The following is a 69,692-nucleotide window of genomic DNA, read 5'->3' as shown; positions in this document are numbered from 1 at the left end:
TTAAAAGGAGGGAAGGATTTAAAAATAAACCTAACCCCAACTTCAATAAGAGAACTCAGGGGAGCCCAGAATGAAAGAACTCCTACCTTAAAGGGAAGTTATATGCCAGCTCTGTGGTATGCCTGGCCATATGAAGCCAGATAGAAAAAATCTAAGGAACGCCCCAAAACCGGCACCCTCAAATATCCCAGTAAACACTAATCCAGTTATTCTGCCCACGCAGGCAGACCCAACACTGCCATCTTACGTCCAAATGCAGTCGCTGCAGTCGTTAATACTACCCCAATGATCTCTGATGATGTGGGCGAAGGATTTGAATTTACAAACTACATTAGGACTGAGGCATTGAAGGGAAATGAGAAATGTATAAAGGGAGCAAAAGTCAATGGAGTTGAAGGGACAGGATGGCGAGATACGGGCTCTGACATTACTTTGGTCAAAGGACATCGTGTGAGGCCAGAAGATGGGCTGCCAGTGAAGAGTATAACTGTGGTAACTCTCTCTGAGTACTCTGTAAAACTGCCGGTGGCTAACGTCAACCTCGAATGGGAAGGATTTAAAGATGCCGTGTTGCTTGGTGTCCGGGATTTCATTTGGTGGATGTTTTGCTTGGGAACGACATAATAGCTGTGCCTGACCAAGTTAATGTCATAACCAGATCACAAAGGGCGTGCGGTTTTGAGGCAGATACTCTGCGTGGCGACAGTAAGGGAGGCTGCGAACAGACCAAGGGTGTCTCTCGGCCTAGGCCAGTTGAGAATTTGTCTGAGGTGTCAGAGGTGGTTCCAAACTTGAGTGAAACACAGAAGGGATTCAATATGGTGCAGCAGAATGATGTGTCCCTAGAAAGGGCAAAGAACGATGCTCAGGGTCAAGTCCCAGCCGGGGAAGGAAGAGGCAGGTTTTTCATGCAGGATGGGTTGTTGTAGAGAGAATCTCCTTCATGAAGAAAGCGTTCCCGGGGGGAGAGGGGGTGCAAACAGCATATGATACCTGAGGGATATCGAAATGACTTGCTGAAGTTAGCTCACGATGGACCATTTGCAGGACATCTGGGTGTAGGCAAAATGTGCGACAGATTGAAGCAAAATTTCTACTGGCCTCATCTTTTTAAGTCAGTGAGAGATGATTGCAGGCGCTGTGATCTGTGCCAGAAGTGCAAAGGTTTAAGGGGACCTGGTCAGGTGCCCCACCTGCCTCTACCCATTATTGGGGAGGCATTTGTCAGAGAGTCTGTGGGTATTGTGGGACCACTCCCTCAGCCTTCCAGGAACGGGCAGAAGCATAGACACCGAGTTTCCAATCTGCGGGGGGGAGCTTCCCCCCAAAACTCCGTCCAGGCCCCGCCCCCACTCCACCCCTTCCCCCAATGCCTCCCTTGCCCTGCCTCTTACCACCCCCTCCCCTCCTCCACCCCACCTCTTCCCAGCCCAGTTCTGCCTCCTCCCCCAAGCGTGCTGCACCCTCACCCTTTCCCCCTCTCCCCCAGCACCTCCTGATGCGCGAAACAGCTGATCCATGGCAGGTGGTAGGCACTGGGAGGGACGAGGCCCACCAGCAGGCAGGAGGCGCTGGGGGGAGTGGGAGGTGTTGATAGAGGGGTTGCTGGTGGGTGCTAAGCACCCACCATATTTTTTCTATGGATGCTCCAGCCCCGGAGCACCCATGGTGTCGGCACCTATGGGCAGAAGTATATCCTTGTGCTGATAGATGTTGCCACATCCGAAGGCTGTAGCATTGTGTGATGTTGAGGAAGATACAGTGGCAACAGCCTTTTTTGCAATTTTTAGCAGAGTGGGCTTTCCCAGGGAAATATTGTCTGGCCGTGTCTGTCGATTTTAAGGAGTTACGGGAAATGTGTGGGGGCTAACGCATCTAAAAGCTGCTCCCTACCACCCACACACCAATAGTCTGGTGGAAAGGTTCAATGGAACCTTAAAATCTAGGCTGAAAATGTATGTGGACAGGCGCCGGAACGAGTGGGATCTGTTGTATGCATACAGGCGTGTACCCCAAGAATCTATTGGCTTTGCTCCCTTTGAACTGCTCTAGGGGAGGCAGGTCAGGGGACCTCTAGATCTGGTTCGTGATTCTTGGGAAGGTAATGCCCAGGAGACAGCGCAACCAGTGACGGAGTGTGTGTCTCAGTTTCAGGAAAAGTTGCAGGGTATGATGGGTTTGGTTCAGCAAAGCCGGAAGGTAAGCCAGGAAGCTCAGGAGGCGTTGATATGATAGACATGCTGAGGAAAGAGCGCTTGAGATAGGGGACATGGGGTTGGTGCTAGATCCGGTGAGGAAGAATAAAATGCAAGGCATTTGGAACGGACCCTGTGAAGTAATAGAAGGAGTTAACGAGGTTACCTAGGGATGTGAGAAAACCCTGTGGAAAAGGAGTTGGGCAGACAGTGCATGTTAGCAGGACGAAGGCATGCCATGAAAGGGAGGTAGATGTGGGTATATCTTGTGCCCATGAAGAGACTATGTCTGTCCCTTTAGCTGATATGGTTACAGAAAGCAAAGAGGAGACACCTCTTGAGAGCGTTGAGGTGGGGGAGAGTTTAACTTCAACTCACAAGAGGGAAAGGTTGGCCCTATGAAAGCATCCTAGGCAAACATTCTCGAACAAGCCAGGACTCACTGGTAAGATGATACACTCCATTCAAACTGCAGGTCCCCACCCAGCTCCTGGCAGAGGAACAAAGACAGACACAGATTCAGGAAGAGGTAGAAAGCAAATGGGAGTAATTACCAAGTCTCAAAGCCCCTGGGCATCTCCTATTGTGATGGTGCTGGAAAGAGACAAAAGCATGAAGTTTTGTGTCGATTATAGGAAGCTAAATGCTATCGCACAGCCTGATCCTTACCCCATGCCCAGAATAGAGGATCTGCTGGAAACACTGGGAGGAGCTAGATTTATAAGCACGCTTGATCTAATGAGGGGGGACTGGCAAATACCCCTAGATGCTGATGCCTGAGAAAAATCCACTTTCATAATGGAATCTGAAACTGTGGCATCCAGAGCTGAACCCACGGTGGAGTAATAAAACATCCATAACGGGGCAGGACTCACCCCTGCGGCGCCTCCTGCTGCTTCCTGGGAATTAGCTCTGTTTCCAGCTCTCAAAGCGCCTTCTGCAGGCCAATGTCCTGCTTGCCGCTGGCCCCCCGTGTCCCTCCCAGGACCCCGGTGCCCTTTGACCTGGGGTGCTGCCCCTCCAGGCAATACCCCACAGATCTGGGTCTCCCCTCCCCAGGGAACCCCCACCCTCTGTCCCCACCCTGCCTCAGCCTATGGGCTACTGCCAGTCACCATCTAGCCCCTTTCACTGGGCCGACTGCCGTCTGTATAAGCCAGTCGTCATAGGCAAGGGCGGCTTTGACCTGCTGCATGTCCCTGCTGCCCAGTACCTCCAGGGGCCTTGGACAGGCCCTGCAGCCTGGGGAGTTGCTGGCCCGGAGCTCCCCAGCTCCTCTGGCCTTTCCCCAGCCCTGCTCCACTCCAGTGCCCTTTAGCGCTCAGGCGGCCACGTCCATCTCCTTCCTCAGCCAGAGGGAGCCTGCCTGCTCCTGGCCCACTGCTCTCATGCTTCCCAATCAGCCCGGCTTTCAGAGCCGCCGCCCTGCCCAGGGCTGCTTGTACCCTTCCAGTGCCCACCCCGCTGCATCCTCACTCAATAAAAGGCTGCAGTGTAAATCCACGGTCCGGTGTGGCGGTCTGATCGGCACAGCTGACAACAGAGCTACCAGGGTTGGAAAGGAACAGACCAGGGCCACACACATGATGACTGGCGTGGAACAGCTTCCTCATGGGGAGAGAGAAAAAAGACGGCGATTTTTCAGCTTGGAAAAGCGACGGCCTTGCTGGAGGTCCAGAACATCCTGACTGGTGTGGAGCCAGTGAATGGGGGAGTGTTATTCACTCCTTCACATGAGGTAAGAGCTAGTGGCCACCTGATAAAGTGAATGGGCAGCAGGTTGAACACAAACCAAAGGGAGTATTTCTTGGCACAACCCACAGCCACCCTGTGGAACTCGTTCCCAGGAAACGTTGCGAACGACAAAAGTACGACTGGGTTCAAAAAGAATTAGATAAATTAATGGAGAACGGGTCCGACAATGGCTATTAGCCAGGGTGGGCAGGGAGCAGCCCCATGCTCTGGGAGCCCCTAAGCCTCTGACTGCCACATGCTGGGAGTGGACGACGGAGGACGGATAAATCAATAGCTGCCCTGTTCTGTTCATTCCCCCTGAAGCACCTGGCACTGGCCACTGTTGGAAGACAGGAAACTGGGCTAGATGGACCCTATTCTTAGCATAGGGCCATAAACAGATCCCTGAGAGATCCCACCTGAAACAGCGTCAGCCACACTCGGAGCAGCTCCCCCTTCTCACAGCAATTGGATCAGGCTCTCTGCAGACTCAGGCATGTGGGTGTTGCTGGCAACTCTCAGGTCCTATCTGCATCTCACACTGCCCCCAGACAGTGCAAGGTTTCACTAGGGGGCGAGCGGAGGAGGGAGAGATGGGGGGCATCCCAATGGGAGGAGGAGTCAGAGTGATATCAGGAGAGTGGTGAAGAGAAGCATGAAGCTGCTGAAGCAGGGTCTGGCATCATTCGTCCCTGAGGTGCAGTTCCCCATGGTGCTGGCTTGGCTTCCGGAGCCAACGTGCTCCCGTATCCATTCGCCGTAGGACACCGTCCGGACATAGACACCGGGACGATTGGGCTGGCCACAGCCGTACCCCCAACTCACAATCCCCATGAGGAACCAGGTCCCATTGTGGTCACAGGCCAGCGGCCCCCCAGAATCACCCTAGAGGGGCAGAGAAATTGGGATTAGTGAGACCCCCCCAGCCCCAAGTATCCACAGCTCAGCCCCTGGGAGCTCTAGGCACATGGACCATCCCATGGCCCCACCCACATATTTTTGCCACACCCACTTGAGAAGTGAAAGGAGCATTGTGCCCCTCCCTCCTTTCTCTGAAGGATGCATTGGTGGTAAAAGTGGGATCCCTAATACAGTCACAGCAGAAAGGGTGGCTGTGTCCTTCTGCTCCTGCCCTACGCAGAGAACCCCGCTCGGGATGGGCTGGAAGGGCTCCATGGCGCAGTGGGGCTGGAAGTGCACAGCTTCCATAAAGATGCACGGGGTATTTTCCCATCTCGGAGCCACTGGCTTAGGCTCTTTGCAAACTTGGGGTGGGGGCAGGTTACACTCTAGCCACATTCTTACTCCTTTCTATCCACCTGCAGAGATTCATCTATTACTTTAGATAAAAATAAAGCTGGGGCTCTGCCCTAATCACAGGACTCCGAGAGCTGGGGCCTAGACATGGGACTGTGAGTCCACAGGCATGTAAAAGCCAGAGCTGCTCCCGCCTGCTCGAAGGAAGCCAGATTGTGGAACTGCACAGCTGCAGCAGTTGTTCTACTCACTGCAGGCCCTACATGGCGATAGGGAGACACACTGCGGCTCACGTGCATCCAGTCGGCCCAGAGCCCTCGCTCACCTGGCAGGAGTCCCTCTGCCCTTCGGCGTAGCCGGCACAGATCATGTCGGGTTTGACGGGGTCCCTGCCGATGTTCGGGGCCAGGTCGATGTTGTAGAGGGCGTTGCAGGCTGCAGTGTCGATCAGCTGGACCTGAACCTCCTGCAGCGTCTTGGGGGGCGGGAGAGAGACTGGGGGGGGGGAGAGAACCAGGGTACTGGATCCATCGCCTCCTGCAACCCACCCCCATGCCTGACAATTTCCTGTCCCCATCTACCTCCCCCACCCACTCCCCTCCCCTCTAGCCATCCTCCACCCCATCCCCTCCCCATGTCCCATTCCCTTCACCTCCCTGCATCCATTCCCCATCTCCACCCAGCTTCCAGAGCCGCACCCAGCCCCATAGGACCCAGTCTGTGCCGCGCTGCCCCTAGAGGGGGTCTCTTCTGAGAGGATTGAACCAGGGACCATCTGTATCTAACACAGAAGGTTCTGTGTTAGGTTCTTGTGGATCAGCTGTCTCACGGATGGCTGAGGGATACAGCCGATCCAGGGTAGCCAGCTGGCAGAGGGCAGCAGAGAGCTGGGCGGGGATTATTGCAAGATGCTGCAGAAATCACAGGGCTCCAGGAGCTTGGGGCTTCAGGCACAGAGTGATAGCGCCTCCTCCCGGGGGATGGTCTTACCCGCAGAGGCTGTTGTCCCCCAGCCAGTGACCCAGCACGTGTGGTTGTCATGGAAGGAGAGGGAGGCGCCTGGCAAGCAGACGGGGAGAATTTCATTGGTGTATTGCACTGGCTCTGTCAGCTGCAGGAGGGCGATGTCGGCAGACTTCCACGTGCTGCTGTAGTTGGGATGGACAAAGATCTGGCTCACGGGGGATGAGATCCGGCACCGGGAGGGATCGGAGAGCTGGTACTCCCCCAGATTCACACGATAGGAAGAGAAAAGGGCAGATCTGGGAATGGGGGAGAAAAGGCTGATGAAATGGCTTGCAAACTTGGCCAAAAATGCAGCAGGGTCTGGGGCGGGGCAGCTAGGGACCAGTCACACAGCAACACAGGGGTGGCTTGCCTGGCATAGATCCAGGCAGGCCATCTGTCTGTTGCACCGGTCCCTACCCACCCCAGTTACTCACAATTGGAAGCAATGAGCTGCTGACACAACCCACTGGGCTGAGATGAGGGACCCACCGCAGAAGTGCTGTCCATTGCGCTGGATGCTGACCTGCCACGGCCACCGGCCCCTTGGGGCGTCCCCGCCCCCAACAATTCGGCCTGAGATCCTGGGCTGGCCGCACCCTGGAGAGGAACAGCATTGACATGGGAGGAGCAAAGAACCAGGAGTCCTGACTTTCAGCCCCTCTCTGCTCTAACCCACTAAACCCCACTCCTCTCCAAGAGCTGAGGAGAGAACCCAGGAGTCCTGGCTCCCAGTTCCCCTGCTCTAACCACCAGCCCCCACTCCCCTCCCAGAGCTGGGGATAGAACCCAGGAGTCCTGGCTCCCAGTCCCCCTGCTCTAACCCAATATACCCCACTCCCCTCCAAGAGCTGGGGATAGAACCCAGGAGTCCTGGCTCCCAGCCCCAGTCTCATGGCACTAATCCAGGGCAGGTAAGGCTGGCGTTTTGAAGTGTCTTACCTGCCTGTTTCCAGCTCCCCTGAGCACCTAGGGAGTGAAGAACAAGAAAGGAAAGATATTAATGTGTGAGTGTCGGGGGTGGAGGTTTATGCACAGTCATTGCTGGAACCTGAGAAGGTGTGTGGAGGTAAGTTCCAGTAGCTCCACCCATAATTCCCAAGCTCCGCCCATTGCCCCAGACCAGCCCTGCCATCCTCAGTGCCAGCAGAAATTCATAGCCGTGTTTCTATTTGATTTACCACCAGTAGGTTCAAGAATCAACACTCCCCATTGATCTGAGTGGGGCAGCTCAGTACTGAATGCACCAATCCAGGCTGCGGGGGGGAGGGGTCTATGAAGGGCCAAGGGCTTGGATCTCCCTGATAGTCACTAGCCAATTCCCTCCCCCACAACCTGTATCTCGCTCCTCTCCCCCTGGGAGGGAGGGGCTGGTCCCTACATCCCCACCCCACACTCACCCTGCAGCAGTGTCATCGCCAGCAGTGCTAGGGCCAGTGGAGAGCAGAGAAGTCCCATGGTTCAGCCTTCTGCAGGCCTGTCTTGGCTGCATGCAGCTGCCTCCATTGCTCCAACCAAAGCCCGACTGGGGAATAAAAGTTCTGGGGCAGGTTTTTATGGACACCTGTGTGCCCCTCCCTGGATCTATAGAGTATAATGGGGACTGATTTCCTGGTAACCCAAGCAAGGAAATAAGTGCTACTAAATTCAACGTGCTGAACTGGTTGTGACTGCTTTCATTCTGCTCTGCCTGGTGTCACCCCAGCATGGGCGTCCTGGAAAACCAAACGAAAACACGCGATGGCCGAGGTCACTGTGTCGAGGCCGCCGGTGATTTTCACTTCCCCATGTCATTGCCAACTGAGTGTGCCAAGCAGAGAGAGCCAAAACCAGTACCCAGGAGAGTGAGACAGTTCTCATGGAGTGACCATTATGCTGGCTTTGGGGTTATTGTTGAGTTGCGGTTATTGTGGCATTTAGGGCAAAGGTTATCATGGGGATTAGGGATAAGGGTATCATGGAGTTAGGATTATCATGGGGTTCGGGCTAAGTGATATTATCTGCCCTGTTGCTTGGACCGTGCGACACTTCTCCTTGCATCACTCTAGATTTGGGGGATCTGTCCCGTATGTCTTGCAAATTCCAGCTGATGCTGTGAAGTCATTATTGTGACAGTGTTGTGCTGTGGAGAGTCTCCATGTGGAATATGACATTTCTTAATGGGGAAGGCTGGGTCAGCAAGACTATGGACAATGGTCACTTGTTAGACCCTAAAAGGTCACCCATTCAGGCTGAAACAACTTGGAAAATGGGTTTGCTGAGGCTGGCAGGGTCTATCTCTACAACTGCTCTGCAGGGAGGGAGAAGAGGAAAATCAACCATGGGAGAACAAAGAAACCAAGTGTTGGGACAGGGACACATAACCTGGAGGAAAGACTCACAGCAGTAGGAAACTGTGGGGAGAAGGAGGGAAGAGATGGGAAGGAGAGGGGAGGAGAGGAGCATGCTTTCATAGCTGGGAGGGGATTACTGTTTAGCTGTGGACTAGCCAAGGTCAGAGAAAGCTTTCTGAGTGGGAAAAACACCATGATCTGGAAGAAAACCTATGATCTGTGCATGAAGGATATGGGGTACTCCAGGGGCTCTGTCTAAAACTAAAGGACTCTCCCTATCACTGAGGAACCCTAGCCAGGGAGAGGCACGTCGGTGTCCTGCCTATTTTGTCTAGAGCGGTGTATTTACTGCGCTAGTCAGCAGAGCTGCGTGATGTCTTTTTGAGGAATAGTTTAATTGCTGAAATATGCAGTTTGGAGTCTACCAAAACTATTCACAAATTCAGATGGAATTTGCCAAATAGTTTCAACAACAAAAAATTCTAAAAAGTGGAATTGTTTTTTTGATATAGTCCAAAAAACACATTTGGGCGTATCACTTTGAAGAAAGATTTATTTTGAAAATTATCTAGATTTATTTTTTTAAATGTTAATATAAAAGAGATTGAGAAAGAAAGAAAGAAAGAAAGAAAGAAAGAAAGAAAGAAAGAAAGAAAGAATTGGAAATGAAATCAAAGGAAAACTATACAGTGACAGACCTGGTTTAAGTGATGGGTATTCTAAGCTTCTTTCATTCAGGCCAAATGGAAGAAGCAAATAAGCTCCTTTGTGATGTGAGAGAGCTGGACACAGTAGAAGCCACCGCCCAAGCTGAAGCCTGAGTGAAGCTGTGGAGGCTGAGGGACTGGTTGCAAAGGCAGGGGCAAACTGTGTCTGAGAGGAGAAGCCATGGACAGCATGAAGGCAAAGAGACAGGGCTTCTTCCAGCACAGGACTGGCTGGAGACGTAGCCTTAAGAATTTCTGAGCAACAGAACTGCCTGCTGAGTTCAGGGAAGCAGGGCTTTGCGTGTGCATCCTTTGTGAACAAACAGGATTGCCCCAAAGAATCAACCTGACTCATAGCATCAGCCTCTTCTTCTTACACAAAGAATCTGGCAAAGCCCCCAAATGTTACTGAAAGATTTTGGGCCAGTTGGGTCACATTTTCTATGTAACGTCTCCCCAGGACATTGTCAATACCGAGAAGGTAGCAGCTCGTCACCTCCAAAAGCCACCTGCTGCTGTTTAATTTGCCTTGGTGTGAACAATGGTAAATAACTAGACTATTTTTGGCTTTTAACTGCCGTAGGGGTGTGCCCGTGAATTGCTAAATGAACCCAGGCCTGCTGGCACCGTCCTAATGTGACTCACTGCATTCTGCCCGAGAGAATCAGCTCTGTGATATCAACAGCGCACAAAGCGCCCCTCCCAGAAATGGTGGTAGATTGGATGTGGTGTTTAAAAGCTACCGTATTACAGCCAGGGAGACAAACATCCGAACGGAGCGGCGCCGATCAGCTGCATGTAAGGGACTTCGCAGGCTCGGCCAAAACCTTTGCTCTGTCTACTTAGATCCCTCTGTCTTGTAAGTGCTCCATCCGGGTCTACGCAGGGGCCCTGGTCTCCGTTGGGGTCTATGAATCGCCTCTCACAAAGGGGGCCCTGAACTCTTGGCCAGAGTCTGTCCAGCACCGGGCACAATGCTACCCGCTCCCGAAATAAGTTGGTTTCACTCTTTCATTTCTACTTTGATTAGTAAAACACCTTTTTCTAAGGACTCTCCCACTGCCACTTTGAACAGAAACAATTGTCCTCACGTGAGGACACCGTAACACCCATTTTCCCATGGAAAAAAAAACTTTTTCTCAAAAAAACCCCCAAAACCCAACAAATTCTACAGCCCCACAACCCCACTCTGCCTTCCACCAACCTTAGTTACAACCAGCAGGAGTGACCCCAACACCAGCCCCCCAGTCCTCCATTTCTCCCCATTCTGTGCCCTGAAGTGTCCAGCCCTCTCCTGGACAGCTCAGAGAAAGCGTAAGGTTCGTTTGTTCCTTTAAAGACACATGAGCACATCACAGCTTATTAACTTAATTGGGGGTAGATACACCCTTCCCCACAGGCGCCGGCTTTCTCATTTCTCCCGCTGTGCTCAACCCCGGCTCTGCCCCAGACCCCGCACCCACTCAATCCCTTCCCCCAAGGCCTCATCCCCACCCCACCTCTTCCCACCCCTCTCGGCCCCTTCCCCTGAGTGCATCCCACCCCCACTCCTCCCACTCCCCCCAGCGCCTCCTGCATGCCGCCGGAGAGCTGATCCGCGGCACGCGGGAAGCGCTGGGAGGGAGGGAAAGGAGCTGATTGGTGGGGCCGCTGGCCGGTGGGAGGTGCTGTAGGGGTGCGGGAGGAGTTTATCGGTGGGGCTGCCGGTGGCTGATCTCCTCCTGGCAAGGGAAAAACCAAACTGAGTGCCTGTCTAGGGGAAGGGCTGGCACCCCGGGGTCAACGGGTCAACACCCCCCAGCCAGGGAGGGGGCAGGGGAAGGGGTCCCCCTCTATTTTGTGTTTGTGAATGTGTTTCTGTTGTCGGGCCTGCCCCAGGCCTAGCCAGAGACCGTTGATCAATAGCCACCGAGGGGGCGGACAAGCCCTGTCCAGAGTGGGGTTGATTTACTGCCGGCCCCGGCCCCGCCAGCGGGGTAGTGCTGAACCCGGCCAGACGGAGGAGGGGCCCTGCCACAGCGTGTAGTGATGGAGGCCAAAGACGGTTTCTCTCCTGGCTTATATCTCCCAAAGGTCAAGGAGCTTGTTTCAAGAGGCAGGACGGCCTCAGGCTGTTCTTCCTGCCCGGGACTTCCCATCCCTCTGTGTGTAAAAGGGGCTTTCATTGTTTTCATCCCACCAGGCTTAATTTACCTAAGAGACAGGTAAATAGCCTCCCGGCTTGGCCAGGAACTGCTCCTTCCACGTGCTTTCAAACATATTATCAAGGAGTGTCAGGGTGACCGTATTTCCCTGTGCTGAATATGGGACCCCTGGGAAAATTACTCGTCTTCAAGTAAATTCAACAGCAACCAAATCAGAACTATGCAGCACAAACATTCAGATTAACATCAGGTTGACTGAGCTCCTCTTACAAAGAACTGTGGTTTGAGCATTGGCCTGCTAAGCTGAGAGCTGTGAGTTCAATCCTTGAGGGGGCCATTTAGGGATCTGGGGCAAAAATCTGTCTGGGGGTTGGTCCTGCTTTGAGCAGGGGGTTGGACTAGATACCTCCTGAGGTCCCTTCCAACCCTGATATTCTATGAAATACTGTGTAGTTGGATTTTTTTAATTTACCTTCTGGTCTTTAAGGCTTTAGGGTTTACACAGGGAGAGGTGACACACACACCCCTACTCCCACACACACGCAAGGGGAGGGGTGACACACACACACACTTCTCTCAATGGGGGGTTGGCTGACTGACCCGACCCTCCCTTCCCAGTGCTCTCCGCCCTCCATGCCTGGCTGGGCCCCCGGGACGGACCCACCTCTACTGGTACCTGGTGCTGCATTTTCCCGAGGCAACATGTGGGGGGCACATAGGGTCACGTGCCCCACCCCCCGCCAGATTTCTGCCAGGGTTCACACCAGAATGTGGCCAGCTGCAGCCTTTCGACACTGTGCGGGAAGGGAAGGACGGGAGCTGCTTCCAGCCGCAGGGGAGGAGGTGGGGGAAAGGGATGACCTGGCTCGTGTCTTTACAGAGCTCATGGCCTCTGCCCACTCCCATCCCCTGTGGCTGGAACCAGCTCCCGTCCCTTCCTGCCCGCACAGTGTCGACAGGCAACTAACACCTAGCGGCTGCTGCTGGCCACCGCCATAACCCAGCCGCCTCCACCAACCGCGGGGGCAGGAAGGGGTTAAGCCCTATGGATGCCTTGTGCACCAGGGCCCAGGGAACCTGACTGCAGGGCCTTCGGGGAGGCGGCTCAGCAGGGGACGGTGCCTAGGGGACGGAGCAGCCCCACACTCCCTGGGGGCAGGACCCAGGGAAGGGGGGAGTGTGAAGAGGGGGCTAAGTCCTTGTCTGGGGGGCTGCTGTGAAGCCTGCAGGGTCGGGACGGGAACAAGCTGGAAATCACTTCCCCCGCCCACCACTCCAGAGCTTAGCTGAGCGGCGGAGAGGCTCCCCCCTGCCAGCGCTGTGCAGGGCATTGGCACATGCAGGGCTCGGCTCCTCCTGGCCAGTGGATCTTTCCCAGGGTGCCGGCTGAGCCAGAGGCAGTGGGGGAAGGAAGGAAGGAGCCCGCCGGCCAGGCTGCTGGTGAGCTGAGCGCTCCGACCAGGGGCTGGTTCTCCGCACAGCGCTGGGAGCGGGACGGGCCCTGCCGGGGGGTTATGGAGGAGCAGCGGGGCTGGGGGTGGGGCGAAGGGGCAAAGCAGGGAGAGGACAGCGAGAGGGGGCGATGGGTGGGCAGCAGAGGTGACACGTAACAGGCCACCGCCTGGGGCCTCCCCGCACGCACCAGTCACCGCAGCTCACAGTGCGCAGCCTGTGCCAGCCGGAAACGGGAAGGGGGCAGGGCCCTGCTGGCCAGGGACTGTGCGGATGGACCAGCATGGGGAGCGACCGGCTCCACACGCTGCAGCTTCGCCCCACCACCAGCCTCGCAAACCCACCCCCATCGTCAGCCACTGGACCCCCCCGCTCCCTGGTAGGTGGGCGCCTGGTGAGCAGGGATCCGGCCAGCAGCAGGACCCGCCAGTACTGATGGGGGGGAGTCAGAAAATACAGGACAATTTGCCCGTTTTTAAGAAAAAGTCGAGACACCTGCAGGAGGGCTTAAATAAGGGACTGTCCCTTTAAAAACGGGGCATCTGGTCACCCCAATGAGTGTCCATAATTCCCCCTAGAGTGTTACTACAGACATTTCACAAAGACATTCATCACCAGCATGTCACTGGCTCTCAGAAAAGGCCTCGCTCCGTACATGCTTCTAATGCAGGAATATCGTACACAGCCAGTTAATTCGGTAGCTTATCACTGGAGGTTCAGCCCCCCCTGTTTTATAGCTCAGTAAATCTTTGCAACGGATCCTTCGGAAAAGTAAAACCCAGCCTGAGCTTCTCTCTCCTGCTGAGTGTAGACACCAGGCTGTCTTCTCCCCCGCTTCTCAGTGTGAGGTTTTTGCCTCCGCCCCTTTTAGTTCGATGGGTTTGTGTGCTGCTTAGGAAATGGAGCGAAACACAGTCCTTTCTTTGGGAGAGACCTGTTTAACAACTCCACCTGCCACACCTGGTTTGAACACATTTTAGTGACCACTGCAGTGTATGTCCCTAACCCTTAACAGCCCTTGCGTACGTACATCACACACGGATAGGAACGATCAGAGAGTTATTAGTTTTCAAATCATACCTCACAAGGTGCATTTTGCACAAAGATTGTTACAATAGTGTGTAGGGTGTGAATACTGGGGTCTGGTGTCACAGGTGACATGGTCTCTCTGCACCAAGGGTGAGGAAGGGCTGGTGTGGGATGGGGAACCAGTCAAGGAGGGGGGGTCACCAGGAGTGGCGCCAGGGATTTTGGCGCCCTAGGCGCAGCGCCGGCTGTACCTATTTCGCCGCCGGTCCCACGGCTCCAGTGGACCTGCCGAAGGCATGCCTGCGGGAGGTCCACCGGAGCTGTGGGACCAGCGGACCCTCCACAGGCACGTCTGCGGCAAGTCCACCGGAGCTGCCTGCCTCTCTCCCGGCAAAACGCCGCCCTTCCCAAATCCTGGCACCCTAGGCCACTGCCTAGGTCGCCTAAATGGAAGCGCCGGCCCTGGGGGTCACAGAGTCAGCCACAGAAGCACAGTGAGGAGAAGGACCTCGGGGGTGCTGGCAGAGGGTCCGGCACTGTTCGTAGTGATGGTGGTAGAGGAACCGGCACTGTTCAGAGTGAAGTTCACCACCATGAAACTCACAGCAGGCACATTCTCCTGGATCCAGTCGTTGTGGGCATTCGGGCGGTCGTAGACCCCGGGGTAACCGGCAGCAACACTGTTCACTGTTGTTTTCAGTAACCAGCTCACAATCCCAGCAAGGTACCAGGTCCCGTCCTCCTCACACACCAGGGGTCCCCCGGAGTCACCCTAGAGACAGGGAAAGAAATGAGGTTTGAGGAGGGACCAGTCTCCATCGTCCACAAGGGCCGTGGTGGATTCTCCATCTCGTGATGGCTTCACATCCCCACTGGCTGCCTTTCTGGGAGATGCTGTATCCCGACATAAGTCTTGGGGCTCAGTAAAGGGGTAACCCAGTGAGATTGTAGACTGGGTCATACAGGTCAGAATGGATGATTTAATGGACCCCGCTGACTTTGTTCTCTCTGGGCTCGATACTCTTGTCTAGACACCGGGGAATGAACTCAGGGCTCAGCCCTTCCATCTGGGCCCCTGTTTGGTGGGTCCCCCCAACACACACCACCAAGTCAACAGGGAGAACGTGCTAGGAACTGTGGGGTTTGCAATATCAGCCAGGGTCAGTGCCACACCCAAAACAAAGCGGCCCCGATCTCAGTCAGAGAATCTCACCGGGGCCGTCCCCTTATAGCCCTCCATGTGCCCGGCACACATCATGTCCTCTTTGATGGGGTTGTCACCCGCAGGCTTTTGTAATGCTTCCCGGAAGAGATCGTTGCAGATTGTGGTGTCTATGGTGGGCACCTCCAGCTCCTGCAGCGTCTCCGCTAGGGAAGAACTCTCTGAAACGAAAGGCCCGAGGGCTGGGTGACTCCCGCGGCGTGAGGAGAAGTCACATAAAAAGCTGTCACATTAAGGATCTATAAGAAGTTCCCAACTCTGGGGGGCGGGGAAGGGGGGTACCAGGTCTAATGGGTTAGACCAGGTGGGGCTGGAAGTCAGATCTCCTGATTTCTGTGCCTGGCTCTGGAAGGGGAGTAGGGCCTAGTGTGCATGTGTGTGGTGGGGGGGCAGGGCAGTCGGCCAGTTTAACTCACGCTAAAGGCAATAACCCAGATTTTAAAGATATTTTAGGTGTTGCTCTGCTCAGCTTTGCAGCCCTACTTGGGGCCAGATTGTCAAAGGGATTCGGGCACCAATAGGCACTAAGGTGCCCAGTGGGATTCTGGAAAGCTCATAGGCATCTGCAAAAGCTGGCACTTTCGAACCTAAGTCTACTGGAGAGTCAATGGGAGTTAGGCACCAAACCTGCACAGCGACGTTTGAGAGCCCCATTTGGAGCCTATCTGAATCGTTACGTGCCTAAACCCCTTTAACACTCAGGCCTGTAGGGCGCATGTGAAAATTTTGAGCCTTGTCTACACACAGTTTGCCCTGCTTTGGTTCAATGGGTTTAAATCTCTAAGCAGATGCTGCTCAGTTCCAGGCCAGGTTATCACATGGCTGTGAAGATATAATTAGGTGTGTGCTCTGATATTGCTGGGTGCCAGCTGGCAGCCACCTCTGACACTGCTTCCTATTGGTCTGGAGCCAGCATCGGTAAATATACAGGTGCCAAATATGCCCACAGATGTGCTTTGAAACCCACATTAGGGGCACACGCTCATGAACCTCCATTCATTGCGCCAGGAACTGACTCCCCCATGTGAGCTGCACCCACTAGATGGCGACATTGCTCAAACACACACAAATAAAAATACACAAACACAAACACACACGCACAAACAAAAATACACAAACACACACACACTGCCCCCAAACAGGAACATCCCTTCATTGTGCCAGGAACTGGATCCCTTAAATGCTCTTTTTCTCTCTCTTACACACACACACGCACACACACGCACACACACACGCATACAGACAGCTCCAAAAGTGGCTAGTTTTCATTTAGCTTCACCCTGCTCTGAAATGGTGAAGATAACATGGCTTTCGAGCAAAATCAGAGCAGCCACACAGCTGGAGATACTGGAGTAACTAAATCATCTCTCAGCATCATACCGAAAAGGGGGTCGTCCCTGGTGTAGAACTACAGAGCTGCGGTTATTTCACTGTCTAACCATATAAAGCTGCCGGCACAACTGTGTATCTGTATAACTAGGCTTGGCAGAATCCAATTATTCTAACTGGATGGATATTATTGATGTTTCTTTTTAAGGGTTATTTTTATTTTCATCCATTTAAATTTTCACAAAATTATGGAATTAAGTATTTTTTTTTCATTTTATTGCTTTCAATTTTCACAGCTGTGGAAGAACATGGGGTCGGGCCAGGCAATAATAATTTAATGACGGTAAAGGCTGAGATTCAAAGAATCAATGCTGTATAAAAATTAAAATGCAAATTGTCAATATCCTATGTCAAAAAAGGCCAAGTAAATATCCTTAAATCAAACTCTAAGTTCTCAAACAGCATGTCGCCTCCTTTGCCTGCCTGTACATTTCAGTGATTACCAATGGAAATATGTTTTCTTCAGTGTAGGATGAAACAAACACTGACTGACAAAAATCAAACCCTTCCAGGCCCGTGTAGAATGGTGCCTGCATAACTGTGCGGCTGTACAACTGTTTACCTGTATAACCATATAATTATCGCTGTATAACAATGTAACCGTACAATTGTACCTGTGAAAACACAAAACTGTGGTTGTACGACCATACCTGTATAACTATATAACTGGGGACCTGTACAACTGTGGCTGCTTAAACATAAGAACGGCCATACTGGCTCCACCTGTACCAGTATCCTGTCTTGTGAGAGTGGCCGGTGCCATTCAGAGGGGATGAACAGAACAGGGCCATTTTGAGTGATCCATCCCCTGTTGTCAGGTCCCAGCTTTTGGCTTAGGTACCCCCACAGCATGGGGTTGCATCCCTGCCCATCCTGGCTAATAGCCATGGATGGACCTATCCTGAACTTATCTAGTTCTTGATTGAACTTTTGGCCTTTGCAACACCCCCTGGCAACGAGTCCCACAGGTTGACTGTGGGTTGTGTGAAGAAATACTCCCTTTGGTTTGTTTTTTCAAACCTGCTGCCTATTCATTTCATTGGGTGACCGCTGGCTCTTGTGTTATCTGAAGGGGTAAATAACACTTCCCCGTTTGCTTTCTCCCACTCCATCTGTGATTGTAAAGAACTCTCTCAACTCCCGACCTTATAACTCTGTAACCGCACAACTGTGCCTGTATAACCATGGAACTAGCTGTGTAATGGTCAGTCCCTCTGTGTACCGATGAGGCTACAATCACCTCACCTGTAAACTTCACCCAGTGCTGGGTCTTTCCCCTGCCCTTCCCCTCTCTAACAGCTACGAGTCTGCCTCACCTTGGGGGCGAATGTTCCCCCAGCCCGTCACCCAGCAGGCGTCCCCAGCAGGCACACGGACGGAGGCGTCGAGCAGACACACGGGGCTGATGGAGGCCGTGAACGCAATTGGCTTCTCCAGCTCCACCAGGGCGATGTCAGCAAGGAAAGTGCTACTGTTGTAATTGGGATGGGGGACGACCCGCTTCACCAATGAGAACGACTGGGGTGGGGTCTCACTACCAATCCTGTTTTCACCCAGCTGTACCCGATACGATGAATTGGCTACAGATCTGGATGCAAGAAAATCTGATTAGGGAAAAGCCACCCAGCAATGCCTCACAAGGACAGCTCGCCTGGCGCTGAGGTACAGCCAGCTCTGGGGTGGAGCGGCTGGGGAACAGCCACACAGTGATGCTGCACAACAGGAAGCCAGTGGAGAAGGAGAGGGAGTCTTTCCAGAACAGCCACAGTCACTGTCTCTGCCCTGCCTGGGATACTCACGGATCGAAGCAATGAGCTGCTGACACCACCCAACTCTCGGAGATGAGCGAACCGCCGCAGATGTGGGAGCCGTATCTCTGCACGCTGACCTGCCAGGGCCAGGCCCCGGCCTTGGCATCTTGACCATTCAAGATGCGCCCTGAGAGTGAGACCAACGGCTTGCCGCAGCCTAGGAAGAAAAGAGGGAAACTGCATTTTCCCCGGGCAAGGGAGCTGAAGTGGGGAGAGCGTAAATAATTATAAGTGTTCCCTGATGATAAGAGAGCAACTGTTCCCCTCCCAGAGCCTGGGAAAGAACCCAGGAGTCCTGACTCCCAACTCGCCTGCTGTAATCCATCCACCCCCACTCCCTTCCAAGAGCTGGGGCTAGAACCCGTGAGTTCTGGCTTGTAGCCACACGCTGGTTGCACATGTCAGGGCAGCTAATGCTAATGTTCTGCTTTGGGCACTTTACCTGCCTGATTCTAACTCCCACGAGCACTGTGGCACTTTCTGTGGTAACTCCCTGCTCCCAGCAGGAGGGAGGCAGGGGAAACCCTCCCAGCCACCAGCTGCTGGCATCCCAGGTGCTCTGTGAGCCCTGCTCTATCCCTCTGCAGGCAGCACTTTACACACCCGACTCCGTTACACTCCAGTGCCCAGTCCCCTGTTTTCTGCACACCCGCAATGCACAGCGATCCGCTGCCTCTGTGGAAACAGCACCCCCCAGCACCCTGCTCTCCCCTCAGTTCAACCCTCTCCTTAGCTTCTGACACCTAGACATGCCTATAGTAAAACCAAGCTGAAGTTTATTTAGCAGAGGTTGCAGCAGAGATTCAAACTAAAGGCAAGGAACAGTACGTGGAAATGTAAGGTCACAAGTAGAAGAAAAACATAAAACACAGTCTACAGCCTGTACCTGTTCGCAAGGTGCTGTTCTGTCTGATAGGGTGTTTCTCACCCAATGGTTAGTTCTTCCAGCCCTTGTCCAGCCCATAAAGCTGAGATACAACCCACACCCGGTTCCACTGTAATGGACCAACCTTCTTCTCTTGTCCAGTCATAAGGTCCCTGTGACGTTCTGTATCTCCGGGGAACACCCTGCACCCCCATGTTCATCCTTATAATATCGTTGTGTGGTATCCAATGCGAAGTCTGTCACGTCAGACTTGAGCATTGTCGTTATAGCGATGTTACAGTAATTGTTGTTACAGTAATGCTCTAGTGATGTTATAGGCTGTAATTTCATGTATATAGTTATGGGGCTGAAAATGTGTCCTCGTGGCTTAAAGCAGGCCCAGGCAAAACTCTCCAGGAGCAGAGGGGCAGTTCACACCTCATCAGGGCATGGATGGGACAAAGCCAGCCCAGCCTCACAGGAACAAAGGACACTGGCCTAGGCAGCAACAAAGGATCTGTTGGACTCTCAAGTGAGTCACTCCCCTTCCTTTGGGCAATTTGGGACTGCGATGAGGTGATGCTCACCTGACTCTGAAGGGGGGGGGGGGCAAAGCCAAGAGGGAAGAAAGGACACGATAAAAGGGAGAGACGTTTGCCAGGCTCTCCCTCTTCCACCTCCATCGACAGACTCCACCACCAAGCGACTGAAGCGCTGGTCAAAGGGTAGAACCTGACTGAAGGGCGACCAGCCAGCCTGGGGTGAGAAGCATCTACGTTTCTACGGGCACTGAAAGTGTTAAGATCAGCTTGGAATGCGTTTTTGATTTTATTTCATTTGACCCAATCTTACTTCTTGTGCTTTGACTTATAATCATGTAAAGTCTGTCATAAATGTGTTTGTTCTACCTGAAGCAGTGCAGTTGGGTTGAAGCATGTCAGAGACTCCCCTTGGGATAACAAGCCTGGTACATATACATTTCTTTGTTAAAATGACAAACTCATATAAGCTTGCAGCAGCCAGTGGGCATAACTGGACAGAGGTTCCTAGGGTTGTGTCTGGGACCAGAGATATTGGCTAGTGTCATTGGGTTACACAATCCAAGGGGCAGCTGACATGCCAGAGGCTGTGCGTGAAAAGCCCACGAGTGGAGGCTCTCACAGTACATCAGGGTAAGGCTGGCTCCCAGAGCCAAGAATTGGAGGGACACCAACATAACACCAGGGGAACGTCACAGTCCCTGTCTTCCAAGATTCTCCAGTGGATCATCTTTTTAAATCTCCAACCCACATCTCATCCAAGCAGTGAAGAGAGGCTGTCTCCATGGTTGCTCAGTTTTCAGACTCCCCATCAGATTTGGAGCACAACATCCTATGTAAACCTGATTCCATGCTCAAACGTCTCGCAATAACCACAGCAATCAGCTCAAACTTAGCTTTGAACAGAGATCCCACGAGCCCCTTTCATTGTCACTGGTTGGACTCAGATATAATGTCCCTGCCAGTACATGGCTGGGTGAGTTTGGGTATAGATATGTTCCAAGCGCTTAGGGAGTGAAGAAAGAGCAGGCAGGGCTGGGATTATTATGGGGTTGAGGCTACCATGGAGGTTAGATTACTCATGACAGTAAAGATACAGTTACCATGCATTTAAGGTTATAGTGGGATTAAGATTAAGGGTATCATAGTGTTAGGGTTAAGGTTATGATAGGTTATAATGGGTATAGGTTTATCATCAGGGTTATGCTGAGGTATTATCAGGGGGACTAGAAGCCAAAGAGAGAGAACTCTGCATCCCATTGAAATCACAGACTAATTCTGGGAGGTGAAATGCAACCAGAACACCTGGGTTCCCTTGCAATTCACGAGCACAGCCTCAGGGCATTTAAAGGTAAAAGTATTATTTACATAAGAAAATTTAATTAACACAAACTGTCCTGGTAAAACTTTAACTCACCCTGGTTCTGCCACTCTGTGGAAAAGCAAGCAAATAAGAAAGCCCATATTTCAACCCTAACCCCCCCATTATAAACTTTCTCATAACCCCAATGATAACCTTCACCCAATGATACCCTTAACCCCAACCCAATGATACCCTTAACCCTAATCCAGTGATAACCTTAACCCCAAAATAACCTTAACCCTTACCGGGAATCCTGATAATACCAATTTATCAACCCTGTTCTAACTATGCCTTTCTCCCGCCCCATGACTGGGATAGGACCCAGAAGCCCTGGCTCCCAGCCTCATTCTTATTCCACATGCCCACGGCAGGCAAGGGTGGCATTTTCCTGTGAGTGTCTTACCTGTCTGATTCTGACTCCCCTGAGCACCTAGGGAGCAAAGAAGTCACAGATATTAATATGCGAAGGGCGGGGGGAGTGATACACAGTCATTGCTGTACATTACACACAATCTGCATAGTGTCTCTGAGAGAATGGGTGCCAGTCGCTTCACCCACAGTTCTCAGGCTCCACCCACTCTCCTGAAACAGCCCTGCTATCCACAGCAAGAGTTAAACATCTTAGCAGCATTGCTATTCAACTCATCATCTGTAGGTTCCAGAGTCAACAACAGGTGGTCTGAAGGGGGCAGCTCAGGAGTGAATGCAGAAATAGGGGCTAGATGGCGGGGGATAGGGGTTCTATGAATGGCAAAGGGATTGGATCCACCTCTTCTTCACTAGCCCAATTCCCTCCCCAACAAGCCAGTTTTTCTCTCCCCTCCCCATGGGAGGAAGTGCCCCGTCTCCCATCTCACCTCCACCCCACACTCACCCTGAGCCAGGCTCGTTGCCAGCAGGGCTATGGCCAGTGGGGAGCAGAGATGTCCCATGATCCAGCCTCACCTGGTCCTGTCTTAGCTAAAACTAGCTGCCTCCATCTCTCCGACCAAAGCCTTTCTGGGGAATGAACGCGCCTGGGCAGGTTTTTATAGGCACAGCTCCTGCCTCCACCCTCCCAGAGCTAGGGAGAACAGATATGACTGATCCCACACTGAGCTGCTCAAGGAAACAAATGCTTCGAAATTCGGCACGCGAGCAAGGCATGACAGTTCTCGTTCTGGTCTGCCTGTAAGTGCCCCATGAGTGGCAGACTGAAGAACCAAACAAAAACTCGCAATGGCCAAGGTTAACACGAGGAGGCGCACGGCGATTTTCTCTTCTCTGTTTCATTAGCAATTGAACGTGCCAAGAACAGCTGGCCAAGGACAGAGCCCCGGCAAAGCTAAGGTTGCAATGGGGTACGGTTATCAGGGGGGTTCATAGATTCTAAGGTCAGAAAGCACCACTGAGATCAGTCTGACCCCTTGTATAACACAGGCCAGAGAAGGAGCCTCAAATATCTCCTAGAGCAGAACTTTTAGAAAAACTGCCAGTCTTGATTTAAAATTGTCAGTGAGGAAGAACCTACCATGGCCCTTAGTAAATTCTTTCAGTGGTTAATTACTCTCACCATTAAAAAATTTACACCTTATCTCCAGCCATTGGATCCTGGTAGACCTTTGTGTGCTAGACTGAAGAGGCCTTTATTAAATATTTGCTCCTGTGATGGGGAGTTCACCCTGCACAAGGCCTGGCAAGGTTCAGATGGCTGAGTAGGCCAATTAAAGTGGGTCACAACTGAGAATGCCAAATTGAGGATGAAACAGGGCAAACACAACCCAGAACTGGTGGCCGTTCTAAGATAGACCAAACCAGCCACAAAAGCAAACTCCTGTTTCACCAGGCTGGCTAACAAGAAAACATATAGGCATTTCAGTTCTTATATCACCACCGAAACCACTGGATTCAGAGATGCGTAGTTCTTTACAATCAATCTAATCAAATAATAGGTTCTTCTGATCCCAAAGGAATAGCCACACACCCAGATCAATATAGAACTTAGATCTTACCCAAAAATCACACTGGTGCCAATCCTTTAGTATCTAAAAACCAGAGGTTTATTGAAAGAAAGAAAGAAAGAAAGAAAGAAAGAAGAGAGTTAAAACTGGTTGAAGGAATCAATCACATATAGCAATGGCAAAGTTCTTGGTTCAGGCTTGCAGTAGTGATGGAATAAATTGCTGGACTAAGTTAAGTCTCTGGAACATCCACAGCTGGGATGGGTCATTCAGTCCATCGTTCAGAGCTTCAGTGTGTAGTAAAGTTCCTCCAGAGGTAAGAAGCAGGATTGAAAATTACAGCGACAAGATGGAGTTTGGAGAGACATGGGCCAGTCACTTGTCCACGCCCAATTTCCCTCAGTCATTGCAGGAAGCCATTACCGACCCGCCAGACAGCATGTTTACATGACAGTCCCCTCAGTGTAGATGGGCATCTTCCATGGTCTATTGTCAACCAAGTGTTTCTTCATGAACCGCTTAATTTGAACGGCTCCTCCAAGATGTGCTGAGCGTTACCTTGTGGGCGTTACCCCAGGAGAAAACATTTGCAATCCAGGGATAGCGCCAGTACTTACAACTGCAAATACGAAAGTGATACATGCATTCAGCTAGCATAATCATAACCAGCAAATTATAACCTTTTCATAGACACCTCACTTGACAACCTTTGCACAAGATTTGCTGCAAATATTTAACAGTGATTGCAACAATGGTCTATATGGTTATATTGTAAGCAGATAACGTCACAGCCCATTGTTAAATATTTGCTCCTGTGTTGGGGAATTCACCCTGCACACGACTTGGCAGGGTTAAGATGGCTGAGTGGGCCAATTAACTGCCCAGGATGTACCTGGAGAAGGAGCCAGGGAACAGGGATTTAAGTAGAACAGGCTCTGCTGGGCAGGGAGAGGCAGGACCTATATAAGCCGGGAAGCTGGCAACAGAAGGGTGGCAGGGAAGGAGTTTCCAACCACTCCCTGAGAAGAGGGAGTGTGGCTTGGCTTGCCCAGAGAAGGGGAGAGCCAGAGAGTAGGCCAGGCTCGGGGGAGAAGCAGCGAGGTGTGGGGAAGGTTGCACCTGGGCTGCTAATGAGAGGGTTCCTGGGCTGGGACCCAGAGTAGAGGGTGGTCCCCGGTCCCCAGACCAGCCACTGATGAAGTAACACCGGCAAGGACGTGAGCAGGAAGACTGCCTGAGCCCATCTGTCAAGAGGGACTGAGATACCCCCAAAGGGGGCAACTCGCATGGTGACGTGGCCAGAGAGGTGCATACTGAGGGTGCATGTGCCGGCACTCTCTCTGCTGCGCTGCTTGCAGTGAGCCCTGCCGGCAGTTAACCCTCCTAGGCAGGTTTTTCAGCGACTCAGCCTATCACAGTATCCCCCATTGGTCTGTTCCCCCGCAGCCCCTATCCCTCAGGTCAGTCCTAGTCCAACACGTTTCTTGTTTTTGTGGATACAGACTAACACGGCGACCCCCAGATACTTGACCCCATGCAAGGCTCTAATTTTATAAACTTTATTAATAACAATAATTGGATATTCTAAAGGTAGAATAAAATGTGGCAGACTTTGATACGGAAGAATGAAGGAAGGAAGGGACAGTGCATTGTGTATAATGTATGTGATTTCTGTTAAGAGCCAGGCTACATTGTGCAAAGTGAAAACAACAATCTCAACACTGTCAGGTTATTCCTTTATTTGTATTCAATATGTAGACTCATTAATGAAATTAATACGTTTTCAAGCCGAACGTGTATTAATTCTAATGACCAAGGCCACATTATGCAGAATTCATTTCTGAAAGTTTATAATAAGCGATGCTCCGGGGGGAGTGAAGGGGGGAGGAGGGCGCAGGGTGGAAGTTTCACCTAGGGCACAAAATATCCTTGCACCAGCCTTGTCTGCCTGTTATGTCTCTTGTGCCCCCTTCCTCCAGCACAGCACTCCACCAGCTCTGTGCATCTTGAGCAGAGAGAAAACATATGCACCAGCACCAGACAATTTTCTACTCTCTGGGTCCTAGTGGTGCCCTGCCACAGTCTGGCACCTTCGGCAGCCACCTCAGTTCACCTCCTGGTAAGGCCAGCCCTGTCCTGTGGGCACGGAGAACCTAACTCCCATTGAGGTCAGCCAGGGAGGCTGGATGTGCACATTGCCGGAAATAGACGGTCAGGGCAGCATAATCCAGTGAAAAAACCGCGACTTGCTAATTGCAACCCAGGCTCTCCCTGTGTGGCTCTTCGTCCTGCCTCTGTTGGCTGGAGCATGAGCAGAGCTTTCTGAGACAGCTGCTGCGGCTGTGGCCAGCCAGCGAAGCGCGTTTCCCATCGTCTCCCTTCTGGCTGTGGATGTTTGACTGCAGCAGCCCCGCAGAGGTCCCAGCCTCGCTCTCTAATGTCCATTCTCCTCTTGCTTTCACGGCGATTCTTGGACCATTCAGTAGCCTCAGGAAAACATCCCAGTTGTGGACACAGACACCAGCACCGATTCCCCAAGCCAGAGTCCCCTTTGCAATCCAGGGAACCAGCCTGGGTTGTCTGGAGCGCAGGGTGTGGCCCATGGTGACTGCAGACACTGCCCCTGCTGCACAGCGACTCCTGGGACCCTCTAGCCCATCAGCACTCGGCTCTCCCGCGTTCTGCTGAGCGGCTGAGATCTGGGGGAACAGAAACCCTTTGTTAGAGACGGAAAATCTCCTCCCAGGAACACTCTGTCAATGGCTGCCAAAGGCCGTCCCTGTGAAACCCCAAATGTGCAGCCCCTTGGATTCCCACAGGGGAGATCTCAGCTCATTCACTTGTCACCCATGGCTGCAGTCTCTGACAGGGGGAATGTAAAGGGGGGTTTTTGCAAATGGTCCCTTCTGCAGCGCCCATAACGGGAGGAGGTTTGGCCTTGTGATGTGAGGCTATTATATATTGTATAATGCCACTCTTTGCCCAGGCTGTCTTAGGAAATTCTGATCAGTACTGGAGTGCAGATACGAGCTAGTTCTCACTCATTAAGTCATTATGCAGAAATTTCTGCATATCATCATATGATTTACAGGACAAAACAATATGGAAATGGAACTTAAGCCTGATAATGAAGGAAGGCGCCATGTCCCTTGAAAAACAGTGTCCAGTAACTGTGTTACAGCTTCTCCTTTATGCACTGATATGTGATTTCTGCAATATAGACACCTCCCACTGCTTGTTCCACTACCTTCTGAACTACGTTGGTTAACTTAGCAGATGATATAAAGAGGAGATGCTCAGACTGTAATTATTTCCGTTTGCCACCACTATTATCTCAGTTCCCACAGCCCCCACCTGAAAACCCTGTACAATTAAATAAAGGGAGGTGCACACAGAGAGGTGTTTTTATAGCTAGATAGTCAGACAGGTGGTTCTGTTCGGGGACAGACAGGTAGACACTAGACAGACGGATGTTTTTCTATGGGGCTAGATAGACAGAGACATGGTTATGTCTGGGGTTAGACAGACAGAAACACGTCATTAGACACACACAGGAGAAAGGAAGGATGATTGAGGTTATCGCACTCGCCTAAGACTTGAGGGCCTGAGTTTAAATTCCGCCTCCACTGCAGACTTCCTTTGTGATCTTGAGCAAACCACTTAGGGTAAAGTGACCATACGTACTGGTTTTACCAGTACAGTACTGGTTTTCTGGACATTGTTCTGGTTAGTCGTGAGATGTAACCAGTACAGTTTAGGACTACAAAATCAAAAATTATTAATTTATCAAAAGATTGAGTACATCAAATCAATCCTTGATAAACCAGCCTAAATCAATTTTATTAATTTATCCTAGTTTTAGTTTTATTTTACATGATGGCTCTCGTCGTTGGATCTCGGCAATACTCAGCATTCAGCACACGCACTCTCACTATATTGTGGCTGTGGCGACTCTTCGATAATACTCCCGCGCATTACATACAGCCCGACCGTGGGAACTCGATGATGACGTCATCACACAGAGCCCGCCAAAATCGACCAATTCGGTGTTATCTTCGGACTATAAAAGGCCCTCCGCAGCACAGGACAGGCACCAGTGATCTGGCATCTTCGGACCATGACACTGGCCCTCAGAGCTCCGCGCTCTCTCAGTTACTCGAGCTTTTCGCTCCACCGTTTTCACGGCGCACCTCGCTGCTTCGCCAGGACCCGATGACTTTGCCCCCTTGGACCAGGATCGACGCCTTCGCCCCTTTGGACCAGGACCGCCGTCTTCGCCCCCCTCGATCCTGGACTGGTGACTTCGCCCCCTCGGACCAAGACCGACATCTGACGAAGTTTGTAATAATTGTTTATTTTTGGACACCCATGGCGCCAAAACGACGAAAGTGCGTCTTCAATGACGAGTTAAAATCGAAATATACATTCATCAAAGCAAGTACTAATAATGACAATAGTGAGGTGGAATGTGTAAAATGCAGAAGTATATTTTCTATTGCAAACAGTGGAAAAACTGACATTGAAAACCACATACAAACAGTCAAACATAAACGGGCCGTGTCTGCAGCAATTGCAAGTACGAGTGTGACATCATATTTTAAGAAAAAACAATTTGAAGATGCTGAAAGAAAACTAGCTGCAGTGGAAGGTTTATGGGAGTACCACACAGTAATGCATAATCACTCATTCCGATCAATGGATTGTACCTGCAAACTGATTAAAACATATTTTGATGCCAGGTTTACATGTTCTAGAACAAAATGTGAGGCAATAGTTACCGATGTGCTGGTGCCTTATGCGAAACAGTTATTGGAAGAGGATTTAGATGCTGCACATTTTATTTCTATTTATTTGGATGCATCAAACCACAAGGAAGTAAAGTTGATTCCCATAATAAGAAGATATTTTTCATACCAGTCTGGAATACACATCAAAATTTTGGAAGTAAGAGATTTGCCAGGCGAAACATATGACATAGTTACTGATTATATTTTGGAAGTGTTAAAAAAGTATCGTTTAGATACCAAGGTACTTGGATTTTGTGCTGACAACACCAATACTAACTTTGGAGGAATGCGAAGAAGTGGGAAAAATAACATTTTTACCAAGCTGAAATCAAATTTGGGTGGAAGAGAGCTTGTGGGAATTGGTTGTGCCGCTCATATTTTGAACAATGCTATACAAACGGCAGGCGACTGTGTACCAATTGATGTGCAAACTTTCATCACCAAGACTTATTCATACTTTTATATATATACAGTGCGCGTTAATGAATTGAAAGAATTTTGTGAATTCGTGGACATCGAATATAAGAAAGTCTTGGGATACAGTGTAACATGATGGTTGACGTTATGACCCGCGATTGAGCGCGTCCTACAAATATATCCTGCCTTAAAATCATATTTTGCCTCAAATGAGAAGAGCCCCACAATTATCACAAATTATTTTGATAATTCAGAGACAGAGTCTTGGCTTTACTTTTTGCATAACGTGTCATCAGTGTTCCACAATGCTATTTTGAAAACAGAAGGACAGGAGATTTCTATTATAGAAACTAGCAATATTTACAGTGACTTAAAAACAAAATTAGCTGACAGAAAAGCAAACGTTTTCTTGCCGTTACAGGTGCGGCAAAATTTGAAGCAGCTTGAGGAAGAAGGCATATTAAAACCTGCTATTTTCAAAGAAAAAGTGGTAGAATTTTATGACACATGTATTCAATATCTAGAGGAATGGGAAGGACCTATTAAGCATACCGAAAAATTCAATTGGGTTTTGTTAAATACTAAACTCACCCATGACAACATTCAAGTTTGCAGTGATAACATTCTTCTGTATTTTTCTGAAATCAATTTAGTAGAAGATGAACTGTTTGATGAAACCTGCTTTGTCCTGCGCTACATTACAGATGAAAAAATTACTCACTGGAGACAAAATTCTGTACCAGTATCGAACAGATGGATTGAAATATTCAAAGCCTTCAGTGAAAATGATGTTTCCTACAAAAATATTGGCAAATTGGTAGAATATTGTCTCTGTTTACCAGGAACCAATGCACCTGCCGAACGTCTTTTTTTCTTTGATGAACAATATCTGGTCCAGTGATAAAACTCAAGTACATGTTGAAACTTTGAAATGTTTGCTAATTACTAAATATAATTTTAACCAAACTTGCATGGAATTTTATAAAAACATCCAGGAAAACGAATTATTATTAAAATCAATCCACTCTTCACAAAAATATAAGAAGCAAAATTAGGAATGTAGATTAAGTACTTTTGTACCATTTTTTATTAAAACCATTTTGTTTTACTGCTACACTTGTTTCTTTATTACTTGAATCCCAAAATCCTAAGTATACAATTATGTACTAATCTACCCATATCAATTTTTTTTCCGCAAAATTACTTTCATAATATATAATATAAATAAAAGAAGTACATTTTATTGTATTCTTTCACTTAAAGAAAAAAAAAGATAAGCATACTCCGCAATATTTTTTCAACTTATATTCTACGACAGCGACTATTACTCATGCTGGCTGAGCTATTTTAAATGTCCTGGTTTTAAATTTGAAAAAAATGGTCACCTTAACTTAGGGCCAGATTTTTAAAGGGGATTTCAGTTCCTAATTCCCATTGAAACCAATGGGATTTATGTGGCCTAAATACCTTTTAAAAACCTGGGGTTAGTCTCCCTTTGCCTCTGTTCGTCACTTGTAATATGGAGGTAAGAGAAGGAGTGTTGTAAGCAAGACACAAGAAGTGATTCTTCGGCCTTACTCCGCACTGATTAGGCCTCAACTGGAGTCTTGTGTCCAGTTCTGGGCACCACTTTTCAGGAAAGATGTGACCCAATTGCAGAGAGTCCAGATAAGAGCGACAAAAACGCGAGTGCCATGTCTCTGTGTGGCTCGCAGAGCAGCAGCACATCCCCAATCTGGCTTCTATGCATAGGGAAAGCCAGGAGGCGCCACACGCTGCCCGTGCCCCAAGCACCGCCCCTGCAGCTCCCATTGGCTGGGAACCACAGCCAATGGGAGCTTCCAGGGCAGCGCCTGCAGACAGGGCAGTTTGCCCACCCCCGGTCTAAGGCCACACAGTGTTCGCAGTTACATGGCCCATGATGCTAACCCCCATCACGCCCTGGTTAAATCTTCAAACAAGCCCCTTCGTGCTTCCTCCCATTCTGCCCCCCACACTCGGGAGGAGCTCCCTGTAAACGTCAGCAAAACGACCTCCTCATCCCAGGGACTGTTTGATTCTTTAATTATTCCCTGTCCAGCAGGCTTGCCATCTCCTTATATACTTGCTGCCGCAATGGACCAGTTCTGTGGGATGCTTTGCTGGGTGCAGGTTGTGATCCCACAGTGTTCATTGTGCAAGTGAAATGAATTATATTAAAGAAATAGAATGAATTGAAGAATGCTGGATGTGCCTTTAAGTAGAAATGAAAAGAATGCTGCGATCCAGGTGTCAGGAAAGCAGACATTAAGGTAAAACAATTGCTCCACTTAAGGGATATTGGTGACATATTAGCCTTAGATCAATAAAAGTTAGCAAGGAAGTAGGAGATGCATTTTGCTCTCTTTGTCCCTTTGTTTAGTTTGCACCTTTTTATCTGTATAAATAAGACTGTTTGGGTCTTGTATGGGGGCTCACATTATCTGGGTGTTATTAGCAGAGAGCTGTGCTAATAAAACAGAGTGCTCTGACAAACTGAGAGTCCTGAGTCTAACCTTGACATCATCTTCGGCAACTTTTGTGAGTCAGGCCTGGCCTGCTTGATAATACCTGCCAGTGAAGCTGCACCACAGCCATGACCTCTGTCTTTTCACTTAGGGTGACCTCTTCACACACATCAAAGCTCTCGAGTGGGATATCCCTATGGCATTCAGGCCTCAGATCAGGTACAGGGGCTGTCTTACAATCCTCTGCACAGAATAGCATCTTGACAACGGCTTCACTGTTGTGATGCACTTTTAAGCTGTTTATATGCACAGTCTGAGGTGTGTCCCTGCTGCGGGGCCTGTGTACATTGCAGGTAACAGCGTGACCCCTCCCGACTACCTCAGAAGGCCCCTCCCATCAGTTTTGTAATTGGTACTTTTCCACAAGGAATAACACCAGCAGCAGATCCCCTGCATCAAACGATCGCTCACAAGGAGTGCGGAACCCCCTTTATCCCATCGAATTGGGACCAAGGCCAGATTGGTTAACTAAAACGTCGGATAATTGGATGAATGGGAACGTGCCAGGCTGCAGCACCATCTAGGGACCATAGGAAAGATTGCCCACTTCTGGACCTGTGTGCGCTGGTTGTTGGGTTAATACGGAGAACCGGATACTGGAGGGTCAGATAAACAGGGTTCTACTGTATTGTGATCATCCCATTCTTTCCAAGCTGCTTGGCTTCTAGTGAGGCTTTGCGTCGCTATTCCAATCATGGATTTAGGGAAACCTAATTTAGGCTCCTCCCTGTGAAGGGGAAAGGAAAAGTGAAGCGCTTTAGTAAGATCAACGTCACCAGAATGAAATGGTTCCATTTTTTGTTTCAAAAGGCCATTTGGCTTGAGAAGTTTATTTTATTTTGGATGAGATTGTGCCTTTCATGGTTTGTAGCCCACAAGCAGACAAGTTGGAGAAAATATAAAATACTCCTGGTGGAAGTTCCCAACATCTCGCTAATTTGTTTCTTAGGAGTCAGAACAACAACATGTAAGAACCCAAAACTCAGAGGAAGAGAACGCAGGCTACTGCCTATAACAGAGAGGCACAACTCACTGGGGACCTGCTGACTGACTGCTGCTATGCCCCGATTGTGTGCTGCCCTACCAAGCTCCCCAGCATGCAAGCACGCCCGGGAACCCTGCCCAACATTTAAAGTCACAGTATTCAATTTTAACAACCACAAATGCACCAGAGCATCAACATTTCCTGTTTTACAAAGCCTCTCCTTTTTTGGAACCCTTGTTTCTAAAGATGCCATGCGGGATTTGAATCAAATTTCAGCAACTAATTATCATGTGGGTGGAATCATCATTAATGTGTATTCTGGGTAGTTATGTTGTTGGCTTCTTTAGGAAATTTGGGGAAACAGGAGCACTGGAAAAGCCTCCCCCATACCCCCCAAACACACATACACACCACACATTTGCTGCCCACTGGTGCTGCCTGAGCAGTAGCCTTGTGACATCAGAGTTAACCCACCACTCAGCTCTCCCTCCCTCCGGTTCATTTTCATACTTGGGGAGAATGACAAGCACCCTGGCTGCCATGGCAACAGCTCCCTTTGACAGCTGGTTGCCCCCTTGTTACCAGAACATCATCACAGACAGGAAGTTTGTAATGAAACAGGGCCAGAGCTGGAGAACCAGGACAGCCCCTGCTGTGCTCAGTGGGGTTTGTGCTGCGGTACGGTGCTGTGTTCCTTCGCAAAGGGCAGGTGTTTGCTACTGTCCTCAGTAAGGCCTAGGTGAAATCAAGATGCAAAATTCCAGCTCTTTTTCTTGGATATTGTTTCTCTGCTTCTTGCACATTCAGGCTTACAGCTGAGAACTTTCACTGACCCTGAAGTTGCATAAAATGAGTTTTGTTTTAATGCAGTTTAATTTAATGACTTTCAATACTCTGATCAGCACAGCCCTGAGTGGTGAAACGGGGATTTTCACCAAGCTATCAATGGCAATAAAATATAGACTGAACCAACGCATGAGTAAGAGCTTCGTTGTTTAAACAGCTTGTAGAGGTGTGGACTCACCCCCACAGCGCCTCCTGCTGGTGACTTCTGGGAATTAGCTCATTCCAGCTCCGGAGCACCCTCTGCAGGCCAGAGATCCACCTGTCCTCTGGCCCCCGTGCCCCTCCCTGGACCCGGTGCCCCTTTAGCTGGGGTGCTGCCCCCTGGCAGTAACCCCTCAGTCTCAGGGTCTCCCCTCTTTGGGGAACCTCCAACCCACTATTCCCACCTCACATCAGTATATGGCTACTGCCAGTCATTGTCTAGCCCTGCGCTCTGGGGCAGGCTGCAGGATCAGCCACTCAGCACCGGCAAGGAGGGTCTGGACCTGCTGCCTTGGCCTACCCCTGGGCTGCCCTCTGCAACCCCCAGGACCTGTTGGCCTTATGCTAGGCCGCAGCCTGGGGCTTTCCAGGCTGGAGCTCCCCAGCTCCTCAGCCTTTCCCCAGCCCTGATCCACTCAGGTACCCTGTCTCTAGCTCCCTGCAGCCAGGCCCTTCTTCCTCTACAGACAGAGAGAGACTGATCCTTCCACCTTCCCTGGCCTTCTTATAAGGCCCTGTCGCTCAGTTTGGGGCATGGCCCCAGCTGCAGCCTCTTCCCCCAAAGTCAAGCATTCTCAGGTTAGCAAATGTCCAAAGAAGTGTTGCCCTGGCACCCTCAATTCAGTCCTCTTGCGCATTTGCAGGATGATGCAGACTTTAATGACATGATCCCATAGTAATTTTTTTCCACAGGCCCCCTGCCTTATTCAGCGCACAGGGTTTTCTGCTCTGGGGCTGGGTATTGAAGGAGTCTGTTGCCTGTAGGATCCCTGCCTCATTTCTTGCAGAGTTAACGTTGCACAGGCAATGCTTATTCTGGTATTTCCTAACTTGAGAGTGCTTCACTTTGCAGCCTTTTAGTCCTCTGTGCATTTCCTAATGTTTATAGCTTGCTTTACTGAGGAGAACAGTCTCCATAACAAAGGGCTTGGTTATTTTTTTGTGTGTGCGATGCCTCCATTATTTATCTGGTCAGTGTCACTAGTGTGCACTTTACAAGACAGAGAAAGTAAGGACACTCCCTGATACAAAGCCCCTATGATCTAAGGAAGACTGACACATACAAAGAAAGCAGGAGATGTAAGAACTAGGACGTTCTTTCTTTCTTCTGATGAATAGTCATTTATTATGAATTACACTGGTCTACAATTTTTGAGAAGTCGTCTGCTTCAGAGATAAAATGTGGTATTTATTATGTATTTTGATGTGCTGAATTCAAATATGACAATTAAAACAACTGATTGGCTACTGTTTCTAAGATATTTAAGTTTTTACATTTTATGTCTATGTATATTGTGTAGATAGTAGAGTTTTAATCATAAATTGTAAACCTAGGTCTTTTCGTGTGTTTATGGTTGCTTTACATGATAATATTTCACCTGTCCTGTTTATGTAACACTTTAAAAATCAGCAAAAGGGTTATCTAAATAAAATTTATTATGAAACAAAAGGCAAAAAACTATTATGTACATAGTTTAGTCCTATTCAGTGTCTACTCAGCGCTTCTTGGCATCTCTTGTCACTGTCCAGCAATAGTCTGCAAGCATTGATGGGCTCCATTTGCCCTGATAGCGTTTCTCCATTGTTGCAATGTCATGGTGAAATCTCTCGCCGTGCTCATCGCTCACTGCTCCGCAGTTCGGTGGAAAAATATCTAGATGAGAGTGCAAAAAATGTATCTTTAGTGACATGTTGCAACCAAGGCTTTTGTATGCCTTGAGGAGGTTTTCCACCAACAACCTGTAGTTGTCTGCCTTGTTGTTTCCGAGAAAATTTATTGCCACTAACTGGAAGGCTTTCCATGCCGTCTTTTCCTTGCCACGCAGTGCATGGTCAAATGCATCATCTCAAAGAAGTTCACGAATCTGAGGACCAACAAAGACGCCTTCCTTTATCTTAGCTTCACTTAACCTTGGAAATTGTCCACGGAGGTACTTGAAAGCTGCTTGTGTTTTGTCAATGGCCTTGACAAAGTTCTTCATCAGACCCAGCTTGATGTGTAAGGGTGGTAACAAAATCTTCCTTGATTCAACAAGTGGTGGGTGCTGAACACTTTTCCTCCCAGGCTCCAATGACTGTCGGAGTGGCCAATCTTTCTTGATGTAGTAGGAATCTCTTGCACGACTATCCCATTCGCAGAGAAAACAGCAGTACTTTGTGTATCCAGTCTGCAGAGCAAGCAAGAGAGCATCAACCTTCAAAACGCCACAAAGCTGCCACTGACGTTGGTCATAGTTTATGCACCTCAAAAGTTGTTTCATGTTGTCATAGGTTTCCTTCAGATGGACTGCATGACCAACTGGAATTGATGGCAAAACATTGCCATTATGCAGTAAAACAGCTTTAAGACTCGTCTTCGATGAATCAATGAACAGTCTCCACTCATCTGGATCGTGAACGATGTTGAGGGCTGCCATCACACCATCGATGTTGTTGCAGGCTACAAGATCACCTTCCATGAAGAAGAATGGGACAAGATCCTTTTGACGGTCACCGAACATGGAAACCCTAACATCACCTGCCAGGAGATTCCACTGCTGTAGTCTGGAGCCCAACAGCTCTGCCTTACTCTTGGGTAGTTCCAAATCCCTGACAAGGTCATTCAGTTCACCTTGTGTTATGAGGTGTGGTTCAGAGGAGGAGGATGGGAGAAAATGTGGGTCCTGTGACATTGATGGTTCAGGACCAGAAGTTTCATCCTCTTCCTCTTCCTCATCTGACTCAAGTGAGAATGATTCTGGGTCATCAGGAACCGGCAGTCCTTCTCCGTGGGGTACTGGGCGTATAGCTCATGGAATGTTTGGATAATGCACAGTCCACTTTTTCTTCTTTGACACACCTTTCCCAACTGGAGGCACCATGCAGAAGTAACAATTGCTGGTATGATCTGTTGGCTCTCTCCAAATCACTGGCACTGCAAAAAGCATAGATTTCCTTTTCCTGTTCAACCACTGGCAAAGATTTGTTGCACAAGTGTTGCAGCATATATGTGGGGCCCACCTCCTGTCCTGATCTCCAATTTTGCCGCCAAAATAAAGGTGATAGGCTTTCTTAACCATAGTGGTTATACTGCGCTTTTGTGATGCAAAAGTCACTTCACCACAAACATAGCAGAAGTTATCTGCACTGTTCACACAAGTACGAGGCATCTCTGCTCACTTTGGCTAAACAGAAATGTGTCCCTTTGCAAAATCAAACACTGACAAATTAGAGAGCACAACACTGTATGATTTCTAGAGATGATATAGGGCAATTTGTTCAGCAGAGTGATGTAAGCTTTGTTACGATTGCATCATCCATGACTTCTAGGAATAACATGATGCAATGCATATCATGTATGACGCAATACCAGCTTCAGATTGCATCATTCATTGTTTTGCCTAAAAAGCAAGTACTGTCCAAACCACATGCAGCTGATCTGAAGTGCCACGCGGTGCTAGGTTTTGGGTAGCAAGCCCCCTCACAATGGCAAAGAGCCTTTTCAGAACTCTGATGCAATCTTCCCTTGATGCTCATCAGCTCTGGTGGCCTTTAACCTTAGGCTCATCTCAAGCTCTTCCCACCTCTGGATGCTCTCTGCTGATTGGCTGCCTTCTCATGGCATGCCACATTTCTAGCCAGATTTGTCCAGTCCTTTGTTCCTGTAGAACTCAGTGTGGCTGGAACATTAGACTGGAAGAGTTTGCAACAAAAACAGTATGCAGCATTCTGGGGTTTTGAGTACTGTGGCAGAGCTCTGCCCTTGCTCCCGTGGGTCCTGCGCGTCTAGGCGGTTTATGCTGCCTCAGTGGCTCACTGTGACCCTCCACGTAGCCCTTCTCTCTCCAGGGTTAGGGTTACAGTCTACTGAGCCCTTTTCATCACAGGCTGCAAGGAGGTTGGTGAGAGAACTCCCACAGTCTCTGTTCAGCCTCCTGTCCTGACAGGGACCTGACTTCCCCTCCCAGGAGCTGTTCCTGTAGTGGTGGGTTGGGGGGAACCCGGGCCCGCCCTCTACGCCGGGTTCCAGCCCAGGGACCCTAATGGTAGCAGTTGTTGGCAGCCGACCTTTCACTGCCAGAGTTGCTACATTTCCCTGGGACACTTCCCCACAGCTCTCCTGCTTCTCCCTTCTTCACCCTTAGCTTAGGGCTCCTTTAACGATGGTTTGAGGATGTCTTCAGTAACCAGCCCTTCAGCCGCACTTCCTCTCCTCTGGCTCCCTGGCTCTCCCCTGCCTGACTGGAGTGAGCCCTTTGTATAGTATCAGCAGGGCCTTAATTAGAGTCAGGTGGTCACATTAGCTTAATGGCCTCACCTGACTCGTTACAGGTTAATTAGAGACAGGTGTTCTCATTAGCCTGGAGCAGCCCCTGCTCTGGTCAGTCAGGGAACAGAAAACTGTTAATCCAGTGGCCAGTATATCTGCCTTCTGCTACTCTGCTGTACCCAACTGGCCTGGGTCTATCACAGTACGTAAGCCATGGCCTCTCCGCTTTGTCGCCATTGGGGATTTCACACCAGGAATGTGTTGGATGGAAACTTCTATTTTCATTGTCTTTGGGGAACATGAAGTTTTTCACTCGCTGTGGCCCAGGCAGTACGAGGAAGTCCCTCAGGCTACTGCTCAAGTGGGTCCACAGTCCTGGATCATCTAGATTTCAGGAACTGAACTCAGCAGCAGCTGTTTCTTGTGCCTCCACCACACTCTTCTCTGATCTACACTTTTCTTCAGGAATGTGCATGGTTACATCCATCTGAGATGGAGATATGGATGCTGCAGTAGCTGCCAGGTCACCTGCACTCTGACTACCTGGAAGATCAGGCATCTCCTCACCACTCACATCCTCACTGGGGCCGGAAGGCTCACCGTGAACATGTGTGTCTCTGTATCTCAGGAGAGCTCCTTCCTGCCTAGACAGAAAAGCTTCCTTTGCTTTCTTGCTTTTTCTGAATGCTGCCCCAGAGGGGCGTTTTCTTCTTTCACTCATGACTGCTGTTCTGTGCCAGCTAGAGTGGCAGGGAACAAATAAGCAGGCTGGTATACCCCAACACGCTAAGGGTTTTCCAAAGATACCACCAATGTCGGATAAACAAAGCAGCTGAGAAGAGGTCAGTGTGGTGGATTTACTGAGCAGACTGGTTCTAATGGAAGAACAGATTTCTCCGCTGCTCTGGGGAGATTCCTATAGGAAAATGTCTCTGATGGTTTTGTGGGGAGCAATGCAAACCTCAGCCCCTTGAATGGCAGGAAATCAGACCTGGGAGTTAAGGTGGTTCCAACTCTCTGTCCTGCTGAGGGAGCAGATCCTGAGAGCAGGAAGAGCACTAGTGGCATTTCACAGGAAAGCCAGTGAAGTCTACCTGTGAAGGTGGCTGAAGCTTCTGGCAGGACACTTCCAGAGTCCCCATTTATCAATGGCTTACACCTCCTTTGATCAATCATAACATCTTCTGGGAGAGGAATAAAAACTCTGTGAGAGGACACCACACAGAGAATGACATTGGCTGGAGGTTCCCAGGTCTGGGATCCAGGGAAAAGGGATGATCTCAGCCAGGCTACTTTGCATCTGAACCTGATTTGGTCCCAAGAGCCACAATTACCCAGAGGAGGTTTTCCCATTTGCTTTTTGCTAGGTTATTTACTCACAGTATTCATTTGTCTGCTTTGCTGAGTTCCCACTCTCTCTGCAGCTCTTCATTAGTTTTAGTATACAGTCTTTCAGTTTTTGCTTCTGCTTCCTCTTCTTACAGGGTAGCATCTGCTTAGCACTTTTTAAAAATAAAACAATTCAAAACAAAATCTGATCCTACATGGAAGAGGAAGGTTCCTGAGAATTTGGCTGCAGAACTTTAGTGTCTGCATATTTCAGTCTCTATTATTTATTCAGGTGTAGGTCTGATGCCATCTGCAACCTCAAGAATGCCTATATGATGCATGAAATTCTTAGGAATACCTGTTAAAAGAGAAGAAGAGAGTAGATTAAAAGGTGGAAATCAACCAATGCATCAGCCCTTCTCTGCATCATTGAAGCACCAGGCATGAGCGAAACAGGTTAAAATCCCCATGGTTCGTCCCAATAGACAGACGTCCAGAAAGAAAAAGGCCTTCAGCCACTATTTCTTACACTCGGAAGGGTGAAATTCAGCCCCTGTGCAGACAGCTGTGCGTGTCTGTGCATCAGCAGTGGGGTTAAGTGGCACTTCACCGCCCAGGTGCTGGAGACTTTCGTGGCACGGTTTTCCTCTGGATTGGAACAGCCGCTGGAATCCTGTGAGGTACAGAGCAGAGAGGTTAGGCCACAACGCTCACCTCAGAGGCTGAGCTTGGCAGACTTTTGGGATGTTCCTCATCTGAGGGAGGGATTTTGGCCAGCCCCAGCTCAGAGCTCAGTCACTTCAACCAGTGATCTCTCTGGGCACAAGTTGATCTAAAGTAGCTGAACTTTTCAGGCTCTGCTCCCCCATCTCCGACCCTCCCACCTTGCATTGCCCTCTCTACCAGCCCTCTCCTTCTCTCGATCCCTGCCAAGCCCAAATACAGAGCCTAGCCCACGCCTTCTCCTCTCAGACCTCTCCTCACAATGCACCCTCCCCTACCTTGAGAGGCTGATCCAGTGCCCTTACCCAGCTCCTGGAGAAATCATGGCCTCAGGACAATCGCCTTGGGAGGCGGTTCCAAACTCTGTGTAAAAGCGTGGGTTTTCCGCTCTAAGCTTCACTGAGAGCCAGCACATGTCTCTGATTAAGAGGATGAGTGAAGTCTAGGAAGCGCTGCACTTTGAGGACTTCCAACTTCTCTGCCCCATTTCAATGCATTTCCACCTTATTTGCATCAATCATAACATCTTCTGGGAAGGATGTAAATTCTCAAACTCTGTGGAGAGCTGGCTGAGGTTCCGCTTTTCCAATTTCTGCGTTGAACCATGCAAACAAACCCTCTCCAGGTTCGAATGCAAAGCGCGCCGTGCTGCTCTGCTCTCCAAAAGAGACGATGTCACCTTAAATATTGACACTGTCCCAAATACTCACTGATTATGTCATGGTCAGGGGACCGTTAGTTAGCTCAAACAGCATATCAGTACTCAAAATGTCCATCGTAGTGCTTAAAATCTGTCTTCCATTTGTCCTCGCCCAAACTTGTTTTAGATTGGAAATTTGTCCCTTTTACCAAGCTCCTGAGTAAATCATGGCTCAGACAACTCTGGAGTGGGTGGTTCCAACCTCTGTTTAAAAGTGGTTTTCCATCTGCTTCACTGAGAGCCAGCATGTCTTGATTGACAGGATGAGCGGTAGCCCCAGAAGGCTGCAACTTCTGAGAGACTTCCAAACTTTGCCCCATTTGGTCAATGGCTTCCACCTTATTAGGATCAATCACAACATCTTCTGGGGAGAGGATAAAATTCCTCAAAACTCTGTGGAGACTTGGCTGGAGGTTCCGCTTTTCCAATTCTGCGTTGAAACCAAGCAGCCGAAACCTCTCCAGGTTCGGATGTGATGCGCGTGCTGCTCTGGGTTCTCCAAAAAGAGACGTATGTCACCCCAATAGATGACACTGTCCCCAAATACATCACTGATTAAGTGTTTCAAGGTCAGGGGACCGTTAGTTAGCTCAAATAGCATATCAGACCGTTAAAATGTCCATCGTGTGTTTTGAAATCTGTCTTCCATTTGTCCCTTGCCCAAACGAGCCTTAGATTGGAAATTTGTCCCTTTACCCAGCTCCTGGAGAAATCATGGCTCCTCAGGACAACCTGGGAGTGGGTGGTTCCAACCTCTGTGTGGGGTGCGTGGTTTTCCGACTAAGCTTCACTGAGAGCCAGCATGTCTCGATTTCACAGGATGAATGAAGTCTAGGAAGCGTTGCACTTCTTGAGGACTTCCAACTTCGCCCCATTTATCAATGGCTTCCGCCTTATTTGGATCAATCATAACATCTTCTGGGGAGAGGATGTACCCCCAAAACTCTGTGGAGAGTTGGCTGGAGGTTCCGCTTTTCCAATTCTGCGTTGAAACCATGCAGCCGAAACCTCTCCAGGTTCGGATGTGCTGCGCGTGCTGTTCTGGGTTCTCCAAAAAGAGACGTATGTCACCCCAATAGATGACACTCTCCCCAAATGCATCACTGATTAAGTGTTTCAAGGTCAGGGGACCGTTAGTTAGCTCAAATAGCATATCAGACCGTTAAAATGTCCATCGTGTGTTTTGAAATCTGTCTTCCATTTGTCCCTTGCCCAAACGAGCCTTAGATTGGAAATTTGTCCCTTTACCCAGCTCCTGGAGAAATCATGGCTCCTCAGGACAACCTGGGAGTGGGTGGTTTCAACCTCTGTGTGGGGTGCGTGGTTTTCCGTTTAAACTTCACTGAGAGCCAGCATGACTCGATTTCACAGGATGAGTGAAGTTTAGGAAGCGCTGCACCTCTTGAGGACTTCGAACTTCGCCCCATTTATCAATGGCTTCCACCTTATTTGGATCAATCATAACATCTTCTGGGGAGAGGATGTACCCCCAAAACTCTGTGGAGAGTTGGCTGGAGGTTCCGCTTTCCCACTGCGTTGAGACCATGCAGCCGAAACCTCCAGGTTCGGATGTGCTGCGTGCTGCTCTGGGTTCTCCAAAAGAGACGTATGTCACCCCAATAGATGACACTGTCCCCAAATACATCACTGATTAAGTGTTTCAAGGTCAGGGGACCGTTAGTTAGCTCAAATAGCATATCAGACCGTTAAAATGTCCATCGTGTGTTTTGAAATCTGTCTTCCATTTGTCCCTTGCCCAAACGAGCCTTAGATTGGAAATTTGTCCCTTTACCCAGCTCCTGGAGAAATCATGGCTCCTCAGGACAACCTGGGAGTGGTGGTTCCAACCTCTGTGTGGGGTGCGTGGTTTTCCGTCTAAGCTTCACTGAGAGCCAGCATGTCTCGATTTCACAGGATGAGTGAAGTTTAGGAAGCGCTGCACTTCTTGAGGACTTCCAACTTTGCCCCATTTATCAATGGCTTCCGCCTTATTTGGATCAATCATAACATCTTCTGGGGAGAGGATGTACCCCCAAAACTCTGTGGAGAGTTGGCTGGAGGTTCCGCTTTTCCAATTCTGCGTTGAGACCATGCAGCCGAAACCTCTCCAGGTTCGGATGTGCTGCGCGTGCTGCTCTGGGTTCTCCAAAAAGAGACGTATGTCACCCCAATAGATGACACTGTCCCCAAATACATCACTGATTAAGTGTTTCAAGGTCAGGGGACCGTTAGTTAGCTCAAATAGCATATCAGACCGTTAAAATGTCCATCGTGTGTTTTGAAATCTGTCTTCCATTTGTCCCTTGCCCAAACGAGCCTTAGATTGGAAATTTGTCCCTTTACCCAGCTCCTGGAGAAATCATGGCTCCTCAGGACAACCTGGGAGTGGTGGTTCCAACCTCTGTGTGGGGTGCGTGGTTTTCCGTCTAAGCTTCACTGAGAGCCAGCATGTCTCGATTTCACAGGATGAGTGAAGTTTAGGAAGCGCTGCACTTCTTGAGGACTTCCAACTTCTCCCCATTTATCAATGGCTTCCACCTTATTTGGATCAATCATAACATCTTCTGGGGAGAGGATGTACCCCCAAAACTCTGTGGAGAGTTGGCTGGAGGTTCCGCTTTTCCAATTCTGCGTTGAGACCATGCAGCCGAAACCTCTCCAGGTTCGGATGTGCTGCGCGTGCTGCTCTGGGTTCTCCAAAAAGAGACGTATGTCACCCCAATAGATGACACTGTCCCCAAATACATCACTGATTAAGTGTTTCAAGGTCAGGGGACCGTTAGTTAGCTCAAATAGCATATCAGACCGTTAAAATGTCCATCGTGTTTTGAAATCTGTCTTCCATTTGTCCCTTGCCCAAACGAGCCTTAGATTGGAAATTTGTCCCTTTACCCAGCTCCTGGAGAAATCATGGCTCCTCAGGACAACCTGGGAGTGGTGGTTCCAACCTCTGTGTGGGGTGCGTGGTTTTCCGTCTAAGCTTCACTGAGAGCCAGCATGTCTCGATTTCACAGGATGAGTGAAGTTTAGGAAGCGCTGCACTTCTTGAGGACTTCCAACTTTGCCCCATTTATCAATGGCTTCCACCTTATTTGGATCAATCATAACATCTTCTGGGAGAGGATGTACCCCAAAACTCTGTGGAGAGTTGGCTGGAGGTTCCGCTTTTCCAATTCTGCGTTGAGACCATGCAGCCAAACCTCCAGGTTCGGATGTGCTGCGTGCTGCTCTGGGTTCTCCAAAAGAGACGTATGTCATCCCAAGAGATGACACTGTCCCCAAATACATCACTGATGAAGTGTTTCAAGGTCAGGGGACCGTTAGTTAGCTCAAATAGCATATCAGACCGTTAAAATGTCCATCGTGTGTTTTGAAATCTGTCTTCCATTTGTCCCTTGCCCAAACGAGCCTTAGATTGGAAATTTGTCCCTTTACCCAGCTCCTGGAGAAATCATGGCTCCTCAGGACAACCTGGGAGTGGTGGTTCCAACCTCTGTGTGGGGTGCGTGGTTTTCCATCTAAGCTTCACTGAGAGCCAGCATGTCTCGATTTCACAGGATGAGTGAAGTCTAGGAAGCGCTGCACTTCTTGAGGACTTCCAACTTCGCCCCATTTATCAATGGCTTCCACCTTATTTGGATCAATCATAACATTTTCTGGGGAGAGGATGTACCCCCAAAACTCTGTGGAGAGTTGGCTGGAGGTTCAGCTTTTCCAATTCTGCGTTGAAATCATGCAGCCGAAACCTCTCCAGGTTTGGATGTGCTGCGCGTGCTGCTCTGGGTTCTCCAAAAAGAGACGTATGTCACCCCAATAGATGACACTGTCCCCAAATACATCACTGATTAAGTGTTTCAAGGTCAGGGGACCGTTAGTTAGCTCAAATAGCATATCAGACCGTTAAAATGTCCATCGTGTGTTTTGAAATCTGTCTTCCATTTGTCCCTTGCCCAAACGAGCCTTAGATTGGAAATTTGTCCCTTTACCCAGCTCCTGGAGAAATCATGGCTCCTCAGGGCAACCTGGGAGTGGGTGGTTCCAACCTCTGTGTGGGGTGCGTGGTTTTCCATCTAAGCTTCACTGAGAGCCAGCATGTCTCGATTTCACAGGATGAGTGAAGTCTAGGAAGCGCTGCACTTCTTGAGGACTTCCAACTTCGCCCCATTTATCAATGGCTTCCACCTTATTTGGATCAATCATAACATCTTCTGGGAGAGGATGTACCCCAAAACTCTGTGGAGAGTTGGCTGGAGGTTCCGCTTTTCCAATTCTGCGTTGAGACCATGCAGCCGAAACCTCTCCAGGTTCGGATGTGCTGCGCGTGCTGCTCTGGGTTCTCCAAAAAGAGACGTATGTCACCCCAATAGATGACACTGTCCCCAAATACATCACTGATGAAGTGTTTCAAGGTCAGGGGACCGTTAGTTCGCTCAAATAGCATATCAGACCGTTAAAATGTCCATCTTGTGTTTTGAAATCTGTCTTCCATTTGTCCCTTGCCCAAACGAGCCTTAGATTGGAAATTTGTCCCTTTACCCAGCTCCTGGAGAAATCATGGCTCCTCAGGACAACCTGGGAGTGGTGGTTCCAACCTCTGTGTGGGGTGCGTGGTTTTCCATCTAAGCTTCACTGAGAGCCAGCATGTCTCGATTTCACAGGATGAGTGAAGTCTAGGAAGCGCTGCACTTCTTGAGGACTTCCAACTTCGCCCCATTTATCAATGGCTTCCACCTTATTTGGATCAATCATAACATCTTCTGGGGAGAGGATGTACCCCCAAAACTCTGTGGAGAGTTGGCTGGAGGTTCAGCTTTTCCAATTCTGCGTTGAAATCATGCAGCCGAACCTCCAGGTTTGGATGCTGCGCGTGCTGCTCTGGGTTCTCCAAAAAGAGACGTATGTCACCCCAATAGATGACACTGTCCCCAAATACATCACTGATTAAGTGTTTCAAGGTCAGTGGACCGTTAGTTAGCTCAAATAGCATATCAGACCGTTAAAATGTCCATCGTGTGTTTTGAAATCTGTCTTCCATTTGTCCCTTGCCCAAACGAGCCTTAGATTGGAAATTTGTCCCTTTACCCAGCTCCTGGAGAAATCATGGCTCCTCAGGACAACCTGGGAGTGGGTGGTTCCAACCTCTGTGTGGGGTGCGTGGTTTTCCATCTAAGCTTCACTGAGAGCCAGCATGTCTCGATTTCACAGGATGAGTGAAGTCTAGGAAGCGCTGCACTTCTTGAGGACTTCCAACTTCTCCCCATTTATCAATGGCTTCCACCTTATTTGGATCAATCATAACATCTTCTGGGGAGAGGATGTACCCCCAAAACTCTGTGGAGAGTTGGCTGGAGGTTCCGCTTTTCCAATTCTGTGTTGAAACCATGCAGCGAAACCTCTCCAGGTTGGATGTGCTGCGCGTGCTGCTCTGGGTTCTCCAAAAAGAGACGTATGTCACCCCAATAGATGACACTGTCCCCAAATACATCACTGATTAAGTGTTTCAAGGTCAGGGGACCGTTAGTTAGCTCAAATAGCATATCAGACTGTTAAAATGTCCATCGTGTGTTTTGAAATCTGTCTTCCATTTGTCCCTTGCCCAAACGAGCCTTAGATTGGAAATTTGTCCCTTTACCCAGCTCCTGGAGAAATCATGGCTCCTCAGGACAACCTGGGAGTGGTGGTTCCAACCTCTGTGTGGGGTGCGTGGTTTTCCGTCTAAGCTTCACTGAGAGCCAGCATGTCTCGATTTCACAGGATGAGTGAAGTTTAGGAAGCGCTGCACTTCTTGAGGACTTCCAACTTCGCCCCATTTATCAATGGCTTCCACCTTATTTGGATCAATCATAACATCTTCTGGGGAGAGGATGTACCCCCAAAACTCTGTGGAGAGTCGGCTGGAGGTTCCGCTTTTCCAATTCTGCGTTGAGACCATGCAGCCGAAACCTCTCCAGGTTCGGATGTGCTGCGCGTGCTGCTCTGGGTTCTCCAAAAAGAGACGTATGTCACCCCAATAGATGACACTGTCCCCAAATACATCACTGATTAAGTGTTTCAAGGTCAGGGGACCGTTAGTTAGCTCAAATAGCATATCAGACCGTTAAAATGTCCATCGTGTGTTTTGAAATCTGTCTTCCATTTGTCCCTTGCCCAAACGAGCCTTAGATTGGAAATTTGTCCCTTTACCCAGCTCCTGGAGAAATCATGGCTCCTCAGGACAACCTGGGAGTGGTGGTTCCAACCTCTGTGTGGGGTGCGTGGTTTTCCGTCTAAGCTTCACTGAGAGCCAGCATGTCTCGATTTCACAGGATGAGTGAAGTTTAGGAAGCGCTGCACTTCTTGAGGACTTCCAACTTTGCCCCATTTATCAATGGCTTCCGCCTTATTTGGATCAATCATAACATCTTCTGGGGAGAGGATGTACCCCCAAAACTCTGTGGAGAGTTGGCTGGAGGTTCCGCTTTTCCAATTCTGCGTTGAGACCATGCAGCCGAAACCTCTCCAGGTTCGGATGTGCTGCGCGTGCTGCTCTGGGTTCTCCAAAAAGAGACGTATGTCACCCCAATAGATGACACTGTCCCCAAATACATCACTGATTAAGTTTTTCAAGGTCAGGCGACCGTTAGTTAGCTCAAATAGCATATCAGACCGTTAAAATGTCCATCGTGTGTTTTGAAATCTGTCTTCCATTTGTCCCTTGCCCAAACGAGCCTTAGATTGGAAATTTGTCCCTTTACCCAGCTCCTGGAGAAATCATGGCTCCTCAGGACAACCTGGGAGTGGTGGTTCCAACCTCTGTGTGGGGTGCGTGGTTTTCCGTCTAAGCTTCACTGAGAGCCAGCATGTCTCGATTTCACAGGATGAGTGAAGTTTAGGAAGCGCTGCACTTCTTGAGGACTTCCAACTTCTCCCCATTTATCAATGGCTTCCACCTTATTTGGATCAATCATAACATCTTCTGGGGAGAGGATGTACCCCCAAAACTCTGTGGAGAGTTGGCTGGAGGTTCCGCTTTTCCAATTCTGCGTTGAGACCATGCAGCCGAAACCTCTCCAGGTTCGGATGTGCTGCGCGTGCTGCTCTGGGTTCTCCAAAAAGAGACGTATGTCACCCCAATAGATGACACTGTCCCCAAATACATCACTGATTAAGTGTTTCAAGGTCAGGGGACCGTTAGTTAGCTCAAATAGCATATCAGACCGTTAAAATGTCCATCGTGTGTTTTGAAATCTGTCTTCCATTTGTCCCTTGCCCAAACGAGCCTTAGATTGGAAATTTGTCCCTTTACCCAGCTCCTGGAGAAATCATGGCTCCTCAGGACAACCTGGGAGTGGTGGTTCCAACCTCTGTGTGGGGTGCGTGGTTTTCCGTCTAAGCTTCACTGAGAGCCAGCATGTCTCGATTTCACAGGATGAGTGAAGTTTAGGAAGCGCTGCACTTCTTGAGGACTTCCAACTTTGCCCCATTTATCAATGGCTTCCGCCTTATTTGGATCAATCATAACATCTTCTGGGGAGAGGATGTACCCCCAAAACTCTGTGGAGAGTTGGCTGGAGGTTCCGCTTTTCCAATTCTGCGTTGAGACCATGCAGCCGAAACCTCTCCAGGTTCGGATGTGCTGCGCGTGCTGCTCTGGGTTCTCCAAAAAGAGACGTATGTCATCCCAATAGATGACACTGTCCCCAAATACATCACTGATGAAGTGTTTCAAGGTCAGGGGACCGTTAGTTAGCTCAAATAGCATATCAGACCGTTAAAATGTCCATCGTGTGTTTTGAAATCTGTCTTCCATTTGTCCCTTGCCCAAACGAGCCTTAGATTGGAAATTTGTCCCTTTACCCAGCTCCTGGAGAAATCATGGCTCCTCAGGACAACCTGGGAGTGGTGGTTCCAACCTCTGTGTGGGGTGCGTGGTTTTCCATCTAAGCTTCACTGAGAGCCAGCATGTCTCGATTTCACAGGATGAGTGAAGTCTAGGAAGCGCTGCACTTCTTGAGGACTTCCAACTTCGCCCCATTTATCAATGGCTTCCACCTTATTTGGATCAATCATAACATTTTCTGGGGAGAGGATGTACCCCCAAAACTCTGTGGAGAGTTGGCTGGAGGTTCAGCTTTTCCAATTCTGCGTTGAAATCATGCAGCCAAAACCTCTCCAGGTTTGGATGTGCTGCGCGTGCTGCTCTGGGTTCTCCAAAAAGAGACGTATGTCACCCCAATAAATGACACTGTCCCCAAATACATCACTGATTAAGTGTTTCAAGGTCAGGGGACCGTTAGTTAGCTCAAATAGCATATCAGACCGTTAAAATGTCCATCGTGTGTTTTGAAATCTGTCTTCCATTTGTCCCTTGCCCAAACGAGCCTTAGATTGGAAATTTGTCCCTTTACCCAGCTCCTGGAGAAATCATGGCTCCTCAGGGCAACCTGGGAGTGGGTGGTTCCAACCTCTGTGTGGGGTGCGTGGTTTTCCATCTAAGCTTCACTGAGAGCCAGCATGTCTCGATTTCACAGGATGAGTGAAGTCTAGGAAGCGCTGCACTTCTTGAGGACTTCCAACTTCGCCCCATTTATCAATGGCTTCCACCTTATTTGGATCAATCATAACATCTTCTGGGGAGAGGATGTACCCCCAAAACTCTGTGGAGAGTTGGCTGGAGATTCCGCTTTTCAAATTCTGCGTTGAGACCATGCAGCCGAAACCTCTCCAGGTTCGGATGTGCTGCGCGTGCTGCTCTGGGTTCTCCAAAAAGAGACGTATGTCACCCCAATAGATGACACTGTCCCCAAATACATCACTGATGAAGTGTTTCAAGGTCAGGGGACCGTTAGTTCGCTCAAATAGCATATCAGACCGTTAAAATGTCCATCTTGTGTTTTGAAATCTGTCTTCCATTTGTCCCTTGCCCAAACGAGCCTTAGATTGGAAATTTGTCCCTTTACCCAGCTCCTGGAGAAATCATGGCTCCTCAGGACAACCTGGGAGTGGTGGTTCCAACCTCTGTGTGGGGTGCGTGGTTTTCCATCTAAGCTTCACTGAGAGCCAGCATGTCTCGATTTCACAGGATGAGTGAAGTCTAGGAAGCGCTGCACTTCTTGAGGACTTCCAACTTCGCCCCATTTATCAATGGCTTCCACCTTATTTGGATCAATCATAACATCTTCTGGGGAGAGGATGTACCCCCAAAACTCTGTGGAGAGTTGGCTGGAGGTTCAGCTTTTCCAATTCTGCGTTGAAATCATGCAGCCGAAACCTCTCCAGGTTTGGATGTGCTGCGCGTGCTGCTCTGGGTTCTCCAAAAAGAGACGTATGTCACCCCAATAGATGACACTGTCCCCAAATACATCACTGATTAAGTGTTTCAAGGTCAGTGGACCGTTAGTTAGCTCAAATAGCATATCAGACCGTTAAAATGTCCATCGTGTGTTTTGAAATCTGTCTTCCATTTGTCCCTTGCCCAAACGAGCCTTAGATTGGAAATTTGTCCCTTTACCCAGCTCCTGGAGAAATCATGGCTCCTCAGGACAACCTGGGAGTGGGTGGTTCCAACCTCTGTGTGGGGTGCGTGGTTTTCCATCTAAGCTTCACTGAGAGCCAGCATGTCTCGATTTCACAGGATGAGTGAAGTCTAGGAAGCGCTGCACTTCTTGAGGACTTCCAACTTCTCCCCATTTATCAATGGCTTCCACCTTATTTGGATCAATCATAACATCTTCTGGGGAGAGGATGTACCCCCAAAACTCTGTGGAGAGTTGGCTGGAGGTTCCGCTTTTCCAATTCTGTGTTGAAACCATGCAGCCGAAACCTCTCCAGGTTCGGATGTGCTGCGCGTGCTGCTCTGGGTTCTCCAAAAAGAGACGTATGTCACCCCAATAGATGACACTGTCCCCAAATACATCACTGATTAAGTGTTTCAAGGTCAGGGGACCGTTAGTTAGCTCAAATAGCATATCAGACCATTAAAATGTCCATCGTGTGTTTTGAAATCTGTCTTCCATTTGTCCCTTGCCCAAACGAGCCTTAGATTGGAAATTTGTCCCTTTACCCAGCTCCTGGAGAAATCATGGCTCCTCAGGACAACCTGGGAGTGGTGGTTCCAACCTCTGTGTGGGGTGCGTGGTTTTCCGTCTAAGCTTCACTGAGAGCCAGCATGTCTCGATTTCACAGGATGAGTGAAGTCTAGGAAGCGCTGCACTTCTTGAGGACTTCCAACTTCGCCCCATTTATCAATGGCTTCCACCTTATTTGGATCAATCATAACATCTTCTGGGGAGAGGATGTACCCCCAAAACTCTGTGGAGAGTTGGCTGGAGGTTCCACTTTTCCAATTCTGTGTTGAAACCATGCAGCCGAAACCTCTCCAGGTTTGGATGTGCTGCGCGTGCTGCTCTGGGTTCTCCAAAAAGAGACGTATGTCACCCCAATAGATGACACTGTCCCCAAATACATCACTGATTAAGTGTTTCAAGGTCAGGGGACCGTTAGTTAGCTCAAATAGCATATCAGACCGTTAAAATGTCCATCGTGTGTTTTGAAATCTGTCTTCCATTTGTCCCTTGCCCAAACGAGCCTTAGATTGGAAATTTGTCCCTTTACCCAGCTCCTGGAGAAATCATGGCTCCTCAGGACAACCTGGGAGTGGTGGTTCCAACCTCTGTGTGGGGTGCGTGGTTTTCCGTCTAAGCTTCACTGAGAGCCAGCATGTCTCGATTTCACAGGATGAGTGAAGTTTAGGAAGCGCTGCACTTCTTGAGGACTTCCAACTTCGCCCCATTTATCAATGGCTTCCGCCTTATTTGGATCAATCATAACATCTTCTGGGGAAAGGATGTACCCCCAAAACTCTGTGGAGAGTTGGCTGGAGGTTCCGCTTTTCCAATTCTGCGTTGAGACCATGCAGCCGAAACCTCCAGGTTCGGATGTGCTGCGTGCTGCTCTGGGTTCTCCAAAAAGAGACGTATGTCACCCCAATAGATGACACTGTCCCCAAATACATCACTGATTAAGTGTTTCAAGGTCAGGGGACCGTTAGTTAGCTCAAATAGCATATCAGACCGTTAAAATGTCCATCGTGTGTTTTGAAATCTGTCTTCCATTTGTCCCTTGCCCAAACGAGCCTTAGATTGGAAATTTGTCCCTTTACCCAGCCCCTGGAGAAATCATGGCTCCTCAGGACAACCTGGGAGTGGGTGGTTCCAACCTCTGTGTGGGGTGCATGGTTTTCCATCTAAGCTTCACTGAGAGCCAGCATGTCTCGATTTCACAGGATGAGTGAAGTCTAGGAAGCGCTGCACTTCTTGAGGACTTCCAACTTCGCCCCATTTATCAATGGCTTCCACCTTATTTGGATCAATCATAACATCTTCTGGGGAGAGGATGTACCCCCAAAACTCTGTGGAGAGTTGGCTGGAGGTTCAGCTTTTCCAATTCTGCGTTGAAATCATGCAGCCGAAACCTCTCCAGGTTTGGATGTGCTGCGCGTGCTGCTCTGGGTTCTCCAAAAAGAGACGTATGTCACCCCAATAGATGACACTGTCCCCAAATACATCACTGATTAAGTGTTTCAAGGTCAGGGGACCGTTAGTTAGCTCAAATAGCATATCGGACCGTTAAAATGTCCATCGTGTGTTTTGAAATCTGTCTTCCATTTGTCCCTTGCCCAAACGAGCCTTAGATTGGAAATCCTTGCAGAGGAAGTTTGATGAAACCCTTTGCAGATTTCCTGTGAGTCAACAATTGTGGGATTCACAGCAGAGGGTAATGGTTTCAAATGATCACTTTGTTCAGGAGCTGATTGTCTAAAGAGAGGCGTAGCAGAGTCCCACATTTCTTCTTCCCCAAAAGGGCCTGCTCTTAGGACTGGTTCTCATGACTGTACGCAGGGAGATCCACTAATTCTGGCCCCAACAATGCGTAAATACAGGGAAAAGCAGCTTTCAGCCAAGGTGGTAGGTCAACATGGCAGTCATAGTCCCAGTCCAGAGGTAACGAGTCCACATTTCTTTCCCCGGTATCCATGTAATCTTGGTATTTATCAGGAACGCCACCATCAATCAAACCCTAACCCCTCCCCTTGACCCTCCCAAGCCCTACCCGTTGACCCCTTAGTCTCTCCCACCTGTCACCGGAAGTCCCGCCCCATGGGGGGTTTTAACTCCGGGGTCAAGGTGGCCACATGACTGGAAGCAAGGTGTGTCATGTGACCCCTCTAAGAACTCCTCCCACCACTCTCTACCAATCAGGATGGGTTTCATCCCAGAAGGACCACCCTGAGAGGAGATTTGACCAGTCAGGGTGAGTTCTGAGGTGGGGTGACCCATCCAGAAGTGGGTCGTGTGACCCCTCCAAGAACTCCTCCGACCGCCATCTACCAATTAGGATGGGTTTGACCCGATAGGACTACCCTAAGAGGAGATTTTGACCAATCAGGGCGAGTTCTGGGGCAGGGTGACCCATCCGGAAGTGGGCCGTATGACCCCACTAAGAACTCCTCTCAAGGCCCTCTGCCAATCAGGGTGCAGCACCATTACCCCATAAGTCCCAGCACCGGACAGATGAGGCCATCTCTTACCAAGGACACATGGTTTAGAAATCGTGGGAAGGCTGCTGAGAGGAAACCTGGACTCCTTCACCACCCCCGTGAGAACTTCAGACTCTGTCTTCGCGAGGTCTTTGACCATCCGCGGAGAAAGCGCTACATCAGCGACAGTCCCGAGCAGGAGGAGGGAGCGACCGAGGGGAGCCCTTCGGCCCAGCCATTGATGGATAAACCGGAACCGGAACCCCAAACCCAACTGCTTGTGAGACAGCCCAACGAGCATGGTGGCCTCTCTTTGTCCACCCGCTTAGAGGTGGAATGCGATTGAGGCTCAGGGGTGTCACCGGTGGAGAAGGTGAACAGAAAAGACGTCACACAGGTAAATGAATGATTAAGAAGCAATCGCTTCTTAATGGGTAAGGAACCGGGGGTTGTGTAAATCTAAAAACAAGCAGTGGGCTGCTTACACTGTTTCTGTTATGAAAACCAACAGCTCAATGATGCCTTTCTAGACGGCCTAGAAACCCTGGACAGCGTTGCATCAAGCAGGGAAGATAACCGGGCCCACCTTGGTTTTGCTCAACACCGATACAAGTTGTTGGAGAGGACTCTGAGGATGATGGCCATGAGGTGTTTCAGAGGAGGCTTGGCATAGAACTAACTGAGCCAGTGCCACGTCGTGAGCGTAAGAAAGTCACGTGGACTATTGTACGTGTTGCTGTTTATGCTGCCCTGAAGCACTGCCTGAGGGAAAAGCTTTGTGAAGAATGCGAGGGACGTGTCATAGATTTGCCAGGTCAACGGCCCATGACTGGGTGACTTGGACTTCAGTGGATATCAACTGCAATCTCCGGGGCCTATGTGCTGAGCTGGGTAGGGAAAGCTGATTAAACACCGTTATTGCCAGAGGTTCTGCTGTGCAATGTCTGTGCCTAAGCCAAGAACATTTAGCGCAAGGGGGGACCTTGTTCAATGCTGTGCAATTGAGTGGAGCCCCTGACTGTGTTTTAAAGAAAATAACCTGCTTACAGCTGGGGTGGAAAAATTGCAGGCACCTTCTGGTTCATTTTCTTTAAAACACAGTCAGGGTCTCCACTCACTTGCACAGCATTTCTCCAGTTATGGCAATCATGTGAACAAGGACGTGTGTATCACGAATTGTGGGGTTTTTGCTATAAAACCTGTTGAAAAATCTCTATTCGGGGGATGACAGTTTGCTGCCCCCCCCCCGCCCCCGGCATGCTCGTAATAAAGGGGCCTCGGGTGATTCTGATCCAAACACAACGCGGGGTCGTTTTTCCACGACACGGCGTGATATTGGCCGTCTAGTCTGCACAAAAAGTTACAGATCCCTGCTTAAGGAAAAGACTATTTGTAAGAAATCTAAAAGGATTCAGCTAGAGAATGGGGAGGGGACAAACACGCGATAGAAAACTTGGTAGCTGTAAATTAAAAATAAAAAACCCTATTGAAAAGGGCTTTGTGACTATCTGTGTTTCTGTTCGAAGGCCTTTGGCCCTTAAGTGAGCTAGAAGTGTTAATGAAGCGTCTTGGTTTGGTTTCAAGGAGCTGTATGTCTTTTCAATCAAAAATCAATTGTGTGTGAGAATCTAGTGCTTGTGGGTTTTGTGTGTAAAAGTGACCCATTTACAGCAAAAAGCTGAAATGTATGTTGGGGGGCGGGGAAATCCTAAGAAATGTGCTTACGGAAATCAAACAGTCTGTGTTTGAGTACAATAGAGTTGACTTATCCTCTTGAACTGAGTGGGTTTAACCCCCACCCCCCCTCACTGAATAGCCAAGGTGACTGCGATTACTTACCCTTGCTGCCATAGGGTTAAATTTGATGGGGGTGGGTGGGGGTGGATGGTGAGTTCTGATTAATATGAAATGAAATAAAACCTCAGGAATTCGCAGATGCCATTGGACAGTTTCAATATAACTGCTGGAGTCGGCAGAAATCAATTGGACAGTTTCAATATGACCCCAGGAGTTGGTGGAACACTATTGGACAGATTAAATATGGCCCTGGAGTTGGTTGAATGCTCTGGGTCGTTCTTTCTAGAAAACACCCCCACCCCAAACTTTAAGCATGAAAGAAACGTGTTTAAAAAAAAAAAAAACAAGCCCCAAGACATTCATTGATCTCTGCAAAGGGCCCCCCACTTGGAAATGGGGACTGTTCAATACTCTAAGAAGGCCCCAGAGAAACATTTATTTTAACTTACAGAAAAAAAGAAAAAAAAAGCCCTGTTGTGCAGACAGCTTGGTCCCCCCACCCCAGATCACCACAGGGGGTGCTGCGGGAGGGGTGCCTAAAGTCCTTCAGGATCTATTAGTTCAGAGCCGTGGGGATTAAATTAACCTGCTAGCTACTCTGCTGAAGTCTGTTTGAACAATGGGCTAAGATGGTAAGGGGTGTTATTGAACAGTATAGGGAGGCAAACTTGGTCTGGTGTGTTTCTAAAGCTGCTGATTTGTGTGTGAGAGGGGTCTGGGCAAGGCATAGGTGTAGGGTTTTAAAAGTACTTGGTTTGTTTCAAACCAACAGGGTTTTTTTCCTGTGCAAAATGTGGTTTAAAATGGATTTTAAAAGCAGTTTGGTTTTTATTCTGCAAATTGAGATGCATTTTAAAAAAATGTTTTTGAGGTTTTTGTTGTTGTTTGTTTGTTTGTTGTTTTTTGGTTTATGTTTTAAGAGGTAGAAATAAACTCAAAACCGGTGTTTGTCGTACAGCCTGAACTGGATGATTTGTTTTAAAGCTGTGACTTTTTAAACAGAAAACTCCCCTAATGAAGTTTACCGGACGGTTTCCTGTGTTTTATAATAATGCTGTTTGCTCCACAGTACGGTGGAAACATGAGAGATCCTTAGAGCAGAGGGAAAACAAGCTCAGAAGAAAAGGGAACGAGACAGCTGAAAGGGAAAATTCACCAGCATCAGTGACTGATGATGGATGGATGAAGCCCAGTAAATATATTTTGCTTATTGGTTGGGTTGTTCTGTGAGGTTTTGTATTTGAAGTGAATACATAGGTGTCGGTGAGAAAGAATGTAACGTTCAGTTTTGTAAAATGGTTCCCCCCACCCCCCATAGGCCTGGGCAACTTTTCTGACAATGCTTAGTCCGCGCTACAAGGACACCTCCTCCAGAACCACCAAAGAGCCAGGAATCTGCTTGGAGACCTTTAACAACGCAAACCAGCACAAGAGTGCAGATGAAGCACCCAGGCAGTCCAAACCTCATATCCGTCAAACCCAAGGGCAAAAGAAGACTGTGGTAAACAAGAACCACAACTCCAGTTCCTCAGTGGCCACTGCCACAGCAAACCCTGAGTAAACACACACATTCACAAACCCGGAACCTGCGCTCGAGGGGCTCTGAACGTGCGCAGAACCACACACATTCACAAACCCGGAGCATGCGCTCGAGGGGCTCTGAACATGCGCAGAACCACACACATTCACAAACCCGGAGCTTGCGCTCGAGGGGCTCTGAACATGTGCAGAACCACACACATTCACAAACCTGGAGCTTGCGCTCGAGGGGCTCTGAACATGCGCAGAACCACACACATTCACAAACCCGGAGCTTGCGCTCGAGGGGCTCTGAACATGCGCAGAACCACACACATTCACAAACCTGGAGCTTGCGCTCGAGGGGCTCTGAACATGCGCAGAACCACACACATTCACAAACCTGGAGCATGCGCTCGAGGGGTTGTGAATAAAACACCAAGGACTGACAAACCATTCTCCCAAAACCATAAGCTCGTCACCGCTCCCCTATATTCTAGTATTTGGGAACAGTTTGATGGTTCATTCAGAAAACTGATGGACGCTGTGTCCCCGGGGGGTTGGGGGGGGCACTAAAAGAACGGCATTCTAAAGAGAGTTGGGAAAAATCTGACGCTTCGCTCAGAACACTGGCGACCTCTGTATCCTTAGGGGGCCTAACGACCGACCACAACTCGCTTACTGGATGCTGAAACGAGTCTGTTCTTCAAAGAACCGACTGAGCCGAATACTAAAAGGCTAAACCTTACAGCACCGAGCTTCAAAGGTGCCTAATGTAGGTGAAGCCGAGCGATGCGGAGAAAGTGAAAATCAGTCTGTTTCTACCAGAACAGGGACAGAATGTAACTGCAACCCCCCAGAAACACCAAAGAGCTCAGAGTCTGTTGCTCAGCAGGTGCTGGATAACGCGAAGAAGCGTTCTAAGAACAATGCATTCGTACTGCTAAAGAAGCTGGGCCAGGCTACAAATCTCTCTTCATGGAACGATAAAGGGGCTTTTGTGTACAAAGGCCCTGTGGTTAATGGTTCTAACATGCTCGACTTAGTCCGGGCTGTGACCCAGACGCGCTCTGTTCCTAGGAGACATGGACCTTAAAGACGGGATGTGTTTATGAATGTCATGGCGGAACGGAACGTACCACCTTCCGTCATGGGCACTGCGGCCAGGAGAGCTCTTTGGAACGTCTCACGACCTCGATCGTCACTTAATCCAGAGGTGACAGTAAGCCGGTACGGGCCAGTACGGAGTACCAGCCAGAGCCAGTACGCCGTGCCAGACCGCACCGGCTTCCTCGGCGGGGATTTAAAGGGCTCAGAGCTCCGGCAGCTGTAGGGAGCCCAGAGCCCTTTAAATTCCCCTTGCAGCTGCAGCAGCTGGGTTGGGGCTGGGATTTAAAGGGTTCGGAGCTCCCGCGGCTGCAGGGAGACCAGAGTCCTTTAAATTCCCCCCGCAGCTCCAGGAGCCGGGCTGGGGCTGGGATTTAAAGGGCTCACAGCAGCAGGGCCGCCCAGAGGATTCCGGGGGCCCGGGGTCTTCGGCGGTGGGGTGCAGCCAGGTCTTCGGCGGTAATTCGGCGTCGGGGAGCCCCCGCCGCGGGTCTTCAGGGCACTTCAGCGGCGGGTCCCAGAACGGAAGGGCCCCCCACCGCCGAATTACCGCCGAAGACCTGGCTTCATTTCGGCAGCGGGTCCCACTTTGGCGGTAATTCACCAGTGGGGGGTCCTTCCGCCCCGGAGCGGAAGGACCCCCCGCCGGCGAAGACCGGGAGTGGAAGAAGCTCCTGGGCCCGGCCCTACAACAGTTTTCCGAGCCCCCCAGAGCGAGTGAAGGACCCCGCTCCAGAGGCCCCGAAAAACTCTCGTGGGGGCCCCTGTGGGGCCCGGGGCCTGGGGCAAATTGCCCCTCTTGCCCCCCCCCTCTGGGCGGCCCTGCACAGCAGGAGTGAAAGTAACTTCCAGGACTTACCGGTACTGCTGGAGTCCTGCGGGGGCGTGGCCTCAACTGGAAGAGGCGGGGGCCTCAAGATTTAAAGGTCCTGGAGCATCGTCTGTGGCTGGAAGCCCCAGGGCCTTTAAATCAACCCTGGGCTCTGGGGCAAATTAAAGGGCCCAGGGCTCAGGCCGCTGCGGAGCCCCGAGCCCTTTAAATTCCCCCGCAGCTCTGGCAGCCGGGTTCGGGTGTGGATTTAAAGGGCCCGGAGCTCCCACGGCTGCAGGGAGCCAGAGCATTGGCCGGGCTGGGGCCAGGATTTGAAGGGCCCGGAGCTCCTGCCGCTGCAGGGAGCACAGAGCTTTTTAATTCCCAGCCCCAGCCCGGCTGCCGGAGCTGCGGTGGGAGGGGAGGAGGGATTTAAAGGGCTCTGGGCTTCCCGCAGCTGCGGGAGCTCTGAGCCCTTTAAATCCTGGACCCAGCCCGGCTGCCAGTGCTGCGGGGGAAAATTAAAGGGCTCTGGGCTCCCTGCAGCTGCTGGAGCTCTGAGCCATTCAAATCCCTGCCCAGGAAGACAGTGCGGTCCAGCACGGCGTATTGGCTCTTCCTGGTACGCCGTACTGGACTGTAATGGCTTATTTTCATCTCTGCTTCAGAGATCCCACGGCTGCGGGGAGCCCAGAGCCCTTTAATTTCCCCCCGCAGCTCCGGCAGCTGGGCTGGGGCCAGGATTTAAAGGGCTCGGAGATCCAGCGGCTGCGGGAAGCCCAGAGACCTTTAAATACCCCCGCAGCTCTGGCAGCCGGGTTCAGATGTGGATTTAAAGGGACCAGAGCTCCCACGGCTGCAGGGAGCCAGAGCATTTCCGGGCTGGGGCCAGGATTTGAAGGGCCCGGAGCTCCTGCCGCTGCAGGGAGCACCGAGCTTTTTAATTCCCAGCCCCAGCCTGGCTGCCGGAGCTGCGGTGGGAGGGGAGGAGGGATTTAAAGGGCTCTGGGCTCCCCGCAGCCGCCAGAGCTCTGAGCCCTTTAAATCCCCGCTGAGGAAGCCGGTGCGGTCCGGCACAGCATACTGGCTCTTGCCGCTATGCTGTACTGGCCCGTACCAGCTTACTTTCACCTCTGGCTCAGAACTCCTACGGCTGCGGGGAGCCCAGAGCCTTTTAAATTCCCCCCGCAACTCCAGGAGCTGGGCTGGGGCCGGGAATTAAAGGGCTCAAAACTCCTGCGGTTGCTGGGAACCCAGAGCCCATTAAATCTCCCCACCTGCAGCTCCAGCAGCTGGGCTGGGGCCGGGATTTAATGGGCTCACAGCAGGGGTGAAAGTAACTTCCAGGATTTACTGGTACTGCATGAATACTAAGGGGGCGTGGCCTAAACCGGAAGAGGCGGGGCCTCAAGATTTAAAGGTCCTGGAGCATCGGCTGCGGCTGGGAGCCCCAGGGCCTTTAAATCAACCCTGGGCTCAGGGGCAAATTAAAGGGCCCAGGGCTCAGGCCGCCATAGAGCCCCAAGCCCTTTAAATCCCCCCCCCCCCCCCGCAGCTCCGGCAGCCGGATTCGGGTGTGGATTTAAAGGGCCCGGAGCTCCCATGACTGCAGGGAGCACCAAGCCCTTTAAATCTGGCCCCAGCCCGGCTGCCAGAGCTGCGGGGGAAAATTAAAGGGCTCTCGGCTCCCTGCAGCCGCCAGAGCTCTGAGCCATTCAAATCCCTGCTGAGGAAGCCGGAGCGGTCCGGCACGGCATATTGGCTCTTCCTGGTACGCCGTATTGGACTGTAATGGCTTATTTTAATCTCTGCTTCAGAGATCCCATGGCTACGGGGAGCCCAGAGCCCTTTAAATTCCCCCGCAGCTCTGGCAGCTGGGTTCAGATGTGGATTTAAAGGGCCTGGAGCTCCCACGGCTGCAGGGAGCCAGAGCATTGCTAGGCTGGGGCCGGGAATTAAAGGGCTCAGAGCTCTGGCAGTTGCTGGGAACCCAGAGCCCATTAAATCTTGCCCCCCACCCCCCCGCAGCTCCAGCAGCTTGGCTGGAGCCAGGATTTAATGGGCTCAGTGCTCCCCATAGCTGCGTAGATCCCAGAGCCCTTTAATTGCCCCCCCCCACAGCTCCAGCACCCAGGCTGGGGCAGGGAATTAAAGGGCTGAGAGCTTTCCACAGCGGCAGGAGCTCCGGGCCCTTTAAATCCTGGCTCCAGCCGGGTAAGGCTCAGGCTCCCCACAGCCATGGGAGCGCCGGGCCCATTAAATCCAATCTCGAACCCGGCTGCCAGAGCTGCGGGGGGAATTTAAAGGCCCTGGGGCTCCCAGCCACAGCCGATGCTCCAGGATCTTTAAATCTTGAGAGGCCCCGCCCCTTCTGGTTGAGGCCACGCCCCCTCAGGACTCCGGCAGTACCGGTAAGTCCTGGAAGTTACTTTCACCCCTGACTTAATCATTCCTTTACCTGTGTTCACCTTGTGCGCCGGTAACTCCCCCGAGCCGCAGTCGCATTCCACCTCTAAGGGGGTGAACAAAGAGAGGCCACCATGCTCGTTGGGGTGCTCGTTGGGTTTTGGGTTCGGGTTCCGGCGTATCCATCAACGGCTGGGCCAAAGGGCTCCCCTCGGTCGCTCCCTCCTCCTGCTCGGCACCGTCGCTGAAGTAGCGCTTACTCCACAGATGGTCAAAGACCCTCGGGGTGAAGACAGAGTCCGAAGTTCTCATGGGGGTGGTGAAGGACTCCAGGTTTCCTCTCTGCAGCCTTCCCACGATTTCTAAACCATGTGTCCTTGGTGAGAGATGGCCTCGTCCGTCTAGCACTGGGACTTAGGAGGTGATGGTGCTGCACCCTGATTGGCAGAGGGCCCTGGGAGGAGTTCTTAGTGGGGTCAAACAGCCCTCTCCCGGACAGGTCACCCTCCCCCAGAACTCGCCCTGATTGGTCAGGATCCCCTCTGGGGGTGGTCCTGTCAGGACAAAACCGATCCTAATTGGTTGAGGGCAGTGAGAGGAGTTCTTAGAGGGGTCACAAGACACACGTCGGGATAGGTCACCCTCCTACCCCAGAGCTCGCCCTGATTGGTCAAGTCTCCTCTTGGGGTGGTCCTTCCGGGAGGAAGCCCATCCTGATTGGTAGAGGGTGGTGGGAGGAGTTCTTAGAGGGGTCACATGACACACCTGGCTTCCAGTCGTGTGGCTGCCTTGACCACGAAGTAATACCCCCATGGGGCGGGACTTCCGGAGACAGGTGGGAGGGACTAAGGGGTCATGGGGCGGGGTTAGGCTTTGATTAATGGTGGGGCCTGTCTACTGCTGCCGGGTGTTGAGTGTTTGCAGGCAGAACCGGAGCCAGCGTCCATGTCCAGGCCGGAGGTCGAAGCCGGGTGGTTGGAAGTACGAGGCAAAGTCCATATCCATGCAGAGATCGAAGCCATGTAGTCAAAATTGAAGGTGTTGGGGAAGATCAGGAGGAGAAGGAGGTGGCTGGGCTGGAGCGGGTGGCTGGAGGGCCTGGAGCGAGGCTAGAGAAAGGCAAGGAGAATACTGAGCCGGGGTTCAGAACCCAAATCTGGAGCCAAGAAGGGTCACGCCAAAGTCATAGCCAGAGACCGGAGTCAAGAGTCCAGCCAGAGTCAACAGCGAGAAACCGGAGGGCAGGGCAGGGCAGGGCAGGGGGTACATGCGGGCGGGAATGTGGATGACTTACTGGAGCCTGGAGACCCCTCATCGGGGGACTCCCTTCCTAGCAATAACAGAAGGACAGCGCGGTGACAAAGATGTCTCTGAGCCTGGGCTCCAAGCCAAGGGGAGCTCCCATCCAGGCTGTGTGCCAGGACCCCGTCCCCCTCCCTGTTCATTTCACACTCACAGACCCCCTGGCCGGAGGGGAGAACAAAGGGCAGAAGCGAAGGTGCCCCTGGGGGAAAGGCTCTAGGCCGGGACCCAGTCCACTTCCCAGATCTACACCCAGGATTGTGTGACCAGGCCGACAGCCCTTCCTCTGCGTCTCAGTTCCCACCGGCCGGATGGGGAGGCTCCTCCCCTGCCCCAGGGTGTTCGGGGGGAGTTTCATTCCCGGCTGGGAAGGGCTCAGATACCAGGTGGGTGGATTGGGCCCCGGCTGGGGGATGGTCGGACATTCGCTGCGTCAGGGGTGACAGGGGCCATGGGAGGGTCTGAGCAGTGACGACGGGGGAGGGGCCCCATGTCAGGCCACCCCTCCCAGACTGCAATGGCTATTGAGCACAACCCCTGGCTCTGCGGATGCTCTCACTTCTGGGCCAGCCCCACAGCCTGATTCTTCCCAACCAGTATCTGGCCTGGCCCCAGCCCCAGGGGTCGGGTGGGGCAGGGTGTCCAGAGAGAGGTGCTCGCCCTTGGTTTCTCTCAGTGCTGCCGGGGGCTCTATGGCCGCTCCCCCCAGCCCTTCCCCCCAGGCACAGTGAGACAGAGCAGTACCTGCGGCAGGGGGTCCGAGCTGGTCATGCAAGGGGGGGGGTCTTCAGTGCTGCCCCACGGAGCACAGCCCCTGCAGGGCATCGGGCACCTGGCCCAAGACCCTGATGTTAAACAGCTGGACCTTTATGTAGGCTGCGATGTCCTCCTGTTGCAAGGGAACAAGGATCAATCAGAGACTCCGACACCCACGAGAACGAAGGGTATTAACGGCACCGGGAGCCAGCAACATTTCCTCCCCATGTCTGAGGGACGGATTCCCCCGCCCAACCCCCGAGACGAAATCTTCTCTCTTCTCTAGTGACTTCCATCCCCTCTCCCACCATTGTGGAATGAACTCCTGCTCCCACTCCTCTCAGTCCCCCCGCGAGAACTGTTCTACCTCCCAACCCAGCGGGAATCCAGGTCCGCTCCCCAGAGTCCCCTCAGCCACCCTCGCCCCCTCCAGCCGGGGGCTGGGAGGCTTTGGGCAGTAGTGCCGGCGGGTGAGAGGAAGTGGACACCTTTCCCCAAGGGATCCCCATGTCCTTAACGTGATGCCATGGGCAGTGGCTCTGGTGAATGGGGCACTTATGCAGCCTCTGCTGACTGACTCCTCCAGTTCTCCCAGAGCAGGTGGGGGCTGGGATAACACGATACCAGAGCTCTAGGAACCGGCCTGAGGCCCCAAGGGGGATGAAAGGCTCACAGAAGGGACTAGGGGAGTTGGCAGCCCCTAGCATGAGCAATGGCAGCGTGTCGTGCTGATGTGACGCCTGTTAGGAAATAGCCTTGCTGGGGAGCTGGGTCTGCCCTGCTTTGAGCTGCTCAGGAGACAAGCTGGCACCGACCAATGGCACCTGTCTGGGGTCACCCTCTCCTTGCTCCCTGGTCAGCGCATGGGGATGGGATGGGAGTGATTTTCAATGGCCTGGAGGTGAAAGGCCCTGGGGGCGTCTCCCCAGGTGACCCCTCTTTGGTTACCTCATCCTCTAGCAGCTGGCTGGCTTCCCCCAGGATGGAGTACATCAGCACCAGGCCAGCCTGGCTGACGCAGAGGAGGGGGTGGTGAATGGCCAGCAGGCCCGCCTCGAGGAAAGCTCTTTTCTGCTCCTCGGTGAACAGCTCGCCAAAGGCCTAAAACCAAAAGAACCAGAGCCCTTACAATGGCCCAGAACCAGGCTCCAAAACCCTCGAGTGTCTCACAAGGTGGAGAAGAGTCCTGGGGCAGCCAACCTTTGGGGCCCCATGGACCAGGAACCCCCGTCAGTAGGAGGCTGCAGGCACTGAGGCCTCCAATAGCTCTTATGGAGCAGGATTCACCGCAGGCGCCATGAGATGCTGGGAATGTGTCTGCGCGCTCTGGAACCCAGCTCACACAGACAGCCCAGGACTCCTGCTGCTCCCAGCAGCGATAGCTGCTGCAGCTCACCCGCTAGAGGTTCGGGGTCTTTTAGATCTGGTTCATTCCCACACCTCACCCCACGGACATTCCCAGGAGCCTCACATACTCTGTGGAAATAAGGAGCAGGCTCTTGCCCTGTGTCCATGACACACTCACTGCAGCGGGAGACAGCTCCACACCTGAGCTGCTGCAATGCACCGGCGCAGAGTCCTTACCTCTCCCACCCTGGCCAGATTTCTATACCCCAGGCGCTCGGGGTCATGGAGCCCGTCCCGGCACCACAAGTCTGGGGCCTCGCTGGTGTTGAGCCCTGGGGGAGAAAGACACACCCATTGGGGAGGTTTGGCCTTCCGCTTTCAGTGCCTGTTTCCTTCTGGGTGCACACTGGCCAGGCTCCTCCTGGCATCCGCAGCCCAATGGAATCGCAGGGTCCATGCCAGGCGGGTTAGTACCAGAAGGGGGATTTGTTTCAGCCATCACCGTAATCATGTGACCCTTACGGTCATGGGGGTGTCTAATACTGAGAACCCCCCACACCCACTGAAGTCAAGATCTGGCCCTGGCTACCCGACTGGTGACACCCTACAAGCTTTGTGTCCGTCCCCTGTGGTGCCTGCTCCTGCCCCTGCCTTCAGGATGGGCTCTTTCCCTCCATGTGTCTCAATAGCTCCGTTCCTGTCCCCTCACGAGCTGGCTGCCCCGTACTGGGTGGGCTGATTTCCCTGGGCTGGGGGACAGAGCCGGGCTCGGAGATAAAGCAGCCAATGTCCTTGGCACTTTCACACTCATCTCCCTAATTCAGAGAGAGGGGGAGAGAAAGAGTCACCATCTAAGCTGGGGTCGGTCTCAGAGGAGGGGGCTTCTTTCTGCAGGGTCCCACTGCCCAGCAGAGGGAGTCTCAAAGGAGGGGCCTTGTTTCTATTGGGATTCCTCTTCCCCGCTACAGCGGGTCTAAGCAGAGAGGCCTTAGTTCTAGAGGCGTCCCAATGGCCAGCTGGAGCTAGTCTCCCAGAGGCTCGTTTCCATGGGTCCCATTGCCCAGCTGGGTTTCTTACCCCTCTTCCGGAGCAGGAGCCAGTAAAGCCAGTAGATCCCACCCCTGGCATGCCGACTGATGTTACTGGCTGGGTGGGATATCCAGAGACCCAGCTGCAGAACGAATTCTCCTGCCTTGGAGAAGGCGGAGGAGGTCTGGTGGAAGGAGGAGGAGAGGGGAATCCATCACTATTCTCCCTTCAGCTCCCCAGCGCCCCTGGACCTGAGCTCTGCTCCCACCCCTCTGTAGGAGGCGCTGGGGGAGAGGAGCGAGAGCCCTCATCCTCTCTGTCCCCAAGGGAGCTCGGAGCAAAGGGAGCAGGGCAAGGGCCCTCGCTGAGCACTCGCTGCCTCGCGGCTCCAGAATAGCAAGGGCCCTGAGGCCAGGCACGACCCTGCCAGCCAGCGGCCTATGGAACGCAGTCCCTTACGGACCCGGGGGGACCAATTAGCCAGGGGATGAGGAACTTGACTCTGCAGGACGCTGGGGTCAGAGGTCACTTACGTCAAATCCAGGCAGGGAGGTGGCGAACTGGAGCAGGGCCGCGCTGGTCTGGACGGCCCTGGCTCTCTCCTGGGGGTTGTTTGCCAGGAGAGAGCGATGGACGTGCTGCAGGAGAAGGAGGCAGGGGAGGGTCAGCGGGCAGGCGTACATGCTCTACAAACCAGCCTCTCCCCCTCCCCAAGGGGCTGACACTTTGTGCTCAGGGTGGAGTAGCCGAGCTCTGGTGGCAGAGCTTGAAAAGGGGGTTCAGTCTCTCAGGCCCCAGCCAGGCCTGGTGCTCACTGTTAGTGCTTAATGCAACCGTGCAGAGCTCTGGCTGACAGTCCCAGCTCCTTCCCCCTGCACTGGCAGCTCTGGGAACGTGTGGCCGGCTGGGTCCAAGCTGGGAGGACACAATGGAAACGTGGCTCTTCTAGTCTCTCCTTTACTGCCCTCCCACAGGGCTCAGGGGCAATTCCACCCCAGACCGTCCATTCTACTCACCTCCAGGAGGTGCTGCAGCTTCTCCATGGTGGGGGTCTCTGTTAGCTGGCCCCTGAGGATGGTGTCCAGGCTCCGCGAACAGCGGTTGTGCAGAGCCTGCAAGAAGAGGGAGCACCCGTCAGTCATGGGACATGGGGCTACATCAGTCAGGGGACAATGAGGAGGATTCTCCAGGAGCCCTGGCAAGACTCAAAAGGCACATCCTGGCCTCTCCCATTCACATCACTCCAGGGACACTTCGCAAGAGTTCATGGCCGGATGCCTGCTGCCTCGTCAATCCTTGCTCTTCGCAGTTCTCTGTGCAGGGCCTGGTACCCAGCAGAGTATGGACCAGCCAAACTGCAATGGGTGGGAGGTAGGATCCCCGGGAGAGTCCAGGCAGGAGATCAGAGAATGAGGAGAGGAGGGAAGGCTGGGATCAGCCACGGAGGGGTAACGCAATCCCCTCTGAACCCCTGATCCATGAACAGCACGTCAGGATCAAGGCACATGCCCTGGACCCCACACCCAAACCAGCTCCAGGGCTCAGGACCTCCATGGGGTTGGACAGGGAAAGCCGCCCCCTTCCCGAAACCAGTGTCTCCCTGCACAGACAGGGGTTGGAACTTGGACAGTGTCTGCGAGGACCTTGGCCTGTGTGGGACAAATGTCCCCACTTTGGGGTGCCAGATAACAGAGGAGATGTGTCCCCCCATTGGGGGTGAGGGATTCTCTGGTGCAAGACCCCTCTGCCTGGGTGGGGACGGAACAAGGAGCAGGACAGACTGGGGGGCAGCGCAGCTGGGGGATTTTTGTACCTCAGCTCCGCCCTGCAGGTGCTGCTGGATCACCAAGATGATGTCTTCCTCAGGGCAGAAATCCTGCTCCTCCTGCTCCTCCTCCTCCTCCTCGCACTCCTCCTCTTCCTCCTCCTCAGGCCACGACACCTGGGCACTGGGGGTGTCTGCACCAGGGAGGGAAGGAGAAAGTTTAATCCCTTCTGCTGCTGGGGGGATGCAGTGGACAGAGAAGGCTCCATGTTTCCCCTTTCTCTGTAAGGAGCCCCATGGCGGCGAGGGCCCCACCCTGCCCCTCCCAGAGACGCCCTCAGCCCCATCAGCCTCAGGCCCCCCCCGAACATGATCAGGGGAGGCCGGAGCTCCCCGACTCCGCCCAGCATCCCCTGCCTTGGGGCGTGGCTGTGCCACCCCCACTAGTGTTAGGGGGGCTCATGTGGGTCAGTCCCGGCGCCTTGGCGAGCCCATGGGCACAGGGTGTTACTAGTCCCCCACCGCCCCAGTCCTCCTCCCTTTCCCCTGGGTCTCCCCTCACCTCCAAAGAAGGAGCCTTCAAAGACAGGGCTGCCAGACCCCACGGAGGAGCTGCTGGCCCCGCAGGAGTACGCGGAGCTGCTGGAGTTTGTCCAGCAGTCACTCAAATCCTGCTCGCGGCTGGTGGGATGCTCCTCTATGGCCAGGGTGGGGCCGGCGGGAGGCTCCGCAGTCGCCAGGGTGGGGCCGGCGGGAGCCTCCGCAGTCGCCAGGGTGGGGCCGGCGGGAGGCTCCGCAGTCGCCGGGTGGGGCCGGCGGGAGGCTCCGCAGTCGCCGGGTGGGGCCGGGAGGCTCCGCAGTCGCCGGGTGGGGCCGGCGGGAGGCTCCGCAGTCGCCGGGTGGGGCCGGCGGAGGCTCCGCAGTCGCCGGGTGGGGCCGGCGGGAGGCTCCGCAGTCGCCGGGTGGGGCCGGCGGGAGGCTCCGCAGTCGCCGGGTGGGGCCGGCGGGAGGCTCCGCAGTCGCCGGGTGCGGCCGGCGGAGGCTCCGCAGTCGCCGGGGTGGGGCCGGCGGGAGGCTCCGCAGTCGCCGGGGTGGGGCCGGCGGGAGGCTCCGGAGTCGCCAGGGTGGGGCCGGCGGGAGGCTCCTGCTGGGCCCTGGGACGCAGCTCCTGGCTCCTTAGCTTCCTGCAAAGGAAGCCCCAGAGCTGCCGTCCCCGGCTCCTGCCCTCCCCTGGCTCTCTGCTCCATGGCTGAACCCGGGGCCACCTCCGTTTCAGCCCAGAAGGTGCCTCCGGGTCAGCTAGAGGAGCTGCTGTCTTCCGCCTCCTCCAGCAGGCGAAGCAGCTCCTCCCTTTCCCCTGGGCACGAGCCTCTTCCCTGCCCGCGGGGACAGAGGGGCCGCTCTCTGCCTGGGCAGGCCGGCTGATGTTTGCTGGCTGTGGATCCACCTGCCCGGCCTTCCTCCTCAGCATCTGCCGGATTCGCTCCATCCTGGAAGTGAGTGGGGAGCAGCCATGAGTCTGGCTTCAAGGCAGCCTCTCATTAATGAGCCTGCCTGCTCCCCTGCCCACCTCCCCTCTGCTGAGGCAATTTCTCCTCCTGACACATCCCACCCCAGGGCACAGGAACCCTCAACCTGGGGAACAAACCCTGACAAGGGACGGGCTGGGAGCCCTAGTGGTGGGATATTCCCACCACACAGGGGATGGCTCTGGAGAACTCCACTTACTTACTCTAGATCGGATGGAGCAGGGTGGCAGATGCTGAGGGTTGCTCCTCCCTTCACCCTCCTCGCTCTCCTGCACCCAGGTGGCCGGCAACGGGTGCCGCTCAATGCCCTGCCCGCAGGGCAAGGGGTAGACACCAGCAATCGAAACTGGCTGTGAAAACAATACAATGCCACTAGCGGAACGCTCCTGGGACACTCCATAGCTGTACCGGGGCCACCTCCATTTGGGCCCAGAAGGTGCCTCAGGGTCAGCTAGGGGAGCTGGGGGCTTCCTCCTCCTCCAGAAAGCCAGAGATGGCAGTGCCAGCAGGACTCGATTCCCAGTCTCCCTGGCTCCGAGTGGGACCTGTTGTAGTGACTGACGGATTTGCTCCTTGTCCCCCATCCCAAGCCAATAACACATCTCTGGGTTGGCAGTCATGAGTTAGACCTTCTCAGCACCCCTCTGTCTCCCGCAGCCCTCAGCTGTTCCTTGGACTGCGGTGGCTTGGACGGTAACAGGAGTGGATATTGTTACTGGCTCACTGGGTGGTTCTAGCCAATGAGGGTCTCAGTCTAGCCTCAGAGGCCCACACCCCCAGACACTACAGGTCAGGGTGGACTGATTTCATTCCAAATGTTTTGCAGTTGTATTTTTGAGTTATTTTCCTAATGAGGGATTGATTCTCATGAAATTCTTAGTGGTGGCCGATGACAGAACACGGAGCAATGGTCTCACGTTGCACTGTGGAAGGCTTAGCTTGGCTATTAGGAAACACTAGTTCACTAGGAGGGTGGTGAAGCCCTGGAATGGGTTCCCTAGGGAGGTGGTGGAATCTCCATCCTTACAAGTTTTTAAAGGTCAGCTTGACAAAGCCCTGGCTGGGATGATGAAGTTGGGGTTGGTCCTGCCTGCAGCAGGGGGTTGGACTAGATACCCCCTGAGGTCTGTTCCAGCCCTAGTCTTCTATGATGCTAGGAAGAGGGATCCATTCAAACATGTTGACTTGCTGGTTTTGCAGGATACAGAAAAACAAAAAGGTTGACAGAACCATTTGTTTTCATTTCAAACAAACTGAGGTAAGGAAGTATCTCTAGTTCGTTCACTGAACTGATTGTTCCTGCTCATAATGTCCTTCCAGATTTTAGAAGTAGTAGCTCACACCTCCTCCTCTCTAGCCTTTATTCATATTTTACAAGGGGAAAAGAAGCCTTCATCCTTTTCCAACTCCCAATCAGTTTCTTACATTTGAATGAAGTAGCTGCATCAACTGGAATGAAGAAAATATTCTTTCTGCACCCGCAGAAGAGGCTAGTGCTGCCAAAATCTGGCTGAGTGTTTCAATCACTTCTGGACCCCCAGGTGCTTAGGCAATGACTTCCAACAGTTCAGTGCTTTGACTTCCTCTGACACTTGGCAGCAAACACGGACTTCTTCATATATGTAGTTATTTAAATTACTTTAATAGGCTGGAGCAACTAGAGGCCTTAACATCACTTGTCATCATTTCAAAGTTTATACTTGATAAGTTTAAAAAAAAAACTTTTTCAATATAAATTTAAAACACCCAGTTTAAATAAAAATAAAATCTCTTTTGGGGGGATTGGGGTTGGGCTGTGAAAAAGCCACTGATTGGTCTTGCCCTTGATTTTAAAAGAACGACTTCATCTGAGAGAATCAGAAACTGCTTGTATTCTAGTCAAGGAGAGGAGGCTGCAAAATTCATCCTAGCAGTAATTTCTTGGGCCTTATTTGCTCAGTCTCAAACAAACAGGTGTGCAAAACTCTAGCTAGTCTCTTATGTAGGCCCAGCTAAGAGGTGGTGGGAGGGGCAGGAATGCTGTCTCCGTCCCGGATCCAG

The 69,692-nt window shown here is 51.4% G+C and overlaps 3 protein-coding genes across 3 annotated transcripts; all 3 read right to left on the bottom strand.

The window, feature by feature from the left end:
* Positions 1-4,434: 4,434 nt before the first annotated feature.
* Positions 4,435-7,701, bottom strand: LOC120403324 (serine protease 27-like). The gene is made up of 6 exons (XM_039534304.1): positions 7,592-7,701; positions 7,134-7,160; positions 6,629-6,791; positions 6,177-6,448; positions 5,512-5,681; positions 4,435-4,814 (listed from the first exon to the last, which is right to left on the bottom strand). Exons 1-6 carry the CDS (start codon positions 7,647-7,649, stop codon positions 4,551-4,553), a joined length of 954 nt encoding a protein of 317 aa, XP_039390238.1. The 5' UTR covers positions 7,650-7,701; the 3' UTR covers positions 4,435-4,550.
* A 5,961-nt stretch (positions 7,702-13,662) lies between these two features.
* Positions 13,663-22,026, bottom strand: LOC120404112 (serine protease 27-like). Its single transcript, XM_039536114.1, has 7 exons — positions 21,920-22,026; positions 21,449-21,475; positions 18,267-18,435; positions 17,784-18,055; positions 15,070-15,239; positions 14,326-14,628; positions 13,663-14,052 (listed from the first exon to the last, which is right to left on the bottom strand). Exons 1-6 carry the CDS (start codon positions 21,975-21,977, stop codon positions 14,326-14,328), a joined length of 999 nt encoding a protein of 332 aa, XP_039392048.1. The 5' UTR covers positions 21,978-22,026; the 3' UTR covers positions 13,663-14,052.
* Positions 22,027-62,063: 40,037 nt separating this feature from the next.
* Positions 62,064-65,626, bottom strand: LOC120404111 (proline-rich receptor-like protein kinase PERK2). The gene is made up of 5 exons (XM_039536113.1): positions 65,601-65,626; positions 64,892-64,996; positions 64,407-64,542; positions 63,567-63,661; positions 62,064-62,115 (listed from the first exon to the last, which is right to left on the bottom strand). Exons 1-5 carry the CDS (start codon positions 65,624-65,626, stop codon positions 62,094-62,096), a joined length of 384 nt encoding a protein of 127 aa, XP_039392047.1. The 3' UTR covers positions 62,064-62,093.
* Between the last annotated feature and the right edge of the window lie 4,066 nt (positions 65,627-69,692).

This window comes from Mauremys reevesii, linkage group 4, assembly GCF_016161935.1.
Source record: "Mauremys reevesii isolate NIE-2019 linkage group 4, ASM1616193v1, whole genome shotgun sequence".
NCBI classification, from domain to species: Eukaryota; Metazoa; Chordata; order Testudines; family Geoemydidae; genus Mauremys; species Mauremys reevesii.
This window is presented reverse-complemented; position numbering and strand designations above follow the sequence as displayed.

Excerpts from the sequence above, each read along its gene's own strand:
- LOC120403324 (XM_039534304.1), bottom strand. The coding sequence starts at position 7,649 with ATGGGACTTCTCTGCTCTCCACTGGCCCTAGCACTGCTGGCGATGACA. Across the intron at positions 6,792-7,133 it reads GGGGAGCTGGAAACAGGCAG|GGTGCGGCCAGCCCAGGATC; the intron begins GTAAGACACTTC and ends GTTCCTCTCCAG. Across the intron at positions 4,815-5,511 it reads GGCAGAGGGACTCCTGCCAG|GGTGATTCTGGGGGGCCGCT; the intron begins GTGAGCGAGGGC and ends CTGCCCCTCTAG.
- LOC120404112 (XM_039536114.1), bottom strand. The coding sequence starts at position 21,977 with ATGGGACATCTCTGCTCCCCACTGGCCATAGCCCTGCTGGCAACGAGC. Across the intron at positions 21,476-21,919 it reads GGCAACGAGCCTGGCTCAGG|GTGCTCAGGGGAGTCAGAAT; the intron begins GTGAGTGTGGGG and ends TTTGCTCCCTAG. Across the intron at positions 18,056-18,266 it reads GCAGCTCATTGCTTCGATCC|ATCTGTAGCCAATTCATCGT; the intron begins GTGAGTATCCCA and ends TCTTGCATCCAG.
- LOC120404111 (XM_039536113.1), bottom strand. The coding sequence starts at position 65,626 with ATGAACTCTTGCGAAGTGTCCCTGGA. Across the intron at positions 63,662-64,406 it reads GCTCCTGCTCCGGAAGAGGG|GGCTCAACACCAGCGAGGCC; the intron begins GTAAGAAACCCA and ends TTTCTCCCCCAG. Across the intron at positions 62,116-63,566 it reads ATCTGGCCAGGGTGGGAGAG|GAGGACATCGCAGCCTACAT; the intron begins GTAAGGACTCTG and ends CCCTTGCAACAG.